Raw genomic sequence first — 71,733 nt, forward strand, 5'->3', positions numbered from 1 at the left:
GTTAGGGTTATGATTAAGGCTAGGTTTATGGCTAGGATGAGGTTTAGGGTTTGTGTTATTGTTAGATATAATATTATGGCTAGGGCTAATGTCAGGTCTAGGGTTATAGTTAGGGCTAGATTTAGTGTTAGGTTTATGGCTTCATCCAGTGTAAGGATTAGTTTTAGGTTAAGATTCAGGTTTATATCTAGGGTTATATTTAGGGTCAGGGTCAGGTTTAGGTTTTGGATTAGGTTAGGGATTTGGTTTAGTGTAATGACAGCATTAGTTTTAGGATTTAGATTTGGTTTAGTGTAATGGATAGGGTTAGGGTTAGACCTAGGGTTAGCTTAAGAGTTAGAGACCTAACCCTATCCCAAATTCAAGTCCTAAACCTTTCCCTATCCTTAGCTCTAGCACTAAACTTAGATAAAAACCTAACTCTAAATTTAACCCTAAACCGAAGCCTAAGGCTAAATCTAAGACTAGCCCTAACCTTAAATAATCCTAAAAATTTCATTAACCCTAATCCTAGCTAACCATAGGACTAAATCAAAAAACCCTAACTCTAAACCTTTACTTAAACCAAACTATAACACTACTACTAGACCTAATCCTAGCCCTAGTTTGAATCCTAACCCAGACCCTAAAACCAACCCTGATGCTGACTAATATCCTAACAGTCACCCTAGCTGTAAACACCACCCTCACCTTAAACTGAACCCTAACAGTAACCCTAGCCCTAATTTGACTTCTAACACTAACCCTAAAACTAAGCCTGACCCTGATTCCTATTCTAACATGAACCCTAGCTAAAAATATCACCCTAACCTTAAACATAACCCTATCACTAAACCTAACCCATAACCTAACAATAAAACTAACCCTAATGGTAACCCTAGTTCTTACATTAGCCATTGCCCTACCCCTAGCCCTAACCTTAACAAAAACCTACACCTAATCCGAGTCCTAAACCCAGCTTTAACCCTAACTCTAACCATAAACTAGCTCTAAACCAATCCCTTACTTAAGCAAAATATTAAACCTAAGGGTAACCCTAGACCTATCCCTTATCCTTAAGCTAACCAAAACACTAACCTTATTAATAGCCCTTACCCTTGGACTCATTCTAGATCTATCCCTATCCAAAACTCTAACACTAACCCTGACCCTTCTACTGACCTTACCATTAATCTTAGGTCTAATCCTAACCATAACCCTAAACCAAAACATACAGTAATCCTATCCCTAGACCTAATCCTGAACCTAACACTGAGCCTAGCCCTAACTATAGCTCAGAACCTAACCCTTACACTAAACATAACCATAACATAACCCTATAACATAACCTAGAAAACTAACACTAGACCTAACCCTAAACCTCACACTCAATATTGACCTAACTCTAGCTCAAACTCTAACCCTTACCATAAACCTAAACATAACCATAGCCCTAAACGTAAACCTAAACCTCAATCTAACACTAACCATAAACCTGTGCCTACATCTAACCATAACCATTACTCTAACCCTAACCCTACCCAAACTCTAATCTTATCCCTAGACCTAACTCTAAACCTAACCCTCGCCCTAGCCCTAACCCTAGGTCAAAACCTAACCCTTATGCTAAACATAACCCTAACACTAACCCTAGTTCTAACCCTAACCCTAACCCTAACTCAAGACCTATTCCTAACCATAACCCTGGCCCTAAACTTAGCTCTAACCCTATCCATTTTCCTAACCATTGCCCTTACCCTAATGCTAACCCTAGGCCTAACACAAACACTATCGCTAAACCTAACACTATCAATTACCGTAAATCTAACATGAAACATAAATAAAAACCTATCATTACCCTAACCCTGCCTAATGCTAATTGAATCCCTAACTTTAAGCCTGAACCTATTCCAATCCCTAACCTAGACCTTCACCTTAATAATACCCCTAGCCCCAAACCTGACCCTAACCCTAAACCTAAACCTTCACTAGACGTACCAATAATCCTAACCCTAAAACTATCTTTAAACATAATCCTAGACTTGAAATTAGCCATACTCCTAATCCTAGCCCTAACCCTAAAACAAACCCTAGCCCTGATCCTAGTCGTAAACCTAGCCTTAATCATAACCCTAATCCTAACCCTTATTCTAAACATCACCCTACCTCTAAAACTAGCGTAACATCATCCCTTACCCTAAACTAAATCCTAAATCTAACCCTAATTCTATGCTTAAAATGAACATTAACCATAGACCTCCTCAAAGCCCTAATTAAGCCCTATCCCTAACCCTAACCCTAACCCGAACCCTAACTCTATTCATAAAACTAGCCCTAACCCTACCACTAGCAGTAAAACAAAAATGAGCAATAGTCCCAACCCTAAACCTAACATAAACCAAACCCTAACACTACACTTAGACCTAACCATAGACTTAATTTGAGTCCTAAACATAATCTTAAAAGTATACCTGACACTGACTCATATGCTAAACTCACCCTAGCTTGAAACACCATCCTAAACTTAAACCTAAACTTAACAGTGACCCTAGCCCTTATTTGACTCCTAAACCTAACCCTGACCCTGACTCATATCCTAAAACTAGCTCTAAATATCACGCTAAACTTAAACTTAACCCTAACACTAAAACTACGCCTACACCTAAACCTAAAACTAACCCTAATTATAACCCTAGTTCTTATATTAGCGATTGTCCTAACCCTAGTCCTAACTCTAACACAAAACTAGCCCTAATCCAAACCCTAAACCTAACTTTAACCCTAACTTTAGCCCTAAACCTAGTTATAAACCTATCCCTTACCCTAAGGGAAACCTTAATACTAATGGTTAACCTAGACCTATCCCTAATCCTTAGGCTAACCAAAATCCTAACCCTATTAATAGTCCTGAACCTAGCCCTCATTCTAGCTCTAATCCTATCCCAAACCCTTTCACTCACCCTGACCCTTATTCAGACCCTAACACAAACCCTATGTCTAAAACTGACCCTAAACCAAGAGCAAAATTTAACACTGGCCATACCTCTAACTTATACCTAAACCTAATCCTAACCCTAGCCCTAAGACTAACTCTAACTCTCACCCTATCCCTATCCCTACTTCTAAGCCTATCCACTACCATAACCCTAACCCTAGCCCTAACCCTTGTTCTATCCTTAGTCCTAGCTCTAACCCTAGATCTAACTCTAACTTGAAATCTAACCCTAACCCTAAGCCTAAGCCAAACACTAAAACTAGCCCTAACCCTAATACTAATGTTAAAAGTAGCCCTAACCCTAACCCTAACCCTAGCAGTAAAACAAACTGAGCAATAACCCTAACCATAAACCTTAAACCAAACCTTAACACTACACCTAGACCTAACTATAGCCTTAATTTGAGTCCTAACCCTAACCGTAAATCTAACCCTGAACCTGACTCATATCCTAATGCTCACCCTAGCTCTAAACACCCTCCTAACCTTAAACTAGCATTAAAACAAAAATGAGCAATAATCCCAACCCTAAACCTAACATAAACCAAACCCTAACACTACACCTAGACCTAACCATAGACTTAATTTGAGTCCTAAACATAATCTTAAAAGTATACCTGACACTGACTCATATGCTAAACTCACTCTAGCTTGAAACACAATCCTAAAAATAAACTTAACTTAACAGTAACCCTAGCCCTTATTTGAGTCCTAAACCTAACCCTGATCCTGACTCATATCCTAAAACTAACCCTACCTCTAAATATCACCCTAGACTTAAACTTAACCCTAACACTAAAACTATGCCTACCCCTACCCCTAAACCTAAAACTAACCCTAATTGTAACCCTAGTTCTTATATTAGCGATTGCCCTAACCCTAGTCCTAACTCTAACACAAAAGTAGCCTTAATCTGAACCCTAAACCTAACTTTAACCCTAAATTTAGCCCTAAACCTAGTTATAAACCTATCCCTTACCCTAAGGGAAACGGTTAACCTAGACCTATCCCTAATCCTTAGGCTAACCAAAATCCTAACCCTATTAATAGTCCTGAACCTAGCCCTCATTCTAGCTCTAATCCTACCCCAAACCCTTTCACTTACCCTGACCCTTATTCTGACCCTAACACAAACCCTATGTCTAAAACTGACCCTAAACCAAGAGCAAAATTTAACACTGGCCATATCGCTAACTTATAACTAAACCTAATCCTAACCCTAGCCCTAAGACTAACTCTAACTCTCACCCTATCCCTATCCCTACTTCTAAGCCTATCCACTACCATAACCCTAACCCTATCCCTAACCCTTGTTCTACCCTTAGTCCTAGATCTAACCCTAGATCTAACTCTAACTTGAAATCTAACCCTAACCCTAAGCCTAAGCCAAACACTAAAACTAGCCCTAACCCTAACCCTAGCAGTAAAACAAACTGAGCAATAGCCCTAACCATAAACCTTAACTTAAACCAAAACTTAACACTACACCTAGACCTAACCATAGCCTTAATTTGAGTACTAACCCTAACCGTAAATCTAACCCTGAACCTGACTCATATCCTAATGCTCACCCTAGCTCTAAACACCCTCCTAACTTTAAGTTGACACTAAAAGTAAACCTATTCTTAATTCAGGTCCTAACCGTAACCCTGATCCTGACTCATATCCTAACACTAACCCTAGGTCTCAAGATCATCTTAACCTTAAACCTAATCCTAACACTAGACCTACCCCTAACCCTAAACCTAAAACTAACCCTCATTGTAAACCTAGTTCTTACACTAGCCATTGCCCTATCATTAGCCCAAATCCTAACCCAAAATCTAGCCCTAATCCAAGCCCTAAACCTAGATTTAACCCTAATCCTAATTCTAGCCCTAACCCTAGCTCTAAGGATATCACTTACCCTATGAATAACCCTAACCCTAATGGTAGCCCTAGACCTATGCCTAATCCTTAGGCTAATCAAAATCCTAACCTTATTAGTAGTCTTGACCCTAGCCCTTATTCCAGCTCTAATCCTATCACAAATTTGAACGCTAACCCTGACACTTATACTGAACCTAACACAAACCCTAGTTCTAAACCTGACCCTAACACTAGACTAAAGCCTAACACTAGACCTTGACTCAAACCTAATCCTAAATGTAGCCTTATAACTAGCTTTAGAACGAAACAAAAACCTAGTCCTAGGCCTAACAAATCACTACCCTACCTCTAGATATAAACCTACTTCTAGTCTGGCTGTAACCCTAAACCTGAACCTAACTGAAAATCTAAACCTAACACTAGATCTTGGCATAACCCTAACCCTAAAACTATCCCTAATCATAATCCTATCTCTTACATTACCCACAGTTTTAACCCTAGGCCTAAACCTAACACAAAACCTAGATCTAATCCTAGGCCTTAACCTAGCCCTAAGCATAGCCCTAACCCTAACCATAGCCCTAACGCAAACCTAACCCTCGCCTTAGTCCTAACCGTAGCTCAAAACCTAGCCCTTACTATAAAAATAAACCTAGAACTATCCCTGAATCTAACCCTAAATCTAGTCCTAATTCTAACATAACCCTAGCCGTAACCCTAGCTCTAAACCTACCCATTACCCTAACCCTAACCCTAAATGTAACCCTAGCCTCAACCCTAACCATAATCCTAAACCCTAAACAGAAAACTAACCCTAGACCTAACTCTAAACTAATACTTGCTATAGCCCTAACCATAGATCAAACCCTAATCCTTACCATAAACCTAAACATAACCATAGACCTAACCCTAACCTTAAACTTAAATCTAGCCCTGTCCCTAAACCTAAACCTACATCTAACCATATTTATTACACTAACCCTAACCCTAAACTTAATTATTACCATTCCCCTAACCCTAATTCTAACCCTAAACCTACCGTAATCCTATCCCTAAACATAACCCTGAACCTAACACTTGCTCTAACACTAATCATAGCTCAGAACCTAACTCTTACACTAAACATAACACTAACTCTAACCGTAGTTCTAACCCATACCCTAACACTAACTCAAGACCTAATCCTAACCATGAGTATAGCTATAAAGTTAACTCTAACTGTACCCATTACCCTAATCATAACTCATATCCTAATGCTAATTCTAGGCCTAACCCTTTCTCAAGACCTAATCCTAACCATAACCCTAGCTCTAAACTTAACTCTAATGGTATCCATTACCCTAAACATAACCCTTTCCCTAATGCTAACCCTAGGCCTAACCCTAAACCTATCACTAACCCTATCCTATCAATAACCCTAAACCTAACCTTCACTCTAAATCTAACCCTATCATTACCCTAACCATAACCCTAGGGCTAATTTGAGCCCTAACCCTAAATCAAACCTAAAAGAAACCCTAACCATGACCCTGACCCTTATAATTCACCTAGCTCTAACCTGACCCTTACACTAAACTCAATCCTTACATTATACCTAGCCAAAACCTATCCCTAAAACTATCTATAACAATAACACTAGACCTGACATTAGCTCTAGATATTATCCTAACCCTAACCTGAACATAAACCCTAGCCCATATTAGCACTAAGCATAGCCTTAATCATAACCCTAACCTTAAACCTAGGCCTAACTTAAAAACAACCCTATCCCTAATCTTAGACCTAACTAAGCCCTATCCCTAACCCTAACCCTAACCCTAGCCCTAAAACTAAGTCTCTCTCCCTAGCACTAAAACTAGTTCTTACCCTATCCCTTACTGGAATTATAAACCTAGCTCTAATCCTAGGCCTAACCCTAGCCATTTCCTTCGCCCTAGCCCTAACCTTGGATCTAACCTTAACTCTAAATCTAACTCTAATGCAAAGCCTATGCCTAAATCTAACACTAACCCTAACCCTAAACCTAAACCTAATGCTACTCCTAAAACTAGCCCTAACTCTTGGCCTAGCCCTAATACAAAACCAAGCCATATTCCTAACCCTAGCCCATAACCAAAACCAAACCCTAACCCTACACCTAGCTGTAACCCGAGCCCTAATTCTACTTTTGAGCAGAAACCTAAAATTAGCCCTAACCCTGATTCTGACGCAAACACTAACCCTAGTTTTAAACATCACCCTAAACATAACCCTAAACATAACACTAGACCTAGCCCTAACCCTAACACTAACCCTAAAACTAGCCCTAATTGTAACCCTAGTACTTACATTAGCCATAACCCTAACCCTAGTCCTAACTTAACCCAAAACCTAGCCTAATCTGAGCCCTAAACCGAGCTTTAACCCTAACCCTAACCGTAACCCTAAATCAAGCACTAAGAATAACCATAACCATAGCTCTAACCCTAGTTCTAACCCTATCCATTACCCTAACCATAATCCTAATGCTAATGCTAACCCTAGGCCTAAACATTACCATATCCCTAATCTTAACCCTATCCATTACTCTAAACCTAACTTTAAACCTAAACCTAACTATATCCTTTCCCTAATCCTAAACCTATGCTAATTCGAGCCCTAAATTTAAACCTTAACCTATGCCAAACACTAATCACCACCCTGACCCAAACAATACCATTAGCTCTAAACCTGACTGAAACTCTAATCCTAACCCTTACACTACATCTAAACTAACCCTAAACTATTTTTAACTGTAAAGCTGGACCTGAAATTAGCCCTAGCTCTTAACCTAGCCTTAATCCTAACCCGAAACATAACCCGAGTTTTACCCTAATTCTAACACTCGCCCTAGCCCTAAACCTAGCTATAACCCCATCCCTTACCCTAAACCTAACAATAACCCTAAACCTAACCATAATCTTAAACCTAACCATAACCCTTGCCCTAACCCTAGGCCTAACCCTAACACTAAGCCTAGCACTAACCCTAATTTAGTCCTATCCTAACCCTAAACTTAGCCTTAAGACTAACTCTAACTCTTGCCCTAGCCCTAGCCCTAGTTCTATCCTTAGCCCTAGCCCAACCCTGGATCTAAACCTAACTCTAAATTTAAACCTAACTCTAAATTTAACCATAACCATAATCCTAAACCAAACCCTAACACTAGCCCAAACAATAATGCTAATCCTAAAACTTGCCTTAACCCTAGCCCTAGCCTTAAAACCAAGCCATATCCATAACCCTAACCCTTAACCTAAACCAAACCAAAAACCTACACCTAGCCCTATCCCTAACTCTAAAAATAACTCTGACCCTGACCTGATCCTAACACTAATCCTAGCTCTAAACATCACCCTAACCTTAAATTAACCCTAACACAAGAACTTTCCTTAACCCTAACCCTAAAACTAGCCCTAATCTTAACCCCAGTTCATACACTAGTCATTGCCAAAACACTAGCCCTAACCCTAACACAAATTCTACCCCTAATTCTAAACCTAACCCTAGCTTAAACCCTAATCTTAACCCTAACTAGCCATAACCCTAACCCTAAACCGAGCCCTTCCATAGCTCTAACCTTATCCCTTACCGTAAGACAAACTCTAAACCAAATGCTAACCCTAGTCCTAACCCTAATCCAAAGCCCAACTTAAACACTAACAGTATTACTAGTCCTAACCCTAGCCCTAATTCTAGTTCTAACCCTAACCTTGACCCTTATTCTGATCCTAACAGTAACCGTAGGTCTAAACCTGACTCTAACCCTAAACCAAACCCTAACAATAGCCCTACCAGAAAGCCTATTCCTATACTGGATCATAACACTAGATCTATATCCAAAACTAATCCTAAATATAGCTATAATTCTAGCCCTAGACCTAAACAAAACCCTAGCTCTAGCCCTAACAATAACCCTTAACCTAAACTAAATACTTACCCTACCCCTAGACCTAACACTAGTCCTAATTTTGGCTCTAACCCTAACCCTTATCCTATCCGGAACACTGACCCTGTCCCTAACATTAACCTATCTCTAAACCTGACCCAAACCCAAAACCTAGTCCTAATACTAGACCTAGCCATAACCCTAACCCTAATACTAGCCCTAAACATAACCCTAGGGCTAACACTATTTTAAACCTAATCTTAACCCTAACAGTAGCCCTAACCCTAACTATAATCCCAACTGGAGCCCTAAACCTAACACAAAACCTAGCCATAATCCTAGGCCTAAACTTAGCCCTAAGCATAACTGTAACCCTAAACCTAGCCCTAACACTAACACTTGCCTTAGACCTAACCCTAGCTCAAAGCCAAAGCCTTACCCTAAACAAAATCCTAGCCCTATACTAAACCATAACCCTAACCCTAGCCCTTATCCTAACCTTAATTTTAGCTCAAACTTTAGTTCTAACCCTGTCAATTACCCTAACCCTAAACCTAACCCTAATTATAACCCTATCCCTAACACTAAATCTAACCCTAAACATAAATGAATCCAAAGACCTAACCATAAACCTAAACCTCACCATAGCCCTACCCCTAGCAGAAACATTAAGCCTTACACTAAACCTAATCCTAAGACTAGCCCTAAATCATAACCTAACCCTAACCCTAACCCTAAATCTAACATTATCCATTACCCTAAAACTAACCCTAATTGTAATGAATATTCTAGCCATAACCCAAACCCTAAACCAAAACCTAGCCATAAACATATTCCTAGACCTGAACGTACACCTAACCCTCGCACTAGCCATTACCCTAGTTCAAAAATTTACCCTTACCATAACCTAACCATAACCCTAGCCCTAAACCTAACATTTACCGTAAACAAAACCCTAGCCCTATCCCTAAACCTAACTCTCATTTTAGACTTAATCCAAACTATAACCTAGCCCTAACCCTAGCTCTAAATCTATCCATTATACTAAACATAACCCTAACCTAATGCTAACCTTAATCCTATTGCTAAACCTAACCCATCCATGACCCTAAAGCTTAACTGAAACCTAAACCTAACCCTATCCATTACCCTAACCCTAAGCCTAAACCTAACACTAATTCAAGCCCTAAACCTAAACTTTGACCAAAACCAAATGCTAACCCTGACCCTAACCCTAATAATACCCCTAACTCTAAATCTGACCCTTACCCGAAACATAGCTCTGACACTAGACCTAGCAATAACCTAACCCTAAAACTATCCTTAATCATAACTCTAGACTTGACATTAGCCCTAGCCTAGTTCTAGCCTTTAACCTAAAAGAAACCCTAGCCCTAAACCTCAACTTAATCCTAACCTAAACACTATCCCTAGCCCTAATCCTAATTCTAACCCTCACCCTAGCCCTAAAGCTAGCTATAACCCCACCCATTCCTTTAAAGTTAATCCTAACTCTAATGCTAATCCTAAACCTAGCCCTACCCCTAGGCCTATCCCTAACACTAACCTTAGCGCCCTCATCCTAGCACTATTTTAGCTTTAACCCTAACACTAAGCCTAAGCATAGTCCTAAATCTATATCTAACTCTCATCCTAGCCATTTCCCTAGTTATAACCTTTTCATTATCGTAACACTCACCCTAACCCTAACCCTAACCCTGGATCTAACCCTAACTCTAAATCTAACCCTAAACCTAAGCCTACACCTCACCCTAACACTAGCCCTAACCCTAACACTAATTCAAAATCTAGCCCTAACCCTATCCCTATCCGTAAAAGAAAACTGAGCCATAGGCCTAACCCTAACACTAACGCAGAGAAGTCAAGATGAATGAAACCTGAAAACATAAACTGTTCCTGACAGCAAACCTTGAACTGAGAATGCCCAACCTGGGAAACATGGTAATGCTAGGTAAAAGATGAATCCTGACCGGTATCAAAGAAATTTGAACAAAACTAACTCTAACCTGAACATTAGTTCTAACCCTAGCCCTAACCCTAATCTGAAAACTAAGCCTTTCCTGTTTATAGAGCTTGATCATAAAAGTCCTAAACTTGGGGTGCCTACTAGGGCAAGGTAAGAGATGAATCCTGCCCAGCATCAAAAATTCTGACCAATATTTGGGGAAGGTGTTTCAGTACATGCCTATATACCTTGTTTTCTCCTAATGTGCTCTTGGATAAATTGTTTTTTCATGCTTCAGCTTAAGATACTTTCACAAGAATAAAACAGAGCATGCCGACAGCAAAGTGATTGAGTGTGTGAAGTTTCAGGCAGCTAGCACCAACCCTGTTTGATTGCCAGCTCCATTTCCATTCACACCTATAGGCCATAATGTAGTGAAAACTAAAAATCCAAACTTTCCTAACACTGAACCATTGAACCTTGATGGCCCAAACTTGGGGAGCCTACTAAGGTTGGTCAAAGATGAATCCTGTACAGTATCAAAGTAAACTGACCAAAATAAATTCAAAGATCTTTCAGTACATGTGTAATTTGATTGCTCCTAAAGCACTCAGAGATAAAGCTGTTTCTTTCTACTTCAGCTTAGGGATACTTCACAGGAAACAAACCAGAGAATATTCACTGAGAACTGATTGAGTGTGTGAAGTTTCAAGTGTAAGGGACCAGCGAAATGTTGGAGGAAGAGACCACCAAGAGACTGTCTCATGCAACAGCAAAAAGGGTTTGTTTGGAGACCAGCATGCTGGGGCTCAGAGCTCACTAGAGCAAAGAGAGATAGAGCACTGGGAACAGCTTAAGCAGAACTTATATACTTTTCTTGGAGAGGGCAGGGAGGGAAGTTCATTGATGGGTCAGGGCGAGTGGGCAGTTTGCCTGCAACCATGTGAGGGAGTGCATTCTGCAGTTTGGCAGTTGGGGACAGCACATTCTGGGAACAAGATTAGCAAACAGTTCTCAGGATTTCAACAGTGTTTTGTTAAGCATACAGAAAAACGGAGTGACAAGTACCTGTTTTATTAACCTTTCATTCCCCACTTCTTCTTCTGGCTACTTTTAATCATAAAAGTGATCATTGGGGGTGTCACATTCTGTGTCTGCTAGTGGGGTATATTGTTGTCTGATTACCATAAGTTTGACTTGTCCAATTTGGGCTTGGAGAAAGGAAACTACACGGTTGAGCAAACAGGGTGCTAGAGTTAGCAACAATATAAGAATTATTAAAGGACCGGCCAGGGCTGATAAAAGCATAGTTAACCAGGGGGACTGTGGGAACCAAGACTCATACCACCCTTTTTGGGCCCCTCTCTCTCTCTCTCTGACTCCCTTCAAGGCGTCTTCTTAGTTTGCTCCTAGATTCTTTTACAACTCCAGTATGGTCGGCATAAAAACAACATTCTTCCCTCAATGCAGCACAAAGGCCCTCTTCTCTCATGAAGAGGAGGCCCAACCCTCGCCTGTTCTGTAAAACAACTTCAGAGAGAGAGGTTAAAGATTCCTGCAAAGCTGTGATGGAGGTTTCTAATATCTTTAAGTTTTGGTCCATTGCTCTTTCTAATTGGGTCATTTGTTGTGTCCCATGGACCAGGGCAGTGGTCCCTGTGCCCACCTCTGCAGCAATTCCCATTCCTAATAAGATCGCTAAAGTGAGGGATACAGGTTCCCGGTGAAACCGGATTGTATGCACCCCTATTTGATCTTCAAATGAACCTGCATCATGATAGAGCACTCTGGGAAACATCTGCACCATTACACAATAATTTACAGAGCTGTTAAATATTTGGGCTGAAATGCAAGGAGTTAACCCTGTGTCACATGCCCACAAAGTTCCATTTTCAGGAGTAAGGAAACCCTGTGTGATGCCAATATTTTTTATCTGGGTACATAAGTGTTGTTTACTTTTAGGTGGAGACCCTATACATAAGCCTGCCCCGGTTACTTCTGGGAGGGTTAACTTAGGATTTTCACCCCAATTACAGGAGGAACTCTGTGCTTTTACTGCATCAGCCTCATCAATTGCTATCCCTTCATAGTAAGGAGGAGCAGAGGAGAGACAGAGCCAACAAGACTGAGTGAGGTCTGGTTGTGTGAAATTCAGCACCACAAAGGCTCCTTCAATTAGCCCCCAGGGGAAAGGGTTGACTTCACTCTGGATTGGGGAAGTAAATGAAGGTGAAACTTGAGGAGTATGGGAAAGTGAAAGGACCCTAGTAGATTTAGGTTTGGGTGGTATATGAGGCCCAATTCCTGGCTTGAGGGGATTGGGCCCTATGGCCAAGGGAATTTCTTTTCTCTCAAACCTGATAGTGAACCAAAGGCCAAAATCATATCCTGTGGTGTAAAATCGCATCCCATAGGTTTTTCCTGAAAGCCATGCCCAGATATTTTGGTTTCTTCCTTTGGAGGTGAAGGTTATATTTAGGGGGTTGCATAGGCTATTTGTGTCACATGGAGTAGGGTCAACTAGTCCAGAAGTCCCCGCTTGGGGGCTCTGTTTAAATTGGAGACATTGTTTGGGATTTAACTTAGTATTATTTCTTCTTACCCGAATCAGACTATCAGGGGAGTTTGGGTTACACCAGACAGCCCCTGTATGCTCACATCCCCATGACTTACAGAAGAAGTCAGCTTTTCCCCCCACACAGCCGTGACTGTTTGCAGCTTCGATAGTCCGCCGGGCAAACATAATAATCCAGGCTAGCCAACCTACATCTGGCTTGCATGTCCCTACATCCATAATGTTTGTTTCCATTATCTATGGTACGGAAGGGATTTAATGGAATTTTAGTGGGATATTTTTCATCAGGGATGTCCCAATAGGAAAGGCCTATAGCCAGATGACAAATGTCTGGGTGGAGAGATGGCCACCAGGTCCCTAAGGGGGCTGTATGTGAGATAGACCATACTTCCTGTCCAGTAGGATTTGTGATCAGCCATCGCTGCTGAATGGGCTGATGAGGGTTAGGACTACTGGTGATCATGGGGAGAATCCCTAGCCCTATCCACATGGCGAATACACAATTTGAGAGGGTTACCAGTCTTTTCCAATTTCCAGCCAGAATCTGGACAGGGCGCAGGCTTGAGATGAGAGGCATGGATCCAGGAAGTGATTCCATCTACCTTTACCTCTGTAGGTGTTATAAGTAGCACCTGGTATGGTTCTTTCCAGCGGGGTTCTAGGGATGACACCTGATGTCATCTTACGTAGACGAAGTTCCCCACTTGATATCGATGTGAAGTCCCTTCATCTCCAGGTTGGTAGGCAGTGGCCAGCTGTTTTCACAGGTATCGCTGGGTTCTTTCAATAGCTTTAAGTCTGTCAAGCAAGGGGGTGTGAAAGGAATCGTTAGGTCTTAGAGTTGGGGTCAGGTCCCTTACTGGAGGAGGGGCACCATAGAGAATTTCATAGGGGGTGAGGTTACACAAAGAAATAGAGGGAGTATTTCTTGCACGAAACAGTGCATAAGGCAGGAGCATAGTCCAATCTTTTATGCCAGTCTCCAAGCTTAAATTTGTCAAGGTCTCTTTAATGGTTCTATTCATTCTTTCTATTTGTCCTGAGCTCTGGGGTCTATTGTTGGGGTTTAAGTGTGCAGACTTTAGCTCCCTCAGGCCTGACTTTTTGCAAGAGCTGTGGCTGTGATTTAGGTCAGCTGAGGCAAACCTCAGTTAGGAGGAGGAAAAGTTCTCTTCCCCTTATTGCAAGTCACAAGTTCTGCATGGTTTGGCCAAGAGGAAGAAGCTTCCTGCATACTTATCCTGGGAACAGTACATTCTAAAAGAAACAAATGCATCCTCAGGGGATTAGATAATGTCTACAAAGAACTTTATGAGGGTACTTATCAAATGAAAAGGAACAGTATGAATTTAGCTCTGTGTATCCGCTGAGGCATGATATTTGGGCAATGTGGGTAAAGTGTTATTGAAGAATTGCTTGCTTTGTTAGAAGAAGAATATAAAAGGAACTTGCAAATAAACCTCAGCATGCAGTTGCAATTGCTGCCTTTGCTCTGCATCCCCTGTGTCCTGGTTATTTCGTGACCCTTACCCAGGGACCCGAACGCTCTAGACGTTCACAGTCTATAAGCGCAATGTAACCTCCAATTAAACCCCAGGGTCCTGGCTAACCCCTGACTTACCTGGGCCACGAACGCCAGTCCATTATCAGACCCTATTATCTTAGGCAGGCCGTATCTTGGAAAAATATCTTCCAGGATCTTCTTGACCACCATTTGCGTCGTTTCTTTTTTTGTGGGGAAGGCTTCAATCCATCCTGAAAATGTATCTACAACGATTAGGAGATATTTAAGTCCATACCTTGCTGGCTTAATTTCAGTAAAGTCCACTTCCCAAAATTGTCCTGGTCTGGTCCCTCGAAGGCGCCTTCCTACAGGAAGCTTGGCGGGGTAAGCATTAACCAATTTACAGGCCCGACAGGCTTTTGTTACTCGTTCAGCTATTTCCTTTTGCTGTGAGCCGGTTAGTGGAAAACTCTGTTCTTGATCCTTTAGGAATGCCTGCAGTTTCTTTGAACCAAGGTGAGTGAGTTGATGTACATTTTTAACGTAGTGTAGGGCTTTCTGAAATTGCAAGCTGGGCTCAGTGTAGTCAAGGAGTTCAGTGTCAGTGTCCTTAGATGTTAAGTTGTCGGGATGCTCTGATGTAGTTAAATCTCCTGACTCATATTCCCCCCTTGTGGAAAGCGTTAACATGGTTACTCCGTTTAGGGCTGCCAATTTAGCCTCTTCATCCACCCTCCTGTTCCCGACTGCTACGGGATTGTTTCCTTTCTGGTGTCCTAGACAGTGCACTATAGCTAGTTCTTTAGGGCTTTGCACTGCTGAGAGGAGGTGGAGGATCTCATCTCTGTTTTTTATTTCTTTTCCCGCTGAGGTTAATAGTCCCCTTTGCTGGTAGATAGCCCCGTGTATATGAGCGGTAGCGAAGGCATAGCGGCTATCTGTGTATATGGTGGCCTTTTTGCCTGCCACTAGTTCTAATGCCTTCGTGAGGGCGATCGGCTCTGCCTTTTGAGCCGATGTTCCCTCCGGGAGGCTAGAGGACCAGATGACTTTAGTTGTGCTAACTATTGCTGCCCCAGCCCACCACTTACCATCCTGGACAAAGCTGATGCCATCAGTGAACCATATGATCTCAGGGTGGGGCAGTGGCTGTTCCTTTAAATCCCGTCGTATACTGGTTTCTTCTGCCAGTATATGTTGACAGTCATGAGTGACGGGTTCTGATGATTGTTCAGGTAGTAGTGTAGCTGGGTTAAGTGGGGTGGGGGGTCCCAGTATTATTCTGTCCTTGTCAAGCAACAGGCTCTGATAGTGTGTTATTCTAGAGTTTGATATCCATCTGTCTGGTGGCTGGCAGATGATGATCTCTAGGGCATGGGGGGCTATAATGGTTAGCTTCTGCCCCAGCGTTAACTTATCAGCATCCTTGATTAGTAGGGCCACCGCTGCTATAGCTTTTAGGCAATGGAGCCATCCACTAGCCACTGGGTCCAGCTTTTTAGATAAGTAGGCTATAGGCCTTCTCCAGGGTCCTAGAGTCTGAGTGAGCACTCCTCGTGCTATTCCTTTCTTTTCCTCAATGTAGAGAGTAAAGGCTTTTTCTACATCCAGGAGTGCTAAGGCCGGAGCAGATAGCAATGCCCTTTTGATGTTATCAAAAGCTTGTTGGTGCTCAGGGTTCCATTGGAATTGGGCATTTCCCTTTAACAACGGGTATAAAGGAGCAGCTAAGGATACAAACCCAGGTATCCATAACCTGCAAAAGCCAGCAGTCCCAAGAAACTCTCTGAGTTGCCTCCTATTAGATGGGGGTGGTATCTGCACAACGGTTTGTTTTCTGGGCTCAGTGAGCCATCGTTTACTGCCCCTAAGGGAATAGCCCAGGAAGATTACTTCTTGCTGGCAAATTTGGGCCTTTTTGACAGAAGCTCTATACCCGAGTTGAGCAAGATCAGATAGTAGTGCTTGGGTCCCAGACTCACAGTTTTACTTGGTGTCTGCTGCCAGTAGCAGGTCATCCACATATTGGAGTAGGGTGACTTCAGGATGCATGGTTCTGAAGTTGTTGAGATCTCTGTGGAGGGCTTCATCAAAAAGAGTGGGGGAGTTTTTGAACCCCTGTGGGAGTCTGGTCCAAGTTAGTTGACCAGACATTCCGGTTTCTGGGTCTACCCACTCGAAAGCAAACAGCAGCTGACTATCTTTATGCAGAGGCAAGCAAAAGAAAGCATCTTTTAAGTCCAGGACAGTATACCATTTTCGCTCAGGGTTCAGGGTGCTAAGCAGATTGTACGGATTAGGTACTGTGGGGTGAATGTCCTGCACTTTGTTGTTGATCTCTCTTAGGTCTTGAACGGGGCTATAGTCCCCGGTTCCTGGCTTTTTTCTGGTAGCAGGGGAGTGTTCCAGGCCGATTGACAGGGCCTTAGGACCCCTAAGGCCAGATATTTCTGAATATGGGGCCTTATCCTATCTTTAGCTTCTTTGCTCAGAGGATATTGTTTAATATTAATTGGGGAGGCTGAGGTTTTAACTCCACCATTATTGGAGGTTGTTTTATGGCTAGGCCTGACCCAGCAGTTTCTGCCCAGGCATCTGGGTAATCTGTTTTCCATTTCTGGGATAGCTTGCCTGTTTGATCAGTCTTGGGGGGTGTGAAGAGTTGATGTTCATCTTCTACTGACATAGTTAAAGCCATGACTATAGGAGTTTTTACTGAAGGATTTAGAAATTCCATTTGGGGGCCTTCAGGGTTAAAAGTTATTCTGACCTGGAGTTTGGTGAGCAGATCTCTGCCCATCAATGGGGCTGGGCATTCTGGGATCACTAGGAAGGAGTGATGGATTTTTCCTTTTCACAGGTCCATGGTCCTCTTAGTTGTCCAAGCCCGATATTTACTGCCATTAGTCCCTTGAACTAGAGATCTTTTAGTTGATAGAGGGCCCAATGGGTCCTTAAGGGCTGAGTATACTGCCCCTGTATCCACTTCAAAGTTTACTGGGGTCCCCTCCACTTCAAAAGTTACCCTGAGCTCAGGGAGGGGATCCGAGCCCTGACTTTCCTAGTCATCCTCCAGAGTTAGAATGGCTGGCTGGCGTGGCTGTTTCTTCCTAGGGCACTATTTGGCCCACTGTCCTTTTTCTCTACAGTAGGCACATTGATCTGAGGCCAGAGGTGGTGGCTTCTGGCGTGGACCCAGGTATCCCTTTCTGTCTCCCTGTCTCTTAACTACTGGCCTATTTGTTATTGTGACCAGGACCTTAGTCAATGCCTCAGTCTGTCTTTTGCTTCTTTTATCCTCCCTTTGCTCCCTTTCTTTCTCCCTCCTTTGTTCCTTCTCTTCCTCAGTTTCTCTCTTATAGTATACCTTCTTGGCTTCTCTGACTAAATCTCTCAGAGTCATATCTTGTAATCCATCTAAGCATTGTAACTTTCTTTTAATATCCAGGGCAGCTTGCCCAATAAAGGCCATCGTGACAGATGCCTTTTGATCCTCTGCCTGAGGATCAAAAGGAATATATCTCCTATATGCCTCCATAATTCTCTCCAGAAACATAGAGGGAGATTCATTAGGCCCTTGAATAATCTCTCTTACCTTGGCCAAATTAGTTGGCCATCTAGCGGCTGCTCGGAGACCCGCTATTAGAGCCCGGTGATAAGTGGACAGATGCTCCCTACCTTCAAAGGTGTTGGGGTCCCAGTTGGTTCGGTTCAAGGGGAAGTTGGCTTCGATTATGTTGGGAAGTTGTGTCGGTCGCTCATCTGGTCCGAGGATATTTTTTTCTAGCTTCCAGAAGGATTCTCTCTCATTCCTCTGTCATGAAGAGAGTGCCTAAGAGTTGTTGGCAGTCATCCCAAGTAGCCTGGTGTGAAAACATCAATGACTCAATCAGACCTCTGAGCCAGGTGGGGTCCTCGGAAAAAGGGGGATTGTTATTTTTCCAGTTATATAGATCTGAAGAGGAGAAAGGCCAATACTGGTAGGCTTGTATTTCTCCACCATGGCCATCCTCTATCATTGGCCCATAAAGACGGAGGGGAAGTATCACGGGGGCTTCAGGGTTTTTAATCATTCGCTGCCAGCGAGTTCCTTTAGCCGGGCCAGCTTACTCCAGGGGAGGAGGGGCTATGTGTGCCTTGGGGAAGTCATCTGGAGGGTGCTGGGCTGGCTTAACTTCCTCCAATGGTGGAAAGGCTGAGTCAGCAGCAGGAGAATCACTTAGAGGGTTTTGGGGGTTGGGGAACAAAGGCAGGGGATAAGGAAAGGGAGGAGAGTCCAGTAGAGTCAAATCTTGAGACTCAGGGAGAGCAGAGGGTGGAGGAGGAGCAGAGGGTTTGAGAGATAGAATCGTGGGGGGAGGAGTAGGAGTGGGGACAGGGACAAGAAAAGGCTTCACCCATGGAGGAGGAGATTCACAGAGGTCCTGCCAAGTTAAGATACACGGTTGTTGATCTGGATGGCTATGTGGCCCCGGCTGAAAAATAATATCTTTGACTTTTTGAATTAGTGGGGAGTAGAAAGATCCTTCTGGAGGCCATCCGACTCCAAAGGTGGGCCATTCTAAGGCACAGAGAGTCTGCCAAGTCTGGCATTTTACTGAAAAAGAAAGATTCTGAGCCCTTAAGTGGACTTCAGTCCAGTGATCAAGGGTCAGGGACAGAGGCGTGGAATGGCTCTGTCCCATAATGAAAGTTACTTGAACAAAGACAGGGACAATACAAACGTTACACAAACACAGACACACACAGTAAACGTGTAACACAAGTTCAGAGGCAAAGATTAAAAACAGACAGTGAATTCAACCTGAGAGAAAGAATTGCCGGCAAGAACAGACGGCTTTGAAGCAGAATATACCAGATGAGGGCACTTCCATCCCAGATGAGGGCATTTCCGTCCCTCCCAGATTAGGGCACTTCCGTCCCTCCCAGAGTCCTTCAAGGCATCCCTTGAAGAATGTGGCCTGTGGCTTCAGGACACGTCTGTCCACCACCGCCAGGGGGAGCTCACGTTCTCCGCTGGCAAACACACTTTGCCAACCCAAACAGAAAAACCAGAAAGGCTCTGAGAGCTCACGCTCTCCACTGAGCCAAAAACCAAGCTCTGAGCGATCGCAAAGGAAAAACAAGGAGAAGAAGGAGGAGATGAAGAAGAAGAAGAAGAAGAGGCGCCTTACTTACCCCCCAAAGGAGTCTGTTGGGGTCTCCCTGTCCGGCGATGCGCACTTCCCGGGCAATGCACCAAATGTAAGGGACCAGCGAAACGTCGGAGGAAGAGACCACCAAGAGATTGTCTCATGCAACAGCAAAAAGGGTTTATTTGGAGACCAGCATGCTGGGGCTCAGGGCTCACTAGAGCAAAGAGAGATAGAGCACTGGGAACAGCTTAAGCAGAGCTTATATAGTTTTCTTGGAGAAGGCAGTGAGGGAAGTTCATTGACGGGTCAGGGCGAGTGGACAGTTTGCCTGCAACTGAGTGAGGGAGTGCATTCTGCAGTTTGGCAGTTGGGGACAGCACATTCTGGGAACAAGATTAGCAAACAGTTCTCAGGATTTCAACAGTGTTTTGTTAAGCATACAGAAAAACGGAATGACAAGTACCTATTTTATTAACCTTTCACAAGTAGCTAGCACAAACCCTGTTTGATTTCCAGCTTCATTTCCATTCACCCCTATAGGGCAAAAAGAAGAGAAATGAAAATTGAAACTGTTCCTGAGAGAAAACCCTTTTACGTAGGAGGCCCAAACATTTGGAGTATAGTCAAAATAGGAAAAAAAGGTGAATCCTGCCCAGTATCATAGAAACTAAAAAAAAAAAAAAAAAAAAAAAAAAAAAAAAATTAACTCTAACCCTAACACCTACACCTGGTCTAAACCTAGTCCTAACACTAAGTCTAACACTAAAGCTAATCTGTTTAGAGAAACTTTGATCATAGAAGTTTCAAAATTGGGGAGTCTAGTGGGGTAAGCTTAGAGATGAATCATGGGCAGTTTCAAAGAAATATGACAAAATAATTGGGTTAGCTATTTCTGTACATGCATATTTCCATGTTTTATCCTAAAGTGTTCTAAGATAAGTTTGTATTGCATGCTTCAGCTTATTAATCATTACACAAGGAACAAACCAGAGAGTGCCCACAGAGAACTGATTGAGTGTGTGAAGTTTTAAGCAGTTAGCACCAACCTTGTTTGATTTCCAGCTCTATGTCCATTTACCCATGTAGATCAAAATGAAGTGAATCCATAAAATACAAATTGTTCCTGTCAGCAAAGAATTGAACTGAGAATGCGAAATCTGTGGAACATAGTAAGGCTAGGTAAAACATGTATCCTGCCCAGCATCAAAGAAATTTGAACAAGACAAACTCTAACCCTAACACTAGACCTAACTGTAACCTAACCTGTTTAGAGTACCTTTGATCATAGAAGTCTCAAAGATGAGGAGCCTAGTGGGGCAAGCTAACAGATGAACCCTGCCCAGTATGAAAGAAATCTGACCAAATGATTGGGGGAAGTAGTTCAGTATATGCATGTTTTCCTGTCGTCTCCTAAAATGCCCTCACATAGTGTTATTTTTGCATGCCTCATCGTTGGGATAAATTCACAAGGATAAAACCAGAGTGTCCTCACAGACAACTGATTGAGAGTGTGAAGTTTCAAGAAGCTACCAAAAACTCTGTTTGATTTCCAGCTCCATTTCCATTTATCCATATAGGTCAAAATGAAGTGAAATCTTTAAAAAAAAAATCTGAAATACTGACAGCAAACCAGTGAACCTAGAAGGCCCAAACCAGGATAAGATAGTAAGGCTAGGTAAAAGATAAATCCAGCCTAGTATCAAAGAAATTTGAACAAAACTACTGTAAACCTAACACTAGATCTATCCTTAATCCTAACCCTACAGCTCACCCTAGCCTATTTAGAGAACCTTTGGTCATAGAAGTCCCAAACTAGTGGGGCAATCTAACTGATGAATCCTTCACAATATCAAAGAAATCTGAGCAAATAATTGGGGGTAGTGTTTCAGTATATGTATATTTCTTTTATTTCTCCAAAAGTGCTCTGAAATAAAGTTGCTTTGCACCTTTCAGCTGAGGGCAACAAGGAACAAACCAGAGAGTGCCCACAGAGAATTGATTGTGTGCAGTTTCAAGCAGCTAGCACCAACCCTGTTTGATTTCATGCTCCATTTCTCTTCAACAAAATAGTTCAAAATTAAGTGAAACCTTAAAATACAAACTTTTCCTGACAGAAAACCATTGAACCAAGAAGGCCCAAACCAGGGAACATTGTGAGGCTAGGTAAAATATGAATCCTTCCCAGTACCAAAGATACATGACTCTAACCCTAACACTAGGTTTAAACCTAGCCCTTACCCTAAACATAAAACAAACCCTAATCTGTTTAGAGACCATTTTATCATAGAAGTCCCAAAATAAGTGAGCCTAGTGGGGCAAGCTAACAGATGAATCTTGTGCAGTATCAAAGAAATCTGACCAAATAATTTGGGGAGGTAGTTCACTACATGTATATTTCTCTGTTGTCTCAAACAGTACTTTCGGATAAATATGTTTCTGAATGCTTCAGCTTTGGAATAGAATTACAGTAAGTTTAGGGTTAAAGTTAGGATTAGGGCTAGGATTATCATTAGGGTTAGGGTTAGGTTTAGTGTAATGGATATGGTTAGATTTAGGTTTAGGGATAGGGTTAGATTTAAGGTTAGGGTTAAGGTTAGGGCTGTGGTTATGTTTAGGTTTATGGTAAGGGTTAGGTTTTGAGCTAGGGTTAGGGTTATAGCAAGTGTTAGGTTTAGGGTTAGGTCTATGTTTAGTTTTCTGTTTAGGGTTAGGGTTATGGTTAGGGTTAAGGCTAGGGTTACCAATAGGTTTAGGGTTAGGTTTAGTGTATTTTGTAGATTTAGAATCAGGGTTAGGGCTAGGGTTAAGGTTAGGATTAGGGCTAGGGTTAGGGTTAGATTTATGGATATTTCTAGGTTTATATTTATGGTAAGTGTTAGGCTTTGAGCTAGGGTTGGGACTAAGCCTAGGGTTAAGTTAGGACTTGGGCTAGGGTTAGGGTTAAGGTTATGCTTAGGGCTAGGTTAAGGCCTAGGATTAGCTCTGGGTTTTGTGTTGGGTTTAGGCCTAAGGTTAGGGCTGTGGGTAATGTAAGAACTAGGTATATGAATAGGGCTAGTTTTAGGGTTAGGGTTATGGCTAGGTCTAGTGTTAGGTTTATATTTTCGGTTAGGGTCAGGTTTAGAGGTAGGGTTAATGTTAAAGGCTGGTCAGTGTTCAGGTTAGAGTTAGAGTTAGAGTTATAGTTAGGGTTATCGCCAGAATTAGGACTAAGTTTAAGTCTAGGGGTAGGGGTAGTGTTTGGGTTAGGGTAAGGGTTATTGTTAGGGCTAGGACTAGGTTTTTGTTTAGGTCTAGGGCTAAGGCTAGATTTAGGATTAGATTTAGGTCTAAGGCTAGTGGTAGAGTTAGGTTTAGGAATAAGTTTATTGGTAGTGCCAGTGTTAGAGTTTGGTCTAGGGTTAGGGTCAGGTTGAGACCTAAGTTTAATGTTAGGATCAGAATAATGGTCAGGGTTAGCATTAGAATTTGGGATAGGATTAGAGCTAAAATGAGGGCAAGATTTAGAACTATTAATGGGGTTAGTATTTTGGTTAGCCTAAGGATTAGGGATAGGTCTAGGGTTACCATGAGGGTTAGGGTTTTGCTTAGGGTAAGGGATAAGGTTAGATCTAGGGTTAGGGTTAGAGTTAGGGTTAGGGTTAAAGCTAGGTTTACAGCTTGGATTAGGGCTTGATTTGTTGTAGTGTTAGGGCTAGGGTTAGGACATTGTCTAATGTTAGAACTAGTGTTACAATTAGAGTTAGTTTTAGGGTTAGGGGTAGTGGTAGGTCTAGTGTTAGGGTTAGGTTTAAGGTTAGGGTGATATTTAGAACTAGGGTTAGTGTTAGGATATGAGTCATGGTCAGGGTTAGGCTTACGACTCGAATTAGCGGTAGGGTTACTGTTAGGCTTTTGTTTAAGGTTAGGATGGGGTCTAGAGCTAGGGTAAGCATTAGGATATGAGTCTGTGTCAGGGTTACTTTTAAGGTTAGGGTTAGGAGTCGAATTTAGGGCTAGGGTTAGGTCTAGATGTAGTGTTACTGTGTCTTAAGTTAATGTTTAGGGTTAAGGCTATTGCTTGGTTTTGTATTACTGCTAGGGGTAGGGTTAGTGCTAATTTTATGATTAGTGTTAGGGTTAGGGCTAGTGTTAGTGTTAGGCTTAAGCTTAGGTTCAGGGTTAGATTTAGATTTAGGGTTATATCTTGGTTTAGGGTTAGGACTGAGGAGAGGGCAAGGGTTAGGGCTAGGGTCAAATTATAGTACGTAATAGGATTAGAACTAGGGATAGAGCTAGTGTGAGTTAGAGTTAGTCTTAGGGCTTGGGTTAGGGAAATGGATAAATTAGGGCTAGGATTAGGTCTATGGTTACTGTTCAGCTTAAATATAGAGTAGGGTCTGAGTTAGTATTAAGTTTAAGTAAAGAGAGAATGTTATAGCTAGGTTTAGAGGTAGGGTGATATTAAGAATTAGGTTGGAGCTTGGGTTACGGTTACGGTTATGATTAAGGCTAGGTTTAGTGCTGGGATGAGGGCTAATGTTTGTTTTAGGGTTAGGGCTAGGTTTTGGGGTACGGCTAATTTCAGGTCTCAAATTAGGTTTAAAGATAATTTTATGTTTAGGATTATGGCTACGTCTAGTGTAAGGGTTAGATTTAGGGATAGGGTCAGGATTAGGGCTAGGGTTATTTTTATGGACAAGGTCTGGGTTAAGGTTTGGAATAGGTTAAGGTCTAAAGTTAGGGATTGAATTAGTGTTAGGTTTAGGGTTAGAGTAATGATAGGGTTAGTATTTGGGCCCAGGTTAGGTTTAGGGTTATGGATAAAAATAAGATTAGAGATAGCTTTAGGTTCAGACCTAGGGTTAGCATTAGGGTTGGGGTTATGTTTATGGTAATGGATAGGGTTAAACTAGGGTTGGGGCTAGGGTTATGGTTATGATTAGGGCTAGGGTTATGATTAGGGATTGGTTTAGGTTTAAAGCTCAGGATAGGGCTCAGATTATGGCTAGGATTCAGGTTAATTTAGTGCTATGGTTAAGGTTATGGCTAATGTAAGTACTAGAGTTACATTTGGGGCTAATTTTAGGATTAAGGTTAGGGCTAGGTTGAGTGTTAGGGTTAGGTTTAAGGTCAGGGTGATGTTTAGAGCTGGGGTTAATATTAGTGTCAGAGTCAGGTTTAGAGTTAGTTTTAGGGTTTGGCTTAAAACTCTAATTAGGTCTAGGGTTAGGGGTAGGTGTATGGTTAGGGTTTCGTTTAGTTTAAGGATTAGTGTTAGAGGTATGGCTCCGTTTTGTTTTAGGCTATGGCCAGGGTTAGGGCTAGTTTTAGGATTAGTTTTAGGCTTAGGGATAGTGTATGGGTTAGGCTTAGGCTTCAGGTTAGGGTTAGATTTAGAAATAGGTGTTGATCTATGGTTAGTCCTAGGGCTAAGGATAGGGCAAGGGTTAGGACAATGGTTAGGGCTAGGGTTATGTTTATGGTAAGGAATAGGGTTAGAACTAGTGATAGGGCTAGTGTGAGAGAGTTCATCTTATGGCTAGGTTTAGGGTTATAGTTAGGGATAGGGCTAAATTACGGCTAGGGTTAGTGTTAGGTTTAGGCCTAGGTTTAGGGTTAGAGTTAAGGTTACATTTAGTTTAAAGGAATGGGTTATAGCAAGATTGAGGGCTTGGTGAGGGTTAGTATTAGGGTTAGGGCCAGGGTTAGGTTTAAGGTTTTGATAAAGGCTAGGGTTTAGGGCTAGGTTGAGGGCTAGTGTTTGTATTAGGTTAAGGGCTAGTATTAGGTCTAGGTCTAATGTCAGGTCTAGGGTTACAATTAGGGATACATTTAGTGTTAGGTTTATGGCTTGGTCCAGTGTAAAGGTTAGATTTAGGGTAAGGGTCAGTTTTAAAGCTAAGGATATTATTAGGAACAGAATCAAGTTTAGCGTTTGGGTTAGGTTAGGGTTTAAGTTTAAGGCTCAAATTAGCATTAGATTTAGGGTTAGGGTAATGACAGGGTTAGGTTTAAGGTTTAGTTATGGTTTAGTGTAATGGGTAAGGTTAGGGTTAGGCCTATGGTTAGCACAAGGGTTAGGGTTATCATTAGGGTATTGGATAGAGTTAGACCTAAGTTTAGGGCTAGTGTTATGTATAGAATTAGGGATTTTGTTTGGGTTAGTGTTAGGTTTAAGTTAAGGGTTAAAGCTAGGATAAGGACTCTGATTAAGGATAGGTTTTGAGTTAGGTTAGGGCTAGGGATAAGCTATGGCTAATGCACAAAGTAAGGTTATGACTAGCACTAGTTATGAAGTTAGGGTTAGGGCTAGGTCTAGTGTTAGGGTTAGATTTATGGTTACAATGATTTTAGAGCTAGGTTTAGTGTTAGGCTCAGAGTCAGGGTCAGGGTTAGTTTTCAGGTTAGGACTAGAATTAGGGATACGTTTATGAATAGGTTTAGGGCTAGGTGTAAGGTTAGGGTTTGGTTTAGGTTAAGGGTTAAGATTAGGGCTATAACTCGGTTTTGTTTTAGGGCTAGGGCTAGGGTTAGGGCTAAGATTAGGTCTAGGTTTAGGGTAATGGTAAGGAAAAAGTTTAGTACTACCCTATTGGTCTAAGGTAAGAGTTATAGTTAGTCTTAGGGCTAGGGTTATGTTTAGTGTTAGAGATAGGGCTAAGTTAAGTCTGGGATTAGGGCAAGTGTTAATGTTAGAGTTAGGCCTAAGTTTAGGGCTAGGTTTAGTGTTAGGGTTTGGATTAGGGTTAGGTTTAGGGTAAGGGATGAGTTTATACCTAGTTTTAGAGATAGGGTGAGGGTTAGAATTAGGGTTAGGGTTAGGGTTATGATGAAGGCGAGGATTATGTCTAGGATGTGGGTTAATGTTTGTGTTAGGGTTAGGACTAGGATTAGAGCTAGGGCTAATGTCAGGTTTAGGGTTAGAGTTAGGGATAGCATTAGGGTTAGGTTTATATCTAGGTCTATTGTAAGGGTTATGTTTATGGTTAGGGTCAGGTTTAGAGCTAGGGGTATTATTAGGGTCAGGGTTAGGTTTAAGGTTAGGTTATGGTTTATGTTTAGGGCTTGAATTAACATTAGGTTTAGTGATAGCTTAACAATAGTTTTAGGTTTAGGGTTCAAGTTAGCTGTAGGGTAATGGATAGGGTTAGGGATGGGCATAGGATTAGGGTTTGGCCTAGGGTTAGCATAAGGGTTAGGGTTATCCTTGGGGTAATGAAAAGGGTTAGAGTTAAGGTTAGGGCTAGTGTTATGCTTAGGATTGGATCTAAGGTTAGGTTTAGGCTTAGGGTTAGGGCTATGCTTAGCGTTAGGGTTATCTTTAGAGTTAAATATAGTGTAGGGATTAGATTAGAGCTAGGTTTTTCAATAGGTTAGGGCTATGGCTAAATTAAGAACTTGTTATGATTAGGGCTAGTTTTAGGGTTAATGTTAGGGCTAGGTATAGTTTCAGGGTTAGGGTGATGTTTAGAGCTAGGATTAATGTCAGGGTCAGTGTTCAGATTAGGATTATGGTTAGAATTAAAGCCAGAATTAGGACTAAGATTAGGCCTAGGGGAAGAGTTAGTGTTTGGCCTAGGCTAAGGGTTATTATTAGGGCAAGGTCTAGGTATTTTCGTAAGGTCTAGGGCTGGAGTTATGGCTAGATTTAGGATTAGGTTTAGGTCTAGGGCTAGTGTTAGAGTTTGGTTTAGGGTTAGGTTCAGGTTTAGACCTACGATTAGTGTTAGGGTCAGAATATGGTTCAGGGTTAGGGTTAGGGTTTGGGTTATGGTTAGAGCTAGAATGAGGGCTAGAGTTAGGAGTAGTAATAGGATTAAGGTTTGGGTTAGGTTAAGGATTAGGGTTAGAATTAGGATTAGATTTAGTGTTAGGGTTTGGCTTAAGGTAAGGGATAGAGTTAGAGCTAGGATTAGGTCTATGGTTAGGGTGAAAGCTAGGTTTAGAGCTAAGATTAGGGCTATTTTTTGTGTTAGGGTTAGGGCTAGGGTTAAAGTAATAGCTAATGTAAGAACTAGAGTTACAATTAGGGTTAATTTTAGGGTTATGGTTAGGAGTTAGACCTCTAGTTTTAGAATTAGGTTTAAGGCTAGGGTGATATTTAGAGCTAGTGTTAGTGTTAGGTTAGTAGTCAGGGCCATGGTTAGTTTTAAGGTTAAGGTTAGGACTCAAATTATGGCTAGGGTTACTGTAAGTGTTTGGTTTAAGGTTAGGATGGTGTTTAGAGCTAGGGTGAGTGTTAGGATATGAGTCAGAGTCAGGGTTAGTATTCAGGTTAAGGTTGGACTCGAATTAGGGCTATGGTTAGGTCTAGGTGTAGTATTAGAATTTGGTTTAAGTTAAGGTTTAGTATTAGGGCTATTGCTTGGTTTTGATTTACTGCTAGGGTCAGGGTTAGGGCTAGTTTGACGAGTATCTTTAGTGTTAGGGCTAGTGTTTATGTTAGGCTTAGGCTTAGAGTTAGTGTTAGATTTAGAGTTAGGGATAGATCTAGGGTTACGGCTAGGAATAAGAGAGGGCAAGGTTTATGGCTAGGGTTAGAGCTAGGGTTAGGGTTACAGTAATGGATTGGGTTAGAACTAGGGATAGAGCTACTGTGAAAGTTAGAGTTAGTCATAGGGCTAGAGGTAGGGTTAAGGATAGGGTTAAATTCGGACTAGAATTAGGGCTAGGGTTATTGTTCAGCCTAGGCCTAGCATTAGGTTTAGGGTTAGGGTTAAGTTTAGGGTAAGGATTGGCATTATAGCTAGGTTTAGAGGTTGGGTGAGGGTTAGAATTAGGGTTAGGGCTATGGTTAGGGTTAGGGTTATGATTAAGGCTGGTTTTAGGGCTAGGCTGAGGGCTAGGATTTGTTTTAGGGTAGGGCTAGGATTAGGGCTAGGACTAATATCAGGTCTAGAGTTATGGTTAAAGATAGAATTAGGGTTAGGTTTATGGATACAGGTAGTGTAAGGGTTATGTTTAATTTTAGGTCAGGTTTAGAGCCTGGGGTATTATTAGGGTCAGGGCCTTGGTTAGGGTTTGGGATAGGCTATGGTTTAAATTTAGGGCTTGAATTAGCATTAAGGTTAGGGTTAGGGTAATGATAGGTGAGGTTTAGGGTTTAGGTTTGGTTGAGGGTAATGGATAGGGTTAGGATTAGGGATAGGGTTAGGTTTAGGCCTAAGGTTAGCATTAGTGTTAGGGTTATAGTTATGGTGATAGATAGGGTTAGAGCTAGGGTTAGGGCTAGGTTTATGGTTCTGATTAGGACTAGAGTTAGGGTTAGTGTTAGGGTTAAAGCTTGGGTTAGGTCTTGAATTAGGGCTAGGTTTTGTGTTAAGTTAGTAATAGGGTTAGGGTTACGGCTATTGTAAGTACAAGGGTTACATTTAAAGCTAAATTTAGGTTTAAGGTTGGGGCTAGGTCTAGTGTTAGTTTTAGGGTTAGGGTTAGGGTGATCTTTAGAAGGAGGGTTAGTGTTATGTTCGGATTCAGTGTCAGGGTTAGTTTTGGGTTCAGCTTAAAACTCGAATTAGGGCTAAGTTTAGGGTTAGCCTTAGGGTTTGGTTTAAGTTAAGGGTTAGGTTTAGTGCTATATCTGGGATTTGTTTTAGGGCTAGGGCTAGGATTAGGGCTAGTTTTAGGATTAGCATTAAGGTTAGGCTAGTTTTAGGTTTAGGTTTAGGCTTATGGTTAAAGTTAGATTTAGAGTTAGAGTTAGATCTAGGTTAGGGCTAGAGCTAAGGAAGGGCTAGTGTTAGGGCTAGGATTATTGTTCCAGTAAGTTATAGGTTTAGAACTAGGGATGGGGCAAAAGAAAGAGTTAGAGTTAGTCTAAGGGCTAGGGTTAAGGCTAAGGTTAGGGATAGGCGTAAATTAGGGGTAAGTTTAGGGCTAGGGTTAGGGCTAAGATTAGGGCTAGGATTAGTGTTAGGGTTAGGCCTAAGATTAGGGTTAGGGTTAGGATTAAGGCTAGGTTTAGGGCTAGGATAAGCCCTGGGGTTTGTGTTAGGGTTAGAGCTAGGCTTATGGCTAGTTCTAATGTCAGGTCTTAGGTTACAGTTGGGGATAGATTTAGAATGTTTTATGGATAGGTCTAGTTAGTTATGGTTAGGTTTAGGGTTATAGTTTGTTTGAGGTTAGGGTTTAGGGTTAGGGCTCTAATTAGCTTTATGGTCAGGGTTTTGGCAATGATAGGTTTTTGTTAAGGGTTCAGTTTACGTTTAGGGTAATTGATAAGGTTAGGGTTAGCAATAGGTCTAGAGTTAGCATTAGGGTTAGCAATAGGTCTAGAGTTAGCATTAGGGTCAGGGTTATGGTTAGGATAATGGATATGGTTAGAGCTAAGCTTAGGGCTAGGTTTATGGTTAGAAATAAGTCTTGAGTTAGGGTTAGGGTTAGGGTTAGATCCAGGGTTAGGGTTAGATTTATGTTTAATGAAAGAGTTGGGTTTTGAGCTTGGTTTAGGGCTAGGGCGAGGGTTAGGTTTAGGGTTAGGTCTAGGGATAAGATTACAGTATGGTTAGGGTTAGGGTTAGGATTAGGGCTATGGTCATCTTTAGGGGTAGTGTTAGGGTTAGGGTAATGGATACGATTAGATGTAGGTTTAGGTTAATGGTTAGAGTTAGATTGAGGTGTAGGCTTATGGTTAGGGCTATGGTTATGGTTAGGTTTATGATAAGCGATAGGGTTGAGTTAGGGTTAGGTCTATGGTGAGGGTGAGGTTTAGGGTTAGGTCTAGGATTAGTTTTTTGGTTAGGTTTAGGTTTAGGGTTAGGCCTAGTGTTATCAATAGAGGTAGGGTTATGTTTAGGGTAATGGGTATCTTTAGAGCTAGGTTTAGTGCTAGATTTAAGGTAAGGAATAGGGCTAGGTTTAGTGTTAGATTTAGGGATAGGTGTAGGTTTATGTTTAGGGTAAGGGTTAGGTTTTGAGCCAGGGTTAAAACTAAGGCGAGGATTAGGGTAGGGTTTTGGCTACGGTTTGTGTTTGGTTTATGCCTAAGGCTAGGTTAAGGCCTAGGATAAGATATAGGTTTTGTGTTAGGTTTAGGCCTAGGGTTAAGGCTATGGGTAATATAAGAGCTAGGGTTATGATTAGGGCTAGTATTAGGGTTAGAGTTATGGCTAGGTCTAGTGTTAGGTTTAGATGATTGTTAGGCTCAGGTTTAGAGATATGTTTACTGTTAAAGACACGGTCAGTGTTCAGGTTACAGGTTAGCATTAGGGTGAAAGCCAGAAATAGGACAAGGTTAGGTTTAGGGGTAGGGTTAGTGTTTGTTTTAGGTTAAGGGTTATTGTTAGGGGTAGGGCTAAGTTTTGTTTAGGCCTAGGGCTAGAGTTACTGCTAGATTTAGGATATGATTTAGGTTTAGGGCTAGTGTTAGAGTAAGGTTTAGGTATAAGTTTACTATTAGGATTGTTTCAGGGTTTGGTTTAGGGTTAGATTCAGGTTTAGACCTATAATTAGTGTTAGTGTCAGAATAAGGGTGAAGGTTAGGGTTAGGTTTGGGGTTAGAATTAGAGCTAGAATGAGTGCTTGTGTTAGGACTAGAAATAGGGTTAGGCTAAGGATTCGGATTAGGACTAGGTTTAGCATTATGGATAGGGTTTGGCTTAGGGTAAGGGATATGGTTAGGGCTAGAGTTAGGGTTAGGTTTAGGACTAGGGTTAGGGTTAGTGTTAAATCTAATGTTAGGGCTCAGATGAGGACTATTTTGTGTTAGGGTTAAGGCTAGAGTTAGGGCTAAGGCCAATGTAAAAACTATGTTTATGATTAGGGTTAGTTTTAGGGATGGGATTTGGGCTGGTCTAGTGTCAGCATTAGCTTTAGGGTTAGGGTGATATTTAGAGCTATGATTAGTTTTAGGCCTAGGACTTGAATTAGAGCTAGGGTTATTGCTAGTTGTAGGATTAGGGTTTGGTTAAGGTTAAGGTTTTTTGTTAGAGCAATGGCTCGGTTTTGTTTTAGGGCTAGGACTAGGGTTACGTCTAGGTTTAGGATTAGCAATGGTATTAGGGCTAGTGATAGGATGAGGTTTAGGCTTAAGTTTAGGGTTAGATTTAGACTTATGGTTAGATCTAGGTTGAGGGCTATGGCTACGATGAGGACTACTGTTAGGGCTAAGGTAACAGGGTTAAAAATAAAAATAGGGCTAGGGTGAGAGTGAGTTAGTCTTAGGACTAGAGTTAGGGGTAGGGTTAGGGTTAGGGCTAAATTAGGGCTATGATTAGCGTTAGAGTTAGTGTTAGTGTTAGGCCTATGGTTAAGGCTAGGGTTAGGATTTGTGTAATTGTTATGGTTAGGGTTAGTTTTAGGGGATGTGATGGGCTTATAGTTAGGTTCAGGGCTCGGTCGAGGGTTAAAATTAGGGATAGAGCCAGGGTGAGGGTTTGGATTAGGATTAAGACTAGGTTTAGGGCTAGGATGAGGGCTAGGTTTTGTGTTAGGGTAAGGGCTAGAATTAGGGCTAGGACTAATGTCAGGTCTAGGTTCATGGTTAGGGTTAGGTTTATGGCTAGGTCTAGTGTAAGGGTTGGATTTAGGGTAAGGGTCAGGTTTATAGCTGGGTGTATTTTTAGGGTCAAATTTCAGGTTAGGGTTTACTTTAGGTTAAGGATTTGTGTTAGGGCTCAAATTAGCATTAGGGTTAGGGTTAGAGTAATGAATAGGATTAGTTTTGGGGTTCAGGTTAGGTATAGAGTAATGTATAGGGTTAGTTTTATGGTTAGTGCTAGGTTTAGGCCTAGGGTTAGCATTTGGAATAGGCTTATGTGTAGGGTAATGAATAGAGTTAGTGCTAGTGTTAGGGATTGGATTAAAGTTAGGATTAGGACTAGGGTTAGGGTTAGGCCTAGGGTTAGTGTTAGGGTTAGGTTTACATTAAGTGTTAATGGCTAGGGCTAGGGCGAGTTTTAGGGTTACAGTCAGGGCTATAGTTAGAATTAGGGTTAGAGTTAGGCCTAGGGTTAGCCTTAGGGTTAGGTTTATATTTAAGGATATTGAGGTAGGATTTGTGCTATGGTTGCAGTTAAGAATAGGGCAAGGGTTAGGGTTAGGGTTACATTAAGGTAAGAGTTTGAGCTAAGTTTAGGGCTAGGCAAGTGTGAGGGTTAGGGGTAGGGCTAAGGTTAGGATTAGGCTTATAGCTAGTTTTAGTGCTACATTTAGGGCTAGGTTTTGGGAGGAGGTTTATGGCTAGTGTTAAGTCTATGGGTAATTTAAGAACTAGGATTATGGTAATGGCTAGTTTTCAGGTTAGGGTTATGGATAGGTCTAGTGTTAGGGTGTGTTTTTGGTTAGGATAAGGTTTAGAGCTAGGGTTTGTGTTAGGGTAAGGGTCAGTGTTCAGGTTACATTGGAATAATGGTTAGGAGCACAATGTTACTTGGGTTAGTTCTGGGGTATTTTTAGTCATTGCATTAGACTAATGGTTATTGTTAGTGCTGGAGCTAAGTTTATGTTTAGGGCTATGGCTTGATTTATGGCTATATTTAGGATTAAGTTTAGGTCTAGGGTTACTGTTACGGTTAGGTTTAGGTATAAGTTTACCCATCGGGCTAGTGATAGTGTTTGGTTTAAGGTTAGGGTCAGGCTTAGACCTAGGGTTAGCGTTAGGGTCAGAATAAGGGTCAGGTATAGGCTTAGGGTTTGGGTTAGGGTTAGAGATAGAATGAGGCCTAGGGTTAGGAATAGTATTAGAGTTAGGGTTTGGATTAGGCTAAGGATTAGGGTTAGGACTAGGGTAGTTAGGATGAGGGTTGGAATAGGGTAAGGGATAGGGTTAGAGCTAGGGCTAGGTTTAGGGTTAAAACTAGGGTTAGGACTCAGATTAAGGCTAGGTTTTGTTTTAGGGTTGGGGCTATTGCTAATGTAAGACCTGGCATTATGATTAGGGCTAGTTTTAGTATTAGGGTTAGGGCTAGGTTTAGTGTTTGTGTTAGGTTTAGGGTAAAGGTGATGTTTAGAGCTAAGGTTAGTTTTAGGTTCAGAGTCAGGGTCATTCTTAGTTCTACGGTTAGGTTTAGGACTCAAATTAGGGCTAAGATAATGGCTAGGCATAGTGTCAGGTTTTGGTTTAGGTTAAAGTTTAGGATTAGATTAGAGCTGTAGCTCAGTTTTTCTTGAATGCTATGGCTATGGTGAGGGATAGTTTTCAAATTAGCATTAGGATTAGGGCTATTGTTAGGGTGAGGTTTAGGTTTTAGGTTTTAGGTTAGGTTTAGACTTAGAGTGAGGGTTAGATCTTGGTTTAGGGCTAGGGCTAATTTTGGGGGCTAGGGTTAGGTCTAGGCTTTGGGTCATGGTAAGGGATAATGTTAGAACTAGGGCTAGGCCTAGGGCAAGAGTTAGAGTTAGTCTTAGGGCTAGGGATATGATTAGATTTAGGGTTAGGGCTAAATTAGTTCTAGGATTAGAGCTAGCTTTAGTATTAGGGCTAGGCCTTGGTTTAGGGCTAGGGTTAGAATTCGGGTTAGGGTATGGTATAATATTGTAGCTAGTTTAAGGGCTAGGGTGAGGCTTCACTTTAGGGTTAGACCTAGTGATAGGGTTAGGGTTCGGATTAAGGCTAGGTTTGGGGCCATGATTAAGGGTTTTTTTTTTTGTTTGTTTGTTTTGTTTTGTTTTGTTTGTTTGTTTGTTTGTTTTTTTAGCATAAGGGCTAACATTAGGGCTAGGACTAATCTTAGGTCTAGGGTTACGGTTAGGGATAATTTCAGGATTAGATTTATGGCAATGTATAGTGTAAGGTTTAGGTTGAAGGTTAGGGTCACTTTTGGAGATAGGGGTATTATTAGGGTCAGAGTAACGGTTATGGTTTGTTTAGGTTAAGGTTTAGGGTTAGGGCTCAAATTAGGTTAGGATTATGTTTAGGGTTAGGTTAATGGATATGGTTAGGTTTAGGGTTAAGGTTAGGTTTATGGTAATGAATAGAGTTTGGGTTATAGATAGAGTTAGGGTTATCCTAGGATTAGTATTAGGGTTAGGTTTAGGGTTAAGGTAATTGAGAGGATTAGAGCTAGAGTTAGGACTAGGGTTATGGTTAGGATTAAGGCTAGGGTTAGGATTAGGTTTAGAGTTAGGTTAGGGTTAAAGCTGGTGTTGGGGTTAGGGTTAGGGCTAGGTTTTTGGTTATGTTAGGGTTAGGGTAGGGCTATGGCTAATATAAGAACTACGGTTACGATTAGGGCTAGTTTTAGGGTTAGAGTTAGGGCTAGGTCTAGTGTTAGGGTTAGGTTATGATTAGAGTGATGATTTGAAATAGGGTTAGTGTTAGGGTCAGAGTCAATGTCAGTTTAGTTTTAGGGTTAGGGATAACACTAGAAATAAGGCTAGAGTTAACGGTAGGTGTAGGGTTAGGTTTTCTGTTAGGGTTAGGGCAAGAATTAGGGCTAGGTCTAATGTCTGGTCTGATGTTACAGTTAGGTTAGTGTTAGGGTTAGGGCTAGGGCTCAGTTTTGTTTTAGAGTTACAGCTAGATTTAGAAATAGTTTTAGGATTAGCAATAGTGTTAGCGCTAGTGGTAGGGTGAGGTTCAGGCTTAGGTTTAGGGTTATATTTAGAGTTATGTTTAGATCTAGGGTTAGGACTTGGGCTAGGTTTAGGGGTTAGGTTAGGGCTAGTGTTAGGGTTTTGGTAACAGATAGAGTTAGTACTAGAAATAGGTCTAGGGCAAGACCTAGAGTTAGTCTTAGGGGTAGGGTTAGAGTTAGGGTTACGATTAGCCTTAAATTAGGGCTAGGATTAGAGCTAGGGTTAGTGTTAGGGTTAGGGTTAGGGTTAGCATTAGTGTTAGTGTTGGATTAGGATTAGGGTTAGGGTTAGGGGAAGGGATGTGGGTATACCTAGGTTCAGAACTAGGGCGAGGGTTGAAATTAGGAATTGGGGTAGGGTTAGGGTTCAGGTTAGGATGAAGGCTAGGTTTAGGGCTAGGCTGAGGGCTTGGGTTTGTGTTAGGTTTAGGGCGAGAATTAGGTCTATGGCTAATGTCAGTTCGGGTTACACTTAGGGATAGTGTTGAGGTTAGGTTGGTGGTTAGTTCTATTGTAAGGTTTAGGTTTCGGGAAAGGGTCCGGTTTAAAGCTAGGTGTATTGTTAGGGTAAGTGTCTTGTTTAGGGTTTGGTTTAGGTTATGGTTTTGGTTTAGGGCTTGATTTAGCATTAGGTTAAGGGATTGGGTTAGAGTAACTAATGTGGTTAGGTTTATTGTTCAGGTTAGTTTTAGGAAATAGATAGCGTTAGTGTTAAAGATAGGTTTAGAGTTAGGCCTAGGGTTAGCATTTGGATTAGGCTTATGTTTAGGTTAATGGATAGGTTTAAATCTAGGGTTATGGTTAGGATTAGGGCTAGGGTTAGTGTTAGGGTTAAGCCTAGGTTTAGTGTTATGGTTAGGTTTAGGGTAAGTGTTAGGGTTTGAGCTATGTTTAGGGCTAGGGCAATGGTTAGGGTTAATGTGAAATCTAGGTTTAGGGTTAGGGTTAAGTTTAGAGCTAAGTTTAGCATTAGGCTTAGATTATGTTTAGAGTAATGGATAGAGTTAGAACCAGGGTTTGGCCTTGGTTATGGTTAGGATAAAGACTAGGATTAGGGTTAGGGTTAGGGATAGGGTTAGGTCTAGATTATATTTGGGCAAGGGATAGGGTTTTAGCTAGGATTAGCGTCAAGACAGGGTTAGGGTTAGGGTTAGGTCTAGGGCTAGGGTTCAGGTTATGCTTAGAACCAAGTTTTGTATGAGGTTTGGGGCTAACATTAGGGCTATATGTAATGTGAGACCTAGAGTTAGGGTTATGGCTAGGTTTATTGTTAGGGTTACGGCTAGATTTTGGGTTAGCATAAAATTTACAGCTAGGATTTGTGTTATAGAAAGGGACAGTGTTTGGGTTAGGGTTATGGCCAGAATTAGACTAGGCTTAGGTCTAGAGGTAGAGGTACTGTTTGGGTTAGTTTAAGGGTTATTGTGAGGGCTAAGGCTAGGATTTTTTTAGGTCTAGAGCTAAACTTATGGGTAGATTTTGAATTAGGTTTAGATCTAGGAATAATGGTAGGGTTAGGTTTAGGTATATGTTTACCAGTGGGGCTAGTGTTAGGGTTTGGTTTAGGGTTACGGTCAGGTTTAGACCTCTGGTTTGTGTTATGGTCAGAATAAGGGTCAGGGTTAGGTTCAGGGTTTTGGATAGGTTTAGAGCTAGAATTAGATCTAGGGTTAGGACTATTAATAGGGTTAATATTTGTTCAGCCTAAGAATTAGGAATAGGTCAAGGGTTACCATTAAGGTTAGGGTTTTGCTTAGGGTAAGAGATAGGGTTAGACATAGGTTTAGGGTGAGGGTTAAGGATATGGTTAGAGTTAAAGCTAGGTTTAGGGCTCAGATTAGGGCTAGTTTTTGTGTGAGGTTTAAGGCTAGGGTTAGGGCAATGACAAATATAAGAACTAAGGTTACAATTAGGGTTAGTTTTAGGGTTAGGTTAGGGATAGGTCAGTGTTAACTTTAGGTTTAAAGTTAGATTGATATTTATAGCTAGATATAGTGTTAGGATATGAGTCAGGTCGGGGTTAGTTTTACAGTTAGGGTTAGGACTCGAATTAGGGCTAGGGTTACTCTTAGGGTTTGGTGTAAGTTTAGGGTGCTGTTTAGAGCTATGGTGAGTGTTAGGATATGAGTCCGGTTCTGGGTTATTTTTAAGGTTAGGATTATGTCTTGAATTAAGGCTAGGGTTAGTTCTAGGTGTAGTTCTAGTGTTTGGTTTAAGCTACGGTTTAGTGTTAGGCCTGTTGCTCAGTTTTGTTTTAGTGCTATGGTTAGGGTTAGGGCTAGTTTTATGATTAGCTTTAGTGTTAGGGCTAGGTTTATGGTTTGGGTTATGATTAAGGCTAGGTTTAACACTAGGATTAGGGATAGGTTTTGTGTTAGCTTTAGGGCAAGAATTATGGTTATGGCTCATGTCAGGTCTAGGTTTACATTTAGGGAGAGTCTAGGGGTTAGGTTTATGGCTAGGTCTACTTTAAGTGTTGCGTTTAGGGGAAGGGTCAGGTTTAGATCTAGACATATTATTAGGGTCATGGTCAGGCTTCGGGTTTGGGTTAGGATAAGGTTTAGGTTTAGGGCTCAAATTAGCATTAATGTTAGAATTAGGGTTAGGGTAATGGATAGGGTAAGGGTAATGTGTAGGGTTAGAGCTAGAATTACGGCTAGGGTTAAGGTTAGGATTAGGGTTAGGGTTAAGGTTAGGTTTAGGTTTAGGCCAAGGGTTAGTGTTAGCATTAGGTTATATTTAAGGATTTGGGATTGAGCTAAGATTTTCACTAGGACAAGGTTTAGGGTTAAAGTCAGGGTTAGGGTTAGGGTTAGGGTTAGCATTAGGATTGTGGTTATGGTTAGGGTAATGTATAGAGTTAGAAGTAGGCTTTGGCTTATGGTTATGGCTAGTTTTAGCGCTAGTGATATGGCTAGGTCTAGGTAAGGGTTAGGTTTTCTGTTAGAAAAAGGTTTCGAGCTAGGGTTTGTGTTAGGGTAAGGGTTAGTGTTTTGGTTAGGGTTAGGTTTATGATTAGGTCCAGTATTAGGACTAGGGTTAGGTCTAGGGGTAGAGTTAGTGTTTGGGTTAGGATAAGGGTTGTTGTTAGGGCTTTGGGCTAGGTTTTTGTTTAGGGCTATGGCTAGAGTTATCACTAGATGAAGGATTAGGTGTAGATCTTGGTCTAGTGTTAGGGTAAGGTATAGGTATAGGGTTACAGGTAGCACCAATGTTAGGGGTCGGTTGGGTTAGGATCAAGTTTAGACCTATGGTTAGTATTAGGGTCAGAATAAGGGTCAGGGTTAGATTTAGGGTTTTGGATAGGGATAGAGCTAGATTGAGAGCTAGTGTTTGGACTAGCAATCGAGTTAGGTTTTGGGTTAGGCTAGGGATGAGGTTAAAACTAGGTAGCTTTAGGGTTAGAGTTTGGCTTAGGTTAAGGGACAGGGTTAGTGCTAGGGTTAGGGCTAGGGTTAGGGCTAGGCTTAGGGTCAGGGTTAGGGGTAGGGCTAGGGTTAGAGTTAAAGGTAGTGTTAGGGCTCAGATTAGGGCTAGGTTTGGTGTTATCTTTAGGTCTATGGCTAATGTAAGAACTAGGGTTACAATTGGGGCTAGTTTTAGGGTTATTGTTTCGTCTAGGTCTAGTATTAGGTTAGCTTTAGGATTAGGGTTATGTTTAGGATAATGGATAGGTTAGGGTTAGGGAATGTGTTAGGGTGAGGCGGAGGGTTAGAATTGGGGTTAGGGTTCGGGTTAGAGTATTGGATAGGGTTAGATCTAGGGTTAGGTCTAGGGTTTTTGTTAGGGTTAGGTTTAGATTTAGCGTAAGGAATTAAGTTAGGATTAGGTTTAGGGTAAGTGTTAGATCTACATTTAGGGTTAGAGATAGGGGTAAAGCTAGTGTTTGGGCTCAGATTAGGGCTAGGTTTTGGGTTTTGATAGGGCTAGTGTTAGTGATATGGCTAATGTAAGAACTAGGGTTATGATTGGGGCTAATTTTAGGGTTACAATTAGGACTAAGTCTAGTTTTAGGATTAGGTTTAAGTTTAGGGTGATGTTTTGAGCTACAATTAGTTTTAGGTTAGGGTTAGTTTTAGGTTAGGGATAGGACTTGAATCAGGGGTAGGCTTAGGACTAGATGTAGGGTTAGGATTTGGTTTAAGTTAAGGATTAGGGTTAGTGCTATAGCTCAGTTATGTTTTAGGGCTAAGGCTAAGGTTATGGTAAGGGATAGGGTTAGAACTAGAAATAGGGCCAGGCAAGAATTAGATTTAATCTTAAGGCTAGGGTTAGGATTAGGGTTAGGGCTAAACTAGGCCTAGGAATAGGTCTAGGATTAGTGTTACGGTTATGCCTAATTTTAGGGCTATGTTTAGGGTTAGGTTTAGGGGAAGAGATGGGGTTTTAGCTAGGTTTAGGGCTAGAGAGATGATTAGAATTATGTTTAGGGATAGGGATAGGATTGGATAAGGATTAAGGATAGATTTGGTGTTAGGATGAGTGCTACAGTTTTTGTTAGGTTTAGGGCAATTTTTAGGGATAAGGATAATGTGAGGTTTATGGTTATGGCTAGGGGTAGTTATAAGTTTAGTTTCATGGCTAGGTCTTTTATAAGGGTTAGTTTTAGGGTACAGATCAAGTTTAGGATTAGGAGTTTCTTTAAGATCAACTTCAGGTTTCAGTTATGGGTTAGGTTAAGTTTTAGGGTACGGCTCAAATTAGGGTTGGGTTAGAGTTAGATTTAGGGTAATGGAAAGGTTTAAATTTAGGATTCAGGTTAAGATTAGGATAATGGGTATGGTTAGGGTTAGTTATATGGTTAGGCTTAGGCCTAGGGTTAGCATTTGTGTTATGGTTATTGTTAGGGCAATGGATAGCATTAGAGCTAGGGTGTGGGCTAGCGTTTTGGTTAGGATTAGGGCTAGAGTTAGGGTTAGGGTTAGGGCTAGGGCGAGGGTTAGTGTTTGGGTTAGGTTTAGGATATAGATTAGGTTTTGAACTAGGGTTAGTGCTAGGGTGAAATTTAGGTTTAGTGTTATGTCTAGGGTTAGATTTACAGTTAAGATTAGGGTTAGAGTTAGGGTTAGGGCTAAGGTTACCTTTAGAGTTAGGTTAATGGATAGGAATAGATGTCAAGTTAGGGTTAGGATTAGTTTTAGGTTTTTGGTTAGTGTTAGGGTTTGGGCTAGGGTTAGTTAGAGTATAGTTTAAGATTTGATCTACGGTTAGGGCTATGATGAGGGTTAGGTTTAGGGTTAGGTCTAGGATTAGGTTTACAGTTAGAGTTAGAGCTAGGGTTATCATTAGGATTAGGGTTAGGTTTATTGTAATGGATAATTATAGAGATAGCATTAGGGTTAGTATTAACATTATGATTAGGGCTAGGGTTAGCATTAGGTTTAGGGATAGGGCTAGGGTTATGTTTAGAGTTAGGGTTAGGGATTTAGCTAGGTTTAGGTCTAAGTGGAGGGTTAGGATTAGCGTGAGGGATATGATTAGTGGTAGGGTTATGCTTAGGGCTAGGTTTAGGCCAGGGATTAGGGCTAGATTTTGTGTTAGGTTTAGAGCTAGGGTTAGGGCTATGGGTATATAAGAACTAGGATTATGGTTAGAGTTATGGCTATGTCTAGTGTTAGGTTTCTGTTTGGTTAGGATCAGTTTTAAAGCTAATTGGTGTTAGTGTCAGGGTCTGTATTTGGATTAGGAATAGGGTTAGGGATAGAGCTTAAATTAGGATTGGGTAGGTCTAGATGTAGGGTTAGTGTTTGGGTTAGGTTAAGGGTTATCATTAGGGCCAGGGCTAGGTTTTTGTTTCGGTCGTGGGTGAGAGATGGCTAGATTTATGATTAAGTTTATGTCTAGGGCTAGTGTTAGCGTTAGGTTTAGGTATAGGTTTACGGGTAGGGCTAATGTGAGAGTTTGGTTTATGGTTAGGATCAGGGCTAGGGTTAGTGTTATGGTAATGGTTATAACTAGAATGATGGCTAGGATTAGGACTAGTAATAAAGTTAGGATTTGTGTTAAGCTAAGGATTAGGGTTAGGACTAGGGTTAGCATTAAGTTTAGGGTTTGGCTTAGGGTAAGGGATAGGATTTGTAGTAGGGTTAAGGTTAGGGTTATGGCTAGTGTTAGGGTTAGGTTCATGTATAGGTTTATTTCTAGTGCTAGTGTTAAGATTCACTTTAAGGTTAGGTCAGGTTTAGACCTATGGTTACTGTTAGGATCAGAATAAGTGTCAGGTTTGGGTTATGGTTAGAGCTAGAATGAGGGTTAAGGTTAGGACTACTAATAGGTTTAGGGTTTGAGTTAAATTAAGGATTAAGGTTAAGACTAGTGTTAGCATTAGGTTAGGGTTAACTTAGGGTAAGGGATAGGGTTAGAGCTAGGGTTAGGTCTATGTATAGGGTTAGGGTTAGGGTTAGTGTTAGAGTTAGTGTAAGAATTAAAGCTATGGTTAGCTCTCAGTTTAGAGCTAGGTTTAGGTTAGAGTTAGAGCTAGGGTTAAAGTTACAGCCAATGTATGGACTAGGGTTACGATTTGGGCTAGTTATAGGATTAGGGTTAGGACTAGGTCTAGTATTAGGATAAACTACCGGAAAATTTACCCTAGACACAATCCTAAATTTAACAGCATAGCCCTAACCCTAACTCAAACACTAAACCTAACCATAAGCCTAAACATAAACATAGCCCTAATCCTAACCCTAAACCAAAATCTAACCCTAACCCTAACCCTATATCTAACCCTATCCATTACCCTAACCCTAAACCTAAGCTTAATGATAACCCTAGCCCTAACCCTAACACTAACTCTACCATAATCTTATCCCTAGACCTAACCCTAAAACTAACCCTATCCCTAGCCATAATTCTAGCTCAAAACCGAACCCTTACACCAAACATAACCCTAAACCTAACCCTAGTTCTAAACCTAATCCTAACCATAACTCAAGATCTATTCCTAACATTAACCCTAGTTCTAACCTAAGCTCTAATTTGACCCACTACCATAACCATAACTCTTACCCTAATGCTAACCCTAAGCCTAACCCTAACCCTATTGCTAATACTAACCCTATCAATTACCCTAAACCTAACCTGAGCCCTAAACTAAACCCTATCATTACCCTACCTCTAACCCTAATGCTAATTCGAGCCCTAAACCTAAATCCTAACTTCAACAAAACCTTAACCTTGACCCTAACCTTAAAATTTCCCCTAGCTCTAAACCTGAACCTTACCCTATGCCTAACCCTTACATTAGATGTAGACCTAAACTTAACCCTAAAATTATTTTTAACCATAACCCTAGACCTGATATTAGCCCTAGCCCTAATCCTAGCCTTAATCATAACCCTAACTCTACACCTATCCCTATGCCTACTCTACCCCTCACCCTACCTCTAAACCTACCTATAACATCATCCCTTATCCTAAACATAAACCTAACCATAACTCTATCACTAGGCCTAAACTGAACACTAACTCTAGCCCTAATCCTGGCCTTAACTTAACCCTTATCCAAATCCTAACCCTAATCCTAGCCCTAAGACAAACTCTAACTCTCACACTAGCCCTATTCCTAGTTCTAACCCTATCCCTTACTTTAACTGTAAACCTAGCCCTAACCTTAGCCCTAAACCTGCCCTATCCTTAGTCCTAACCTAACCTTTGATCTAAGCCTAACTCTAAATATAACTGTAACCATAAGCCTAAGCCTAACACTAACAGTTGACCTAACCCGAATACTCATCATAAAACTAGTGCTAACCCTAACCATGGAACTCAAACAAAACCGAGCAATAGACATAACCCTAAACCTTAACTTACAACAAACCATAAATTACACCTAGAACAAATCCTAGCCCTAATTCGAGTCCTAACCCTAATATTAAAACTTACCCTGACCCTGACTTATACCCTAACACTCACCCTAGCTCTTAAACACCACTCTTTCCTTAAACCAAACCCTAACAGTAATCCTAGCCCTAATTTGAGTCCTAATCCTAAAACTAACCCTGTCCCTGACTCCTACCTAACAATAACCCTAGCTCTAAATTCATCCTAAACTTAAACCTAACCATAAACACTAATTGTAAACACTAACCCTAAATCTAACTAAATTGTAATCCTGATTCCTACATTATTCATTGCCCTAACCCTAGCCCTAATGCTAACACAAATCTAGCCATAATCTGAGCCATAAACCTAGCTTTAACACTAACCCTAATCCTAACCCTACCCCTAACTCTATCCCTAAACCTAAGCAAAGCCCTAACCCTAATGGTAACCCTAGACCTATCCCTAATCCTTAGGCTAATCAAAACCCAAACCCTATTAGTAGTCCAAAACCTAGCCCTCATTCGAGCTCTAACCTATCCCAAACCCTAACGCTAACCCTGACCCTTATTCTGACCATAACACTAACCCTAGGTATAAATCTGATTCTAACCCTAGACCAAACCTTAACACTAGCCTTACCAGTAAACTTATACTAAACCTGACTCTACCACAAGTCCTAGACCTAAACCTAATCCTAAATGTAGCCTTAACTCTAGCCCTAGACCTAAACAAAAACCTAATTCTAGCCCTAAAAATAAGCCTTAACCTAATGCAAACTCTAACCCTACCCCTAGACATAAACTTAGTCCTAATTCTGTCTTTAACCTTAACCCTAACATTAACCTGAACATGGACCCTGCATTTAACACTAAGCTAACTCTAAACCTGACCCTAACTGAAAATCTAAACCTAACACTAGACCTAGCCATAACCCTAAAACTCCAAGTAGCCCTAATTATAATCCTAGCTCTTACATTACCATAGCCCTAACCCTACATCTTAACCTAATACAAAACCTAGAGTGAATCCTAGGCCCAAACCTAGCCCTATGTGTAACACTCACCCTAACCCTAGCCCGAATCCTAACCCTAACTGTAGCCTTAGTCCTAAATTTACTCAATGCCTAACTCTTGCCGTAAATATAAACTTAGACTTATCCCTAACTCTAACACTAACCCTATCCCTAACCCTAAACTTAACCCTATCCCTAAAACTAGCTCTGAACATAAACATTACCCTAACCCTAACCCTAACCCTATTGATAACCCTAGCCATAACACTAACCCTAACCCAAACCCTAACCAGAAAAATAACCCTAGACCTAACACTAAACCTAACACTTGTCATAGCCCTAACTCTAGCTTAAACCCTATCCTGTAATAGAAACCTAAACCTACCCATACCTTAACCTTAACCCTAAAACTAAATCTAACCATAAACCTAAACTTAAACTTACATATAACCATATCCATTATCCTAACCCTTATCCTAACCCTAATGATAAACGTAGAGCTAACCCTAACCCTAAACCTAAACCTACCATAATCTTATCCCTAGACCTAATGCTGAACCTAACCCAAAACTTAGCCTTTGCTCTAACTCTATTTCAAACCCTAATCCTTATGGTAAACAAACCCTAGCCCAAACCCTAACCCTAATCCTAGCCCTAATCCTAACCGCAACCATAGCCCAAACCCTACTTCTGACTCTATCCATTACCCTAACCATAACCCTAAACCTAATGCTAACCTGGCTCTAATAACCTTATATCAACCTTTATCCCTAGCTCTGATTCTAACCTGAACCCTCAACCTAGCCCTAACACTTACTAAATCCATGAGCCTTACCCTTAACCTAACGGTAGGAAAACACTAAGCCTAATACTAACCCTAACCCTAGCCCTAACCCTAATACTAACCCTAACCCTTGACCTAGACCTAAACCTAACTCTAGCCTTAGCACTAACCCTAGCTTAAACCCTAACCCATATCCTAATCTTAACCCTAACCCGAAACCTAGCCTTAACCATAACCCTAACCCTAACTCTAGTCCTAATCCTAAACATAATCCTAGCCCTAACCATAGCTCTAAATCGATCAATTACCCAAAAAATAACCATAAAACTAATGCTAACCCTAGGCCTAACCCTAACCCTATCCATTAACCTAAAAGTAACATGAACCATAAACCTAACCTGAAGACAAAACCTAACCCTATCCCTTACACTAACCCTAACTCTAACCCTAATGCTAATTTGAGTGCTAACCCTAAATCTCAACCTAATCCAAACCCAAAACCTGACCTGACCATTATAATACCCCTAGGTCTAAACCTGAACCTTACCCTAAACCTAACTCTGAATATAGACCTAGCCATAAACCTTACCCTAAACCTATCCCTAACTGTAACTGTAGACCTGATATTATCCCTAGCCCTAATTCTTGCCATAACCCTAACAAAAATGCTAGCCCTCAATCTAGCCCTAAACCTAGTCTTGATCCTAACGCGAACCCTAACTCTAGGCCTATCCATAATTTTATCCCTCACCCTATATCTGAACCTAGATATAACCTCAACCCTTCCCCTAAATCTAACCCTAACTCTAACCCTAGATTTAACCCTTACACTAATCCTAGACCTGATCCTAGCCCTAATTTAGCCCTAACCCTAATCCTAACACTAGCACTAATACTAACTATAACTATCGCCCTAGCCCTATTCCTAGTTCTAACCCTATCCCTTAGCATAACCCCAACACTTGCTCTACCCTTAGCCCTAAATATAGCCCTACCAGTAACCCTAGATCTAACCATAACTCTATAACTAACCCCAACCCTAAACCTAAACCTCACACTAAATCTAGCCCTAACACTAACTCTAATCCTAAAACTAGCTCTAACCTAGTCCCAGCCTTAAAAAAAAAATCGAGCTATAGCCCTAACTCTAACCCTTAACTTAAACCAAAACCTAACCTTGACCCTAATTCTGACCCTAACACTAACTATAGCTCTCAGATCATCCTAAAATTATACCTAACCCTAAAACTACACCTACCCCTACCCTAACCCTAAAAGTAGCCCTAATCACAACCCTAGTTCTTACGTTAGTTGTAGCCCTAATCCTAGACCTAACCTAACCCAAAACCTAGCACTAATCTGAGACCTACACCTGTTTTAATCCTAACCCTAACCAGAGCCCTAAACATTACCATAAACGTAAACCTAACACTAAAACTTGCACTAACCCTAAACCTAACCCTAGTCTTAATCCTAACCATAATCCTAGCCCTAACCCTAGCTCTAACCCTATCCATACCCTAACCATAACCCTAACCCTAATGCTAATTTTAGGATAACCTTAATCCTACCTCACACCCTAACTTTGTCCATTACCCTAAACCTAACCTGAAATTAAAACTAAGCATAAACATTACCCTAACCTTAATAATTACCCTAACACTAATGAAAGCCCTGATCCTAAACCTTAACCTTTCTCAAACCTTAATCATGACAGTGACCCTAATAATAACCCTGTCTCTATACCTGACCCTAACCCTCAACCTAAACCTTACACTAGAACTAGCCATAAACTGAACCCTAAAACTAAACGTAACCATAAACCTAGACCTGACATTAGGCCTAGCACTAATTCTAACCCTAACCCTAACACAAAACTGAACCCTAATCCTAGCCCTAAACCTAGCCCTAATCCCAGCCCTAAACCTAGCCTTCATACTAACCCTAACACTAACCCTAGCCCTAACCCTATTTTGTACCTTGCCCTAAACCTAGCTATATCATCATACCTTACACTAATCCTAACACTTACCCTAACCCTAAACGTAGGCCTAGCCCTAACACTAACCCTAGTGCTAATCCTTGCACAAATTTAGTCCTAAACCTAACCCTAACTGTAAACCTAACCCTACCTCTCACCTTAGCATTAACCCTAGTTCTAAATCTATCCCTCACCATAACACAAACCCTAAACCTAAACCTAACCCAACCCCATTCCTACTTTTGCCCTAGCCCTAAACCTAGACCTAACTCTAACCTCAATCATATCCTAATGCTTAGTCTAAACCTCACCCTAACACTAGCCCTAACCCTAATGCTAATTGGAAAACTAGCCCTAACCCTAGACTTAGCACTCAAACAAAACCGTGTCATAGGCTTAATGCTAATTCTTAACCTAAACTAAAACCCTAAGATTATATCTAGCCTTAACCACAGCCGTAATTTGAGTCCTAAACCTAACTCTAGAACTTACTCTGACCCTGACTCAGACCCTAAAAATAACCCTAGCTCTAAACATCACACTAACACTAAACTTAACCCGAACACTAGACCTAGCCCTACCTCTAACACTAAAACTAGCTCTAATCGTAACACCAGTTCTTACATTAGCCATAGCCCTGTGCTAACAGAAAAGCAAGCTCTAATCTGAGACACCAACCTAGCTTTAAACCTAACCCTAAACAAAACCTAGACCTATACCTAAAGCTAGCTCTAAACCTATTCCTTACCCTAAGGGAAACCTTCACCCTAATGCTACCCTACTCCTAACCCAAATCCTTAACCTACCCCAAGCCATAACACTATTACTAGTACTAACCCTAGCCCTAATTCTAACTCTAACATTAACCCAAATCCTAACCCTAATCCTGACACTTAATCTGACCCTAACTCTAACCCTAGGATTAAACCTGACCCTAACCCTAAACTGAACCCTAACACTAGCCCTATGGGTAACCCTATACCTAAAACTAACCCTAACACTCGATGTAGGCAAAAACCTAATCCTAAATCTAGACATAATTCTAGCTCTAGACCTAAACAAAAAACTAGCCTTAGCCCTCACAATAACCCTTAACCTAACCCAAAGACTACCTATACTTCTAGACTTAAACCTAGTCCTCATTCTGACCATAACCCTAACCCAAAAAGTGTCCCTTTCTGTAAAACAAATCCTAGCTCTAAAAAATATGCTAACCCAAAATCTATCCATAACCCTAACAATAGAACTAGCCATAACCCTAACTCTAGGTCTTATATTACATATAGCCCTAATGTTAGCCCCAAACCTCACACAAAGCCTAGCTCTAAGTGTAACCCTAAACCTAACACTAGACCTAATCCTAACCCTAACCGTTGCCTTAACCCTAACCCTAGCTCAAACACTAACCATGCCCAAATATAAATCTAGACCTAACTCTAAGCCTAGTCCTAATCCTAACTATAACGAAGGCCAAACCCTAGTTCTAACTCTATCCATTATGCTAAACATAACCCTAACCCTAAAGCTAAACCTATCTCAAAAATTAATCCTAACCCTAAACCTAGATGTCACACTAAACCTAACCATTGCCCTAGTCCTAACCATAGCTCAAACCCTAACACTTACCCTAAACCTAACCCTAACCCTAACCCTAGGCTTAACTCTAACCCTAACCCTAGCCCTAATCCTAACAATAACCCTAGCCCTAAACCTGTCCATTGCACTAAGCATAAGCCTAATCCGAATGCTAACCCTATTCTGCTGCCTTTCCTATCCTCTACTATCCCCCCTCCCCTCCCCTACCCTCCCATCTTCTCTCTAGTGTCTATTGCAGCAGAATACTATAGACACTAGTAGGGCAAAATGTAAAACAGTGGATGTGTAACCGATGTGATTCTGCAATCTGTATAAGGGGTAAAAATGGGAGTTCATAATGCACCTGAATAAAACGTGTGAAATATATGTCAAGAACTATGTAATGTTTTGAACAACCAACAATAAAATCCAAATGCTAACCTTAGGCCTAACTCTAAACCTATCTCTAACACTAAATCTATCCATTTCCTAAAACTAACCTGAACACTAAAACTAACCTATTAATTACTCTAACCCAATCCCTAACCCTAATGCTAAATCAAGCCCTAAACCTAAACCATAACCTAAACCAAACCCTAAACAAGACACTTACGCTAACAATACACCTAGCTTTAAACCGGACCCTTTCCCGAAACCTAACCCTTACAATAGACCTAGCCATAAACCTAACCTTAACATTGACCCTAAGAGTAACCCAAACTGACATTAGCCATAGACCTAATTCTCACCCTAAACGTAAACACAAACCCAAGCCCTCATCGGAGCCCTAAACCTAGCCTTAATCCTAACCTGAACCCTAAACCCTAGCCCAATCCCTAATTTCAACCCTCGCCCTAGTTCTGAACCTAGGTATAAGCCACATCCCCTTCCCCTAACACTAACCCTAACTCTAATCCAAAACTAACACTAATGCTAACCCTAACCCTAACACTAACACTAACCCTAGCTCTAATCCTAGCCCTAATTGAGGGCTAATCTTAACCCTAACTCTAACCCCAACCCCTTAGACTGACTCTAACTCTTGCCCTAGACCTATTTCTAGTACTAACTTTATCTGTTACCATAACCCTAACACTAGCCCTAACCTAACCCCTATACCTACCCCAAGTCCTAACCCTAAAATCTAACCATAACTCTAAATATAACCCTAACCTTAAGCCTGAACCTCACCCTACCACTAGCTCTAACACTATCACTAATCCTAAAATTAGTTCTGAACCTACCTGTAGCTCTAAAACAAAACTGAGCCCTAGCCCTAACCCTAACAATAACCTAACTGTAACCTCAGACCTGACATTAGACCTAGCCCTAATTCTTGCCCTAACCCTAACACAAAACCTAACCTTACACCTACCCATAACTCTAGCCTTATTTCTAGTGTTATCCCTAACCCTAAAACTAACACTGACCTTGACTCTGACCCTAACACTAACCCTATTTCAAATCATCACTCTAATCATAACCTAACCCTAACACTAGACCTAGCCCTAACCCTAACCCTAAAACTAGCCCTAAACGTAACCCTAGTTCTTATATTAACCATAGCCCTACCCTAACCCTAAGCTATCTAAAACCTAGCCCTAACCCTAACCCTAAAACTAGCTTTAACCCTAACTTTATTCTAAACCTAATCCTAACCCTAGCCTTAATCATAACCATAACCCTAGCCGTAACTCTAGCTCTAATCCTATTACCTTAACCCTAACCCTAACATTAATCCTAGGATAACACTAACTCTATCCATAACCCTAACCGTATTCATTACCATAAACCTAACATGAACCCTAAATCTAACCATATCCATTATCATAACCCTAAACATAATCTAACCTAATTTGAGCCCTAACCCTAAACCTTAACCTAAACAAACCCTAAATCTAACCCTGAAACTATCCCTAACCATAACCCTAGACTTAACATTACCCCTAGCCCTAATATTACCCTTATGCTAAAAAAAAAGCCCTAATCCTGGCCCTATACCTAGCCTTAATCCGAACCCTAACCCTATCACTAGGTCTAACTCTAAGTGTACCCTCACCCTAGCACTTAACCTACCTATAATATTATACCATACCCTAACCCGAATTCTAACCCTAGCCCTAAACCAAGGCCTAGCCCTAATACTAAACCTAGCTCTAATCCTAGACCTAATTTATCCCTAATCCTAAATCTAATCATATCCCTAGCCCTAAGACTAACTCTAATTCTTGCCCTAGGCCTAGCCTTAGTTCTAACATTATCCCTTACCATGACCCAAAGCCTAGCCCTAACCCTAGCCCAAAAATTAGCCCTAGCACTAAACGAAGATCTAACCCTCACTCTAAATCTAACCCTAACCTAAAACCTAAACCTCACCCTAACACTAGCCCTAATCCTAATGCTAATTTGAAAACTATTCCTCACCATTGACATAGCATTCAAGCAAAACTGAGCTACAGCTCTAATCCTAAACCTTAACCTAAACAAAACCCTAACACTATGCCTAGCCATTAACCTAGCCCTAATTTGAGTCCTAAACTTAACTGTACAACTAAGAATGACCCTGACTCTGATCGTAAAACAAACCTTAGCTCTAAACATTAACCTAACCCTAAACCTAACCTGGACACTAGACCTAGCTCTAACCCTAATCCTAAAACTAGCCCTAATCGTAATGCCAGGTCTTACATTAGCAATAGCCCTAACCCTAACACAAAACCTAGCCTTAATCTGAACCCTAAACCTAGCTTTAACCCTAACGCTAACACTAACCCTAACCCCCTAACACTAGCTCTATCCCTATCTCATACCCTAAGCCATCCCTCATCCTAATGCTATCCTAGTCTTAACCCTGATCCTTAGGTCTACCGCAAACCCTAACTCTATTACTAGTCTTAACCCTAGGCCTCATTCTATCTCTAACCCTAAGCCAAACCCTAAGCCTATACCTGACCCTTATTCTGACCCTAACACTAACCCTAGGTCTAAGCCTGACCCTAACCCTAAACCAAACACTAACACTAGCCCTATGGGTAAACCTATAGCTAAAACTAATTGTAACATTAACACTAGACCTAAACTTAATCCTAAATATAGCCATAACTCTATCCATAGCCATAAACAAAAACCTAGCTCCAGCACTAACAATAGCCATTAGTCTAACACAATGACTAACAATACCCCTAGAACTAACCCTAGTAAAATTGTGCTCCTAACCGAAAATCCAATGCTAACCTGCACACTGACCCTTACCCTAACACAAACCCTAGCTCTAAACCTTATCCTAGCCCAAACCTTCCCTAACACTAGACCTATCCATAACCCTAACCTTAAAACTAGCCATAACCATAATCCTAGTTCTTACATCACCCATAGTCCTAACACTAACCATAAACCTCCTCCCAAAACCTAGCCCCAAATGTAGCACTAAAACTAGCTGTAAGCCTAATCCTAACTTTAGCCCTAGCCCTAACCCTCACACTTGCCTTGCCCAATATCATAGAAATTTGAAGAAAGCTAGGGCCACACTGGAGCTCTCTGTGCAGATGGAAGGCTCGGCTGTGTGCTTGCTCTCGGCTCAGTGGGAACTCAAAGGTCTTGGCTGCACATGTTCTCTCAGCTCAGATGGAAATCTCAGCCTTGTGTGAGCTCTTGGCTGCAGGTTCGCTCTCAGCTCAGACAGAAGTCTCGGCTGTGCAAGTGCTCTCTGCACAGAGGACAGGTAGCACAGAACACAGAAGCTTTGCTTGTGGGTCACCAGGCCAAGCTCTGGACATGGCCAAAAGTCACCCCAGAACCACCCACCTCACCGAACACCCTACACAGGTAACAGATGGAATGCATCTTGGAAAACCTTACTCACCATCTATCAGTGACCACCATGGCTACCAGCTCAGTTCTGAGGCTGCTCAGGTAGCCGGTTTTCAACTCCCCTACCTCCAGCTGTGAAAACTCAAGATTTTTCTCACGAGATTTTTTTTTGGGGGGGCGTAGCTATCAATGCAGAACAGCAACTGTACAGGTACCTGGTTTCCAACTCAGAGACTAAGAGTAGGGAGGCTCCAGGTAGAAGCTCAAGCCCTCTCAAACTGGCTACCTCCACCACCCTTAGCACAGAGACTCAAGCTAGGAATACACAACTCCACCTACTGGAAGAAAACAGAGTTCTGAGAGACTTTTCTATTCTCGCTCTTCTCATCTATTCTCCTCTACCCTTCCCCCTCTGGCCCTCACAATCTCAACATATGTGAAACCAAGAACTTTGCATGAAAATGGACTTTAAGAACTGAATCATCAGAATTGTTTAATATAGGGGAATTGCATAGGCCCACCTCACCCCCCCCAGGCTTTATTTTATATTATTTTCATTCTCCCTCTCTTTCTTTTTTGTTTTTGTTTTCTTCTTTTTTCTTAATCCCTTTATCCCACTTTCAACCTCCAAATTTTACTATTTATACATAGGGTAATTTTATGAATACTGATAAGGAATTTGAATGTATACATTCTTCCATAAATTACCCCTGTCTATTCATTACAGTTCTCTCCAATTTACTAAGATAGATTAATCTCATACCCTCACTCCTTTCCGCCTTAACATAGCATCCTACCCCTGACCATCAGTTCTCTATACACCACCAGAAATGGTATGTCTTTTATGAATCTAATGACTATATTCTAAATAATAATTGAAGCCAACATCTGTAGATATAGAATCTAAATATAAATGTATTTATAATGGTTAGGCTTAGGCTTTGGGTTATGGTTAGATTTAGAGTCAGGATTTGATCTATGGTTAGGGCTAGGACTGAGGATAGGGCAAGGGTTAGGACTAGGTTTAGGGTTAGGTTTAGGGTTAGGGTTATGGTAAGCTATAGGGTTAGAACTAGTGATAGGCTAGTGTGAGAGTTAGAGTTAGTCGTAGGGCTAGGGCTAGGGTTATGTTTAGGGATAGGGCTACATTAGGGCTAGGTTTAGTGTTAGGTTGAGACCTCAGGTTAGGGTTAGAGTTAGGGTTATATGCAGGTTAAGGGAGTAGGTTATAAGTAAGTTTTGGGGAAGCGTGAGGGTTAGTATTAGGGTTAGGGCTAGGGTTAGGGTTATGGTTATGATTAAGGCTAGTCTTAGGGCTAGAATGAAGGCTAGTGTTTGTGTTAGGGTTAGGGCTAGTATTAGGGCTAGGGCTAATGCCAGGTCTAGGGTTACAGTTAGGGATAGATTTAGTGTTAGGTTTATGGCTTGGTCCAGTGTAAGAGTTATGTTTAGGGTAAGGGTTATTTTTAGCGCTAGGGTTATTATTAGGGTCAGGTTCAAATTTAGGGTTTAGGGTTTGGTTTATTTTAGAGGTTTAGGGCTTGAATTAGTATTAGGTTTAGAGTGAGAGTTAATGACAGAGTTAGGTTTAGGGTTTAGATGTGGTTTAGTGTAATGGATAGGGTTAAGGTTAGGCCTAATGTTTAGCATAATGGTTAGGGTTATCATTAGGGTAATGTATAGGGTTAGAGCTAAGATTAGGGCTAGGAATATGTATAGGATTAGGGATTTTGTTTAGGTTAGGGTTAGGTTTAAATTTAGGGTTAAAGCTAGATTTAGGACTAGGATTAAGCCTAGATTTTGGGTTAGGTAAGGGCTAAGGTTAAGGCTCCAGGTAATGTATGAAGTAGGGTTATGAATGGCACTAGTTATAGGGTTAGAGTTAGGGCTAGGTCTAGTGTTAGTGTTAGGTTTATGGCCATGAAAATATTTAGAGCTAGATTTAGTGTTAGGTTCAGAGTCAGTGTCCATATAACCTTTTAGGTTAGATTTAAGACTGGAATTAGAGATAGGTGTAGGGATAGGTGTAAGGTTAGTGTTTGGTTTAGATTAAGGGTTAGGATTAATGCTATGGCTCCGTTTTGTTTTAGGGCTAGGGGTAGGGTTAGGGCTTGTTTTAGGATTAGTTCTAGGGTTAGGGCTAGTGTTATTGTGAGGTTTACGCTTAGGTTTAGGGTTAGATTTAGAGTTAGGTTTAGATCTAGGGTTTGAGCTAGGGTGAAGGATAGGGTTAGGGTTAGGGCTAAGTTTAGGGCTAGGTTTAGAGTGATGGTAAGGGATTGGTTTAGAACTCACTATAGGGCTAGGGCGAGAGTTAGAGTTAGTCTTAGGGCAAGGGTTAGTGTTAGGGTTAGGCCTAGGGTAAGGGCTAGGGTTAATATTAGGTTTAGGGTTACGGTTAGGTTTAGGGTAAGGGTTGGGATTACAGCTAGTTTTATGGCTAGCGTGAGGGTTATAATTAGGGTAAGTGTTATGTTTATGATTAAGGTGAAGTTTATGTCTAGCATATGGGCTAAGGTTTGTGTTAGGTGTAGGATTTGGATTAGAGCTAGTGCAAAAGTCAGGTCTAGGGTTACAGTTAGGGATAATTTAGGGTTAGGTTTACAGCTAGGTCCAATTTAAAGGTTAGGTTTATGGTTAGGGTCAAGTTTAGAGCTATGGTATTATTAGGGTTAGGGTCAGGTTTAGGGTTTTTTTTAGGTTAAGGTTTAAGTTTAGGGCTCGAATTAGCATTAATGTTAAGGATAGTGTAATGATAGTTTTAGGTTTAGGGTTCAGGTTAAGTGTAGAGTAATTTATAGGGTTAAGTTTAGGTATATGATTAGGGATTGGCCTAGGGTTAGCATAAGGTTTAGGGTTATCTTTAGAGTAATGGATAGGTTAGAGCTAGGGTTAGTGCTAGGTTTATGCAAAGGATTAAGTCTAGGCTTAGGCTTAGGCTTAGGCTTAGGGCTATGGTTAGGATTTGGATTAGCTTTAGGGTTAAAGCTAGGGTAGACCTTGTATTAGGGCTAGGTTTTGCAATAGGGTAGGGCTACAGCTAATGAAAGAACTTGTTATGATTCAGGCTAGTTTTAGGGTTAAAGTTAGGGCTAGGTATAGTTTTAGGTTTAGGTTTAGGTTTGGGGTGGTGTTTAGAGCTAGGGTTACTGTTAGTGTTAGAGTTAGAGTTAGAGTTAGATCTAGGGTTAGGACTAGAAATAAGGATTTTGCAAGTGTTATGCCTAGATTTATGGCTATGTTTAGGGCTAGGGTTAGGGTTAAGTTAAAGGATATGGTTAGAAATAGGGATAGGGCTAGTGTGAGTGGTAGAGTTTGTCTTAGGGCTATGGTTAGTGTTAGAATCAGGGATAGGGTTAAATTAGGGCTAGGATTAGGACTAGGGTTAGTGTTCATCTTAGGTCTAGTGTTAGGGTTAGGGTTAGGATTAAGTTTAGTGTAAGGGATGGTGTTATATCTAGGTTTAGTGGGAGGGTGAGGGTTAGAATTAGGTTAGGGCTATGGTTAGGGTTAGAGTTATGATTAGGGCTAGGTTTAGGGCTAGGCTGTGGGCTAGGGTTTGATTTAGGTTTAAGGCTAGGATTAGGGCTATTGCTAATATCAGGTCTTGGGTTATGGTTAAAGATAGTTTTAGTGTTAGGTTTATGGCTACATGTAGTGTAAGGGTTACTTTTAGGGTTAAAGTCAGGTTTAGAGCTAGAAGTATTTTTACAGTCAGGGTCTCGTTTAGGGTTTGAGATAGGTTAAGTTTTAAAGTTAGGGCTCAAATTAGCATTAGGGTTAGTGTTATGTTAATGATAGGGTGAGGTTTAGAGTCTAGGTTTTGGTTAGGGTAATGGAATGGGTTAGGATTAGCGATAGGGTTAGGTTTAGGACTAGGTTTAGCATTATAGGTAGGGTCCTGTTTATGGCAATGCATAGGGTTAGAGCTAGGGTTAGGGCTAGGGTTATGTTTATGATTAGAGCTAGTTTAGGGTTACGATTAGGGTTAAAACTTGGGTTAGGCTCGGATTAGGGATAGGTTTTGTGTTAAGTTAATGCTAGAGTTAGGGTTATGGCTAATGTAAGTACCAGGGTTATGTTTAGGGCTAAATTTGCAGTTAAAGTTAGGGCTATGTCTAGTCTAAGGTTGAGGTTTAGGATTAGGGTTATGTTTAGAGCTAGGGTTAGTGTTATGGTCAGAGTTAGGGTCAGGGTTAGTTTTAGTGTTCAGTTTAAAACTCAAATTAGGGCTAGGGTTAGGTTAATGGTTTGGTTTAGGTTAAGGTTTCGGGTTAGGGCTATCGTTCAGTTTCATTTTAGGGCTAGGGCATGGGTTAGGGCTACTTTTAGGATTAACATAAGGGTTAGGACTAGTGTGAGAGTTAGAATTAGTGATAGGGCTAAAATTAGATTTAGGGTTTCTGATAGGGTTAAATTAGGGCTAGGATTAGGGCTAGAGTTAGGGTTTAGTTAAGGCCTAGTGATAGGAATATGTTAGGTTTAAGTTTAGGATAACGAATGGTGTTATAGCTAGGTTTAGATGTAGGGTGAGGGTTAGAGTTAGGGTTAGGGCTAGGGTAGGAGTTAGGGTTATGATTAAGGCTAGGTTTAGGACTAGGATGAGGGATAGTGTTCATTTTAGATTCAGGGCTAATATCAGGTTAGGGTATGGTTAAAGATATTTTTAGAGTTAGGCTTATGGCTACATCTAGTGTAAGTTTTAGGTATAGGGAAAGGGTCAGGTTTAGAGCTCAGGGAATTATTAGGATTAGGATTTGGCTTAGGTAAGGATTTAGGTTTACGGCTCAAATTAGCATTAGTGTTAGGGTTAGGGTATAGTTAGGGTTTGTTTAAAGGTTCAGGTTTGGTTTAGGGTAATTTATACGGTTAGAGTTAGAGATAGGGCAAGGGTTAGGCTTAGGGTTAGCATTAGAGTAAGGGTTATGGTTAGGGTAATTGATAGGTTTAGAACTAGAGTTATGGTTAGGAATATGCCTTGAGTTAGTGTTAGAGTTAGTGTTAGAACTAGGTTTAGGGTTAGGTATAGAGTTATGTTTAGCATAAAGCTTAGGTTTTGAGCTAGGGTTAGGTCTAGGTTTAGGGTTAAGTCTAGGGATAGGATTACAGTAGGTATAGGTTTATGGTGGTGTTTTGAACGAGATGAGTGTTAGGATATAAATCATATACAGGGTTAATTTTAACATTATGATTAGGACTTGAATTAGGGCTAGGGTTAGATCTAGGTGTAGTAGCTTTAGGGTTAGGGCTAGGGTTATTGTTAGGTTTAGGATTAAAGCTAGATTTAAGGATAGCATTAGGGCTAGTTTTTGTGTTAGGTTTAGGGTAACAATTAGGGCTAGGAACAATGTCAGGTCTAGGTTTATAGTTACTGGATTTTTTAGGATTACGTTTATGGCAAGGTCAAATTAAAGTGTTACTTTTAGGGAAAGGGTTAGGGTTAGGTTTAGCGTAAGTGTTATGGTTGGAGCTAGATTTAGGGCTAGGGAGAGGGTTAGGGTTAGAGCAGGTCTAGGGTAAATAATAGGGCTAGGGATACATTTAGCATTAGGTTTAGGGTTAGGGTTAAGGTAATGGATACAGTTAGATCAAGGCTTTGGCCAATGATTACAGTTAAATTTTGGGTTAAATTTAGGGTTAGGGATGGGGCTATGTTAATGTTTAGGGTTAGGATTAGGGCTCAGTTTTGAGGAGAATTAGAGTTAGAGTTAATTTATTCAAATTTCTTTGATACAATCCAGGATTAATCTTTAAATAACCTTACTCTGTTTCCCAGATTTAGTCCTTTTGGTTCAACTGTTTTGTGTCTGAAACAGTTAATGTTTTCATTTGACTTCATTTTGACCTATACGAGTAAATGTAAATGGACCTGGAAATCAAACAGAGTTTATGTTAGCTGCTTGAAACTGCACACACACCCTCAATTCTTAGTGGGGGACACTCTGGTATGTTCCTTGTGAGTGTAGGCCTAAGCTGAAGCATGCAAAGACACTTTATCCGAGAGCCCTTTAGGAGAAAGCAGGGAATATGCATGCACTGAAATTCCTCCCATAATTATTTTGTCAGATTTGTTTGATACTGAGTAGGATTCATTAATTAGCTTTCCCCACAAAGCTCTCCAAGACCGGGACTTCTAGGATCAATGGTTTTCTAATCAGGTTGGGGTTTTGTTAGATTTAGAGTTAGGGCTAGGTTTAGATGTAGTGTTAGGGTGAGAGTAAGTTTTGTACAAATTACTTTGGTACTTGGAAGGAGTCATCATTTACCTAGCCTTAATATGTTCCTCAGGTTTGGGCCTTCTCATTTCAATGGTTTGCTAACAGGGAAACTCTGTATTTTAAGGTTTTACTTCATATTGACCTATATAGGTAAATGAAAATGGAGGTTGAAATCAGGGTTAGGGTTATGGCTGGGTCTAGAATTAGGTTTAGGCTTTGGTTAGTTTCAGGTTTAGAGGTAGGTTTAGGGTTAAAGGCAGGGTCAGTGTTTGGGTTAGAGTTAAAGTTAGAGTTAAAGCCAGAATTAGGACTAGGTTTAGGTCTAGGGGTAGAGTTAGTGTTTGGGTTAGGTAAAGGTTTTTGTTAGGGCTTGGGCTAGGATTTTGTTTAGGTGTAGAGCTAGAGTTCAGGCTAGATTTAGGATTAGGTTTAGGTCTAGAGCTAGTTTTAAGTTTTGGTTTATGGTTACGGTCTGGTATAGACCTATGGTTTATGTTATGGTCAAAATAAGGTGCAGGTTTAGGGTTAGAGTTTGGGATACCATTAGAGCTAGAATGAGATGTTGCATTAGGACTATTAATGGGGTTAGGAGTTGGTTATCCTCAGTTTTAGTGGTAGGTCTAGGTTTACCATTAAGGTTAAGGTTTTGCTCAGGGTAAGGACTAGGGTTAGGTTTATGGTTAGGGTTAAAGCTAGGTTTAGGGCTCAGATTAAGTCTAGTTTTGTGTGAGGATTAAGGCTAGGGTTAGGGCAGTGGCTAATATAAGAACTAGGGTTACAATTAGGGTTAGAGTTAGGGGTAGGTCAAGTGTTAGGGTTAGGGTTAGGGTTAAGGTAATATTTATAGCTAGGGTTAGTGTTAGGATATCAGTCAGACCAGGGTTAGTTTTAGGGTTAGGGTTAGGGTTAGGACTCAAATTAGGGCTAGGGTTACTGTTAGGGTTCAATTTAAGTTTAGGGTGGTGTTTAGAGCTACAATGAGTGTTAGGATATAAGTCAGGTTAAGGGTTATTTTTAAGGTTATGATTAGGACTCGAATTAGGGCTAGGGTTATTTCTAGGGTTAGGGTTAGGTAAGGGTTAGATTTAAGTTAAAGTTAGTGTGAGGCCTTTTTCTCGGTATTTTTTAGTGCTATGGTTATGGATAGGGCTAGATTTATCATTAGCTTTATGGTTAGGGCTAAGATTTTGGTTAGGTTTAGGATTAAGGCTAGATTTAAGGCTAGGATTAGGACTAGGTTTTGTGTTAGGTTTAGGGCAAGAATTAAGGCTAGAACTAATGTCATGTCTAGGTTTATAGTTAGTGATATTTTTAGGGTTAGGTTTATGTCTACGTCAAAAAAGTGTTACGTTTAGGGAAATGGTCAGATTAAGAGCTGGGATATTATTAGGGTCAGGGTCAGGCTTTGGGTTCAGGTTAGGTTAAGGTTTAGGCTCAAATTAGCATTACGGTTAGAATTAGGGTTAGGGTAATGGATAGTGGTAGGTTTAGGGTTAGGTTAGGTTTTGAGGTAATGGATAAAGTTAGGGTTTGTGGTAAGTTTAGGGTTACACCTAAGGTTAGCATTAGGGTTGCGGTTATCATTAGGAAAATTTATAGGGTTAGACCTAGTTTTAGGGCTAAGGTTATGGTTAGGATTAGTGCTAGAGTTAGTGTTAGGGTAAGGGTTAGGGTGAGGGTTACACTTAGGATCCGGTTTAGGGTAGGTTTTGGGTTTGAGCTAGGATTTTTGCTATGGCTGAGGTTAATTTAGAGTTTGGTCTAGGGTTATGATCAAGGTTAGTGTTATTGTGAGGGCTAGAGTTATCATTAGGGTGAGGGTAATATGTTTAGATATTCAGGTTAAAGATAGCTTTAGATTTAGGTTAGCGTTATGTTTAGGATTAGGATTAGGGTTAGCATTTGAGGTAGTTTAGGTTTAGGGATAGGTTTAGGTTCACTGTTAGTTCTATGGTTAGGTTTTTCTTTAGGGTTAGGGTAGGTTTAGCTTTAGGTATAGTGTTATCAGTAGGGTTAAGTTTAGAGTTTGGGTAATGGGTAGGGTTCGAGCCAGGTTAGGGCTAGGTTAGGATTAGGGTTGGGGTTAGGGTTATTGTTAGGCCTTGGGTTAGTGTTATGATTAGGTTAAATGCAAGGGTAGGGATTGAGTTTGGTATAGGGCTAGGGCGAGGTTTAGGGTTACAGTAAGGGCTAGCGTAGGGTTAGGGTTAGCTTTAGGGCTAGGGTTGACAATAGTTTTAGGGTTATGGTTAGTGTAATAGATAGAGTTAGAGATAGGGTTTCGGCTATGGTTACAGTTAGGATGAGGGCTAGAGTTAGGGTGAGGTTTAGGTTTTGGGCTAGGTATATGTTAAGGGTAAGATTTTGAGTTTGAGCTAGGGTTAGGGCTAGAACAAGGGTTAGGGTTAGGGTTAGGGCTAGGTTTAGGACTGTAATTAGGTCTAGGTTTTGCGTGAGGTTTTGTGATAGTGTTAGGTATATGGGTAATATAAGAGCTAGAGATATGGTTATGGCTAGATTTAGAGTTTGTCTAGTGATAGGGATAGTTTTTGGGTTAGGATAAGGTTTAGAGCTAGGGTTTTTGTTAGGGTAAGTGTCAGGTTTAGGATTAGGTTTAGGGTTATCCACAATGAGGATTAGGGTAGGTCTAGGTGTAGAGTTAGTGTTTGGTTTAAGTTAAGGGTTAGGGTTAGGGCTAAACCTTGGGTTATGGCTATATTTAGGATCAGGTTTAGGTCTAGGGCTAGTGTTAGTGTTAGGTTTAGGGTTAAGGTTAATGGTAGGGCTAGTGTTAGGTTTTGGATAAGGGTTAGGGTCAAGTTTAAACCTAGGTTTACTGTTAGGGTCGGAAAAAGTGTCATGGTTAGAGTTAGGGTTTGGGTTAAGTTTAGAGCTAGAATGAAGTTTAGGTTTAGGACTAGTAATAGAGTTTGGGTTTGGGGTAGGCATAGAATTAGGGTAAGGACTAGGATAGCAAAAGGGTGAGGGTTTGGCTAAGTGTAAGAAATAGGGTTAGAGCTAATATTAGGACTAGGGATAGGATTAGGGTTAGCGTCAGGATTAGGGTTAGGGTTAAAGCTAGGGTTAGGCCTTGGATTAGGGCTAGGACTTATGTTAGGTTTAGCGCTATGGGTAATTTAAGAACTGGCATTGTGATTAGGGCTAGTTTTAGGGTTAGGTTTAGGGCAAGGTCTAGTGTTAGGATTAGGTTTAGGGATAGGGTAATGTGTAGAGATAGGGTTAGTGTTAAGGTCAGAGTCAGAGTTATTATTAGTTCTAGAGTTAGGGTTAAGACTCGAATTGGGGCTAATGTTAGGGCTAGGTGTAGGGTTAGGATTTATTTTAAGTTATGGGATAGGGTCAGTGTTTTGGCTTGGTTTTTCCATGAGGGCTAGGGCTTGGTTGGGTTAGGGCTAGATTTCAAATTAGCATTAGGGTTAGAGCTAGTGTTGGGGTGTGGTTTAGGCTTAGGGTTAGGGTTAGATTTAGATTTAGGTTTAAATCTAGGTTTATGGATACAGCAAAGGTTAGGGCTAGGATTAGGGCTAGGGTTTGAATTATCATAAGGGATAGGGTTAGAACTAGGGATAGGGCTAGGGCTAGAGTTAGAATTAGTCTTAGTGTTAGGGTTAGACTTAGGGTTAGAATTAGGGCTTAATTATGGCTAGGATTAGAGCTAGGTTTAGTAATAAGGCTGAGCCTAGGTTGATGGTTAGGGTTATGCTTATGCTTATAGTTAGGTATGATGTTATCACTAGCTTTAGAACTAGGGCGAGGGCTAAATTAGGGTTAGGTCTATGGTTATGGTTAGGTTTAGGATTAATGCTAAGATTAGGGCTAGTGTTAGGGTTAGAGTTTTTTCTAGATTTAGGGCAACATTAGGGCTAGGGTTAATGTCATGTCTAGGGTTATGGTTAGAGATAGTTTTAGAGTTAAGATTATTAGGATTAGGTTTGTGGATATGATTAGGTTTAGGGTTTACGTTAGTTTTAGGGTAATGTATAAGTTTAGGGTTAGGAATAGGTTTAGAGTTATCCTAGGGTTAGCATTAGGGTTAAGATTAGGTTTAGGGTAATGGATAGAGTTACAGCTGGGGTTATGGCTAGGCTTATGGTTAGGATTAAGGCTAGGATTAGGGTTAGGCTTTGGGTAATGGCAAGGGCTAGGATTAGGGTTAGGTTTAGGGTAAGTGTTAGGGCTAGAATTAGGATTATTTTTAGGGTTAAAGGTAGTGTTAGGGCTTCAATTAGGGATAGGTTTTGGGTTAGGTTAGGGCTAGGGTTAGGGCTTCAGCTAATATAATAACTATGGTTATGATTAGAACTAGTTTTAACATTAGGGTTAGGGCTAGGTCTAGGGTTAGGTTTAGGTTTAGGTTTTGAGTGATGTTTAGAGGTAGTGTTGGTGTTAGAGTCAGAGTCAGGGTCAGGGTTTGTTTTAGGGTTAGTGATAGGACTTGAATTAGAGCTAGGTTTAAGGCTAGGTGTAGGCTTAGGGTTTGGTTTATGTTAAAGGTTAGGGTTAGGACTATGGCTTGGTTGTTTTGTAGGGCTAGGGCTAGGTTAGGTCTAGTTTTACGATTAGCATTAGTATTATGGCTTGTGTTACTGAGAGGTTTAGCTTAGGGTTAGGGTTAGGTTTAGAGTTAGGGTTAGATATAAGATTAGGGCTAGAGCTAGGGTTAGGGCTAATGTAAAGTCAAGTGATAGGAATATGGTAAGGGATAGCGTTAGCCCTAGAAATATGACTAGGGTGAGAGTTAGAGTTATACTTAGGGCTAGGTTTAGGTTAGGTTTAGGGTTAAATTAGGACTAGGATTAGGTCTAGCGTTTGTATTAGGGTTGGGCCTAGTTTTAGGCTTAGGTTTAGGTTTAGGATTTGGGTTAAGTTTAGGGGAAGGGATGGGGTTAGAGCTAGTTTTAGGGCTATGTCGAAGGTTAGAATTTTGCTTAGGGCTAGGGTTATGGTTTTGTTTAGTAATAAGGCTAGGTTTAGGGCTAGGATGAGGGCTAAGGTTTGTTTTAGGGTTAAGGCAAGAAATAGGCCTAGGGCTAGTGTCAGGTCTAGGCTTACGGTAGGGATAGTTTGAGGGTTAGATTTATGGCTAGGTCTAGTGTAAGGGTTAGGTTTAGGGTAAGGGTCAGGTTTAGAGCTAGGGGTATTATTAGGGTTAGAATTAGGTTTCGGGTTTGGTTTAGGTTGGGGTTTAGGTTTAGAGCTTGAAATAGCATTAGGCTTTGGTTAGGATAATGTTGATTTAGGTTTAGTGTTCCTCTTAGGTGTAGGGTAATTGATAGGGTTAGAGATAGAGAAAGGGTTAGGGTTAGGCCTAGTGTTAGCCTTAGGGTTATGGTTGTGTTTAGGATAATGGAAAGGGTTAGGACCAGGGTTATGGTTAGTATTAGGGCTAGAGTGAAGGTTAGGCCTAGGGTTAGTGTTAGGTTTAGGTTTAGGATGTGTTTTAGAGTTTGAGCTATGGTTAGCACTACAGCATGTTTTAGAGTTACAGTTAGGTCTAGGTTATAGTTAGAGTTAGGGTTAAGGTTAAGGTTAAAATTAGGGCTAGGGTTATCATTAGGTTTAGGTTATTAGATAGGGTTTGATGTCATTTTAGGGTTAGGATTAGGATTAGATTTTGGATGAAGGTTAGATTTAGGGATAGGTTTAGGTTTAGGTTTAAGGTAATGGTTAGTGTCTGAGCAAGGGTTAACTCTATGGCAAGTGATAGGTTTATGGTTATGTCTAGGGTTAGGGTAGATTTAGGGTAGGGCTATGGTTATCATCAGGGTTAGGTTTAAGGTAAGGGTAATAGGTAGGGTTAGAGCTAGGTTTAGGTCTAGGGATATGGTTAGTGTTAGGGTTAGGTTTAGTGTTAAATTTAGGGTTAGTGCAAGCATTAAATTTAGGGTTAGGTTTAGGGTAAGGGTTAGGACTAGGTTTAGGTTTAGAGTTAGGTTTAAAACTAGGTTTGGGGCTCGCATACGGACTGGATTTTCAGTTACATTAGTCCTAGTGTTAGGGATACAGCTAATGTAAGAACTAGGGTTATAATTAGGGCAAATTTTAGGGTTATGGTTAGGGCTAAGTCTAGTTTTATGGTTAAGTTCAGCGTGATTTTTTGAACTAGGGTTTGTGTTAGGTTCAGAATCAGGGTCAGGGTTAGTTTTAGGGTTGGGATTAGGATAAGGGATAAAGTTAGGTTAGGGTTATGGTTACACTTTGGGCTAGATTTAAACCTAGGATTAGGACTAGGCTTTTTTGTTTTTGTTTTTAGGTTTAGAGATATTTTTAGTGCTATGGTAATGTAAGGGTTATGTTTACGGTTGTGGCTAGGTCTAGTGTTCATTTTTGGTTTCGGTTAGGGTCAGTTTTATAGCTAGAGTTAGTGTTAGTGTCAGGGTCTATGTTTGGATTAGGGTTAGAGTTAGGGCTAGAGCCAGAATTAGGATTGGTTAGGTCTAGAAGTAAGGCTAGTGTTTGGCTTAGGTTAAGAGTTATCATTAGAGCTAGGGCTAGGTTTTTGTTTAGGTCTTGGTTAAAGATATGGCTAGATTTATGATTAGGTTTAATCTAGGAATAGTGTTATGGTTAGGTTAGATATAGGGTTATGGGTAGGGCTAGTGTTAGGGTTTGGTTTAGGTTCAGGGTCATAATAAGGGTCAGGGTTAGGGTTAGGATTTGGATTATGGTTATAACAAGAATGAAGGCTAGGGTTAGGACTAGTAATGAGGTTAGGGATTGGGTTAGACTAAGGATTAGTTTTAGGACTAGGGTTAGCATTAGAGTTGGGATTTGGCCAGGGTAAAGGAAAAGGTTAGAGCTAGAGTTAGAGGTAGGTTTCTGATTTGGGTTAGGGCTTGTATTAGGTTTAAGTTTAGGGTGAAAACTAGGGTTAGGTCTCAGATTTGGGCTATGCTTTGGTTAGTATTAGGATTAAGGTTACAGCTAATGTATGAACTAGACTTATGATTAGAACTAGTTTTAGAATTAGAGTTAGGACTAGGTCTAGTGTTAGGGTAAGGTTTAGGTTTAGGGTAAGGTTTAGAGATAGGGTTAGTGTTAATATCAGAGACAGGTTCAGGAGTAGATTTAGGGTTAAGATGAGAACTTGAATTAGGGCTAGGCTTATGGATAGATGTAAGGTTAGGGTTTGGTTTAGGTAAAAGCTTAGGTTTAGGGTGATAGCTTAGTTTTGTTTTAGGGCTAATCATATGGTTAGGGCTAGTGTTGGGGTTAGGTTTAGGTGTAGAAATAGGTTTAGATTTAGATTTAGGTTTAGATCTCAGGTTAGAGCAAGATGTAAGGTTAGGGCTAGGGTTATTCTGAGCTAAGGCTAGTAATGAGGTTACAGTAAGTGATAGGGTTAGAATTAGTACTAGGTCCACGGTGAGAGTTATAGTTAGTCTTAAAGCTAGGGTTAGGGTTAGGTTTAGGATTAGGGCTTGGGTTAGTGTTAGGGTTAGTCCTAGGGATAAGGTTAGGGCTCTGGTTAGTGTTAGGGTTAGGGTTTGGGTTATGTTTAGGATAAGTGATGGGGTTATAACTAGGTTTAGGGCTAGGGAAAGAGTTAGAATTAGGGTTATGTTATGATTAAGGCTAGGTTTTGGGATAAGATGAGAACTAGTGTTCGTGTTACAGTTAGGGCTAGGATTAGGGTTAGGGCTAATGTCCAGTCTAGGGTTACATTTAGCGATAGGTATGGGGTTATGTTTATGGTTAGATCTAGTGTAAGGGTTAGATTTAGGGTAAGGGTCAAGCTTACAGTTATGTGTATTATTAGGGACAGTGTATGGCTTAAGGTTTGGTTTATGTCAAGGTTTAAGTTTAGGGCTCAAATTAGCATTAGAGTTAGAGTTAGGGTTAGGGTAATGAATAGGCTTAGGATTAGGCTTCAGGTCAATTTTAGGGTAATGGATAGGTTTAGAGATTTCGATAGGTTTAGGGTTAAACCTAGGGTTTGCATTAGTGTTACGATCATGTTTAGGGTAATAAATAGAATTAGAGCTAGGATTAGGGCTAGGGTTATGGTTAGGATTAGGGCTAGGGTTAAGGTAGTGGATATAATAAGAGCTATGGTTAGGACTATGGTTAAGGTTAGGATTAGGGCTAGTGCTAAGTTAGGGATTGGGATAAGGCTAGGTTTATGTTAAGGGTAAATTTTAGGCTTTGAGCTAGGGTTAGGTATAAAATGAGGCTTATGGTTAGATTTAGGGCTAGGGTTAGGTTTAGGGTTACAATTAGGGCTATGTTCAGGCCTAGTTTTAGGGCTAGGTTTTGTGTTAGTTTAGGCCTAGGTTAAGGCCATGGGTAATGTAAGAGATAGGGTTATGATTAGGGCTAGTTTTAGTATTAGGGTTATGGCTAGGTCTAGTGTAAGGGTTAGGTTTTGGGTTAGGGTGAGCTTTGGAGCTAGGATTATGTTAGGGTCAGGGCCAGTGTTTAGGTTAGAGTTAGTATTAGTGTTAGTGCCAGAATTAGGATTAGGGTTAGGTCTAGGGGTAGGTTTAATATTTGCGTTAGGTTAAGGGTTATTGATAGGGCTAGGGCTAGGTTGTTGTTCAGGTCTAGTGCTAGAGATAAAATGGCTAGATTTAGGATTAGGTTTAAGTCTAGGGATAGTTTTAGGCTTAGGTCTATGTATAGGATTACCAGTAGAGCTAATGTTAGGTTTCGGTTTCAGGTTAGGGTTAGGTTTAGAACTATGGTTAGTGTTAGGGTCAGAATAAGGGTCAGAGTTAGGGTTTGGGTTTGGGTTAGGTTAGAGCTAGAATGAAGGTTAGAGTTAGGACTAGTAATAGGGTTAGGGTTTGGGTTAGGCTATGGATTAGTGTTAGGAGTAGGGTTTAGCTTATGGTAATGGATAGGATAAGAGCTAGGGTTAGAGCTATGTTTAGGGTATGGATTAGGAATAGTTTTAGGGTTAGGGTTAAAACTAGGGTTAGCACTCAAATTAGGGCCAGGTTTTGGGTTAAGTTGCAGCTAGTGTTAGGCCTCCAACTAATTTATGAACCAGGGTTATGATTAGGGCTACTTTTTGGGTAAGTGTTATGGTTAAGTCAAGTATTAGGTTTAGGGTAAGCGTTAGCGTGATGTTTAGAGCTAGGGTTAGTGTTAGGGTTAGGTTCAGTGTTCATGTTATAGTTAGGGTTAGGGTTAAACCCAGGATTATCACTACAATTAAGTCTAGGGGTAGGGTTAGTGTTTGTGTTAGGTTAAGGTTTATCATTAGGGCTAAGGCTAGGTTTTTGTTTAGCTAGATATATGGCTAGATTTAGGATTAGGTTTAGGTCTAGAGCTAGTGTTAGGGTAAGGTTTATGTATAGGTTTATTGCTATTGCTAGTGTTAGGTTTTGCTTTATGGTTAGGGTCAGTTTTAGACATACAGTTATCGTTAGGGTCAGAATAAGTGTCAGGGTTATGGTTATGGTTAGGGCTAGAATAACTGCTAGGTTTAGGACTAGTAATAGGGTTAGGGTTTAGGTTAGTCTAAGGATTATGGTTAGGCCTGGGGTTAGCATTAGAGTTAGGGCTAGGTTAGGGTAAGGGATAGGATTATAGCTAGGGTTAGGACTATGTTTAAGGTTAGGATAGGGCTAGTTATAGGTTTAGGTTTAGGGTTAAAGCTAGGGTTAGGTCTTGAATTAAGTTTGGGTTTTGGCTAGAGATAGGGCTAGTTTTAGAGTTATGGCCAATGTATGAACTAGGGTTATGATGTGGGCTAGTTATAGAATTAGGGTTAGGACTAGGTCTAGTGGTATGGTTCAGTATAATGTTAGGGTGATGTTTAGAGCTAGGGTTAGTATTAGGGTCAAATTCAAGGTCAGAGTAGTTTTAGGGTTAGGGTGTGGAATAGAATTAGGGCTATGGTTAGGGCTAGTTGTAGGTTTAGGTTTTGGTTTAAGTTAAGTTTTAAAGTTGGGCTATGGTTCAGTTTTGTTTTAGACCTAGGGCTATGGTTAGGGCTAGTTTTAGGATTAGCATTAGGTTTAGGACTAGTGTTAGGTTTAGATTTAGGCTTAGGGTTAAAGTTAGATTTAGATTTAGGATTAAATCTAGGGTTAGGTCTAGGGCTAAGGATAGGGCTACTGTTAGGTCTTGGTTTATGGCTAGGATTAGGGTTATGTTAAGGAATAGAGTTAGAACTAGGAATAGGGCTATAGTAACAGTGAGATTTAGCCTTACAGCTAAGCTTAGTGTTTGCTTAGGTATAGGGCTTAATTAGGGCTAGGAATAGGGCTGTGTTTAGGCCTAGGGTTAGTTTTAGGGTTAGGTTTAGGTTTAGTGTAAACAATGGGGTTAGAGTTAGGGCTAGGGCTAGGGTGAAGTTTAGAATTATGGTTAGGGCTAGGGTTTCATTAGAGTTATGATTAAGGCTAGGTTTAGGGCTAGGATCAGGGCTAGGGTTTGTGTTGGGGTTAGGGCTAGGATTAGTGTTAGGGTGAATGTCAGGTCTAAGGTTATGGTTAGGGATAGTTTTAGGGTTAGGTTTATGGCTATGTTTAGTGTGTTAGGTTTAGGGTAGGGGTCAAATTTAGAGCTAGGGGTATTATTAAGTTCAGGGTCAGATTTATTGTTTTTTTAAAAATTTGGGTTTAGGGTTAGGGCTCAAATTAACATTAGGGTTTTGGTTAAGGTAATGATAGAGTTTGGTTTATGGTTCTGGTTAGATTTGCATAATAGATAGGGTTACGTTTAGGATAGGGTTAGATTTAGGCTTATAGTTAGGGTTATAATTAGGGTTTTGTTTAGGGTAATTGATAAGGTTAGAGCTAAATTTATGGATAGTATTAGGGATAGGGTTAGGGTTATGTGTTTGTTTTGTGTTTATGTTAGGGCTAGAATTATAGCTAGGGCGAATATCAGGTCTAGGCTTATGTTTAGGGATAGTTATAGGGTTAGGTTTATGGCTAGGTCAGTATAAGGTTTAGGTTTAGGGGTAGTGTCAAGGTTAGAGCTAGGTATATTATCACTGGAAGGGTCAGAGTTAGGGTTGGGTTGGGTTAAGCTTTAGGGTTAGGGCTTGAATTAGCATTAGGATAGGGTAATGATAGGGTTAGGTTTAGGGTTCAGGTTAGGTTTAGGTTAATGAAATTGGTTAGGGTTAGGGATAAGTTTAGGGTTAGGCCTAGGGCAACCATTAGAGTTATGTTTATGGTTAGAGTAATCAATAAGGTTAGAGATAGTGATAGGGCTAGGATTATGGTTAGAATTCTGGCTAGTGTTAGGGTAAAGTTTAGGGCTAGGTTCTGGGTTAGGATTAGGTTTAGGTTTAGGTTTAAAGCTAGAGTTAAGGCTTGGATTAGGGCTTGGTTTGAAGTTTGGTTAGGGCTAGGGTTTGGGATATGGCTAATGTATGATCTAGTTTTGCAATTAATGCTAGTTTTAGGGTTAGGGTTAGGGCTAGGTCTAGTGTTATGGTTAGGTTTAGGGTTAGGGTGATGTTTAGAGCAAGGGTTATTGTTAGGGTCAGTGTCAGAGTCAGTGTTAGTTTTAGGGTTAGTGTAAGAATTCAAATTAGGTCTAAAGTTAGGACTAGATGTACGGTTAGGGTTTTGTTTAGGTTAATGATTAGGGATATAGGTTGGTTTTGTTTTAGGGCTAGGGCTATGGTTACAGCTAGATTATGGATTATCATCAGGATTAGGGCCAGCCTTAGGTTAAGGTTTAGGCTTAGGTTTAATTTTAGATTTAGAGTTAGGGTTAGATCTAGGGTTAGGGCTAGGGCTAGGGCTAGGGTTAGGGCGAGGGTTAGGGTTATGGTAACGAATATGGTTAGAACTAGAGATATGGCTAGGGAGAGAATTACAGTTAGTCATAGTAGTAGTCTTAGGGTTAGGGCTAGGGTTAGGTCTAAATTAGGGCTGGGATTAGGGCTAGGGTTGTGTTAGGGTTAGGGCTAAATTAGGGCTAGTATTAAGGCCAGGGTTAGTGTTACTGTTAGACAAAGGGGTTGGGCTCGAGTTAGGGTTACCATTGGTGTTAAGGTTAAGTTTAGGGGAATGAGTGTGGTTATAGCTAGCTTTAGGGTTAGAGTGAGGTTAGAATTAGGATTAGGCCTAGTGTTATGATTCAGTTTAGAATTAAGGCTAGGATTAGGGCTAAGTTAAGGGCTAGGTTTTCTGTTAGGTTTATGGCTAGAACCAGGTCTAGTCCTAATATCAGGTCTATGGTTAATGTTAAGGATAATTTTAGCATTAGGTTATGGCTAGGTCTAGTGTAAGAGTTAGGTTTAGGTTAAAGGTCAGCTTTAGAGCTAGGGCTATTATTAGGGTCAGCGTCAGGTTTAGCATTTGGTGTAGCTAAAGGTTTAGGTTTAGAGCTTGAATTAGCATTAGGGTTAGCTATAATGTTAGGGTAGTGGATACGGTTTAGTTTAGGTTTCAGTTAAGGTTTAGGGTAATGAATGGGTTAGGTTTAGAGATCGGGTTAGGGTTAGCTTTAGGGTTAGGGTTATGTTTAGTGTAATGGATAGGTTTAGAGCTAGGTTTAGGGCTAGGTTATGCTTTATATTAAGTCTAGGATTAGGGCTAGGTTTAGTGATAGGGCTAGGGTGTGATTTATGGTAAGTTTTAGGGTTAGGGTAAGTGTTAAGTTTAGGACTAGGGCTATAGTTAGGTTAGGGTAAGGGTTAGTGTTTGAGCTAGGGTTAGGGCTAGGGCAAGGTTTAGGTTTAGGGTTAGGTCTAGGTTTACATTTATGGTCAGAGTTAGGTTTTATGTTAGGAATGGGGTTTTAACTAGGGTTAGGGTTAGGGTTAGGATAATGGATGTGATTAGAGCTAAAGTTCAGGTTAGGTTTAACATTAGGATTAGGGCTAGGAATGGGGTTAGGGTTTAGGATAGAGCTAGGGTTATGTTTCATGTAAGGGTTAGGCTTTGAGCTAGGGTTAGGTCTAAGGCAAGGCTTAGGTTAGCACTAGGTTTAGGGCTAGTGTTAGGCTGAGGGTTATGCTTAGAGCCAAGTTTAGGCCTAGGAGTAGGGCTAGGTTTTATGTTAGGTTTAGAGCTAGAGTTAGGACTATGGGTAATTTAAAAATTAGGGTTATGTTTAGGGCTATTTCTAGTGTTAGGTTTAGGTTTTGGGTTAGTGTCAGGTTTAAAGC

General features: G+C 40.9%; 1 protein-coding gene across 1 annotated transcript; it reads right to left on the reverse strand.

Moving 5' to 3' along the window:
* Positions 1-13,740: 13,740 nt before the first annotated feature.
* On the reverse strand, positions 13,741-19,480 carry LOC139704158 (uncharacterized). Its single transcript, XM_071607237.1, is given in 6 exon segments — positions 13,741-14,344; positions 14,851-17,182; positions 17,185-17,322; positions 17,325-18,576; positions 18,578-18,904; positions 18,971-19,480. Coding segments are annotated over 6 exon segments (5,163 nt in total).
* Between the last annotated feature and the right edge of the window lie 52,253 nt (positions 19,481-71,733).

Source organism: Marmota flaviventris, unplaced genomic scaffold (genome assembly GCF_047511675.1).
Source record: "Marmota flaviventris isolate mMarFla1 unplaced genomic scaffold, mMarFla1.hap1 Scaffold_359, whole genome shotgun sequence".
NCBI lineage: Eukaryota > Metazoa > Chordata > Mammalia > Rodentia > Sciuridae > Marmota > Marmota flaviventris.